Source organism: Ruditapes philippinarum, unplaced genomic scaffold (genome assembly GCF_026571515.1).
Source record: "Ruditapes philippinarum isolate M1 unplaced genomic scaffold, ASM2657151v2 ctg3188_1_1_1_1, whole genome shotgun sequence".
In the NCBI taxonomy this organism is placed as follows: Eukaryota; Metazoa; Mollusca; class Bivalvia; order Venerida; family Veneridae; genus Ruditapes; species Ruditapes philippinarum.
Genome location: NW_026863678.1, coordinates 9,937 through 70,884, shown reverse-complemented (window position 1 = coordinate 70,884; position 60,948 = coordinate 9,937). Strand labels below are relative to the sequence as shown.

Below are 60,948 nucleotides of genomic sequence, written 5' to 3'. Positions count from 1 at the left end.
TGTTGTTGTCGTGAAAACAGTCCTTACTTAGGACATTACTTATTCTGCAAAAAGTCTCAATCTGAAATTTAAAGTAAGGAAAATAGCAAACTGTAACTTTTCTGCTGACGAAAAAAAGTAATACATGTGCAACCTTTCAAGAATGTATTAAATAGATAGGTATGAGTTATTTCATAAAAAAATAATAGATACGCGAACTTTGTTTGAAATTTGGCAAGTATCTAAACTGTAACCCAAATCTGGGTATAAACTGTAACAAAATTGGATCAAAGTCGCTTGGTCTATGCTGTAACCCAGCAAAATTCACCTCGCTCTATACTGTAACATTGTTTATTTTTTCAATTGCATTTACCGAACAGGAAAATAGGTTTAACTGGTCATTTACTTTTATAAACGTTTCTAAACACAAACGACTAACGTTTTGTAGATTAACTTTATCCATGCATGCATAAATAATGTCGGAATGGGAGAAAAATGTGTTGGTCTCTCGATTCAAATTTTCAAACCGTCAAATCTGCACATTTATGAGACAATATAGAGATAAATCTGCGGTGCAGTGTTTGAAGAAATATATGACTAGATACCGAATCCTGTTCCTTACAAGCAAAGCAAAAAACACTTTTTAGAAACTAAACTACTTGTAGTATGGACCTGAATAAAAATCACCTACCTCTCTTCCCATAAATAATCCTCCATCTTGAAAATTCTATACTGTAACCGAAAAAAAGCGATACTGTAGCACGTTCCCTACGGTGAGTATACCAGTAATTATTTCAGAAATACAGAAGAAGAATTTCTTTTTCATTTTACTATATTGTACATGTACAAATCATCTAAGCATTATCATTCAATAATTCAGCTCGAATTTGTTTACACATAAGATGTATTCAAACAAATGTGTAATTATTCATTTTTTACACAACAGTATGTGTCAAATCATTATTATAATCATAAAAATTTTGACACGGTTAATGTCATTACCTTTTTGTAAAGTTTCATCAACATATTCTGTGTAACTGCGGACTCAATATAATTAACACTTTTTGATTTTAATTCTAGCGGCCATCTTGTTCATTCATGTACAGCTTTCATCAAATTCTACCAAATAAGTCGTTTAAAGGTTATTCTTGGTTATGGCGGTCATCTTGTTCAGCAGATCGCAACAAAATGAGTTTTTCAAAAGGAATTTTCTAGGATTATTCCGGGAATTTTCTGGGATTATTCCGGGAATTTTCTAGGATTATTCCTGTATTGTTTCATCACTATTGGTGCAGGGTTTTTATTGGAGGAGTAGTATAGGGACGGGCGATCAATTGCGACTTTCAAAAGAACTCTAAAATACATGTACGTACTTTGCTATATTCTTCAATGCCATTTTATTGTAATCTATAGTATCAATATTTTTATATTCGTAATAGGGACGGACCGACTTACTAAATTAATGTTATTTGAACTTGTGGTCCAACCCTTTATCTCTCAAAATGTATTTATATATTTTTCTTTCTATATAATTGCATTGTACATATTGTAAAAAAAATGAAAGGAATACAATATTTTTAAACTAAACGAAACTAGACAGTACTTGGGAAGAGATCTTCAAGATAATGAGGGACAAGGCCATTTTTTGCTTTGTAAACAGTGATTAACTTTTGAATTTTACGTCTGTCTGAAAGAGATACCCAGCCGACTTCTTTTATCAAACAGACCTAGTTAACCCAGTAACGACGAGCGCAGCTTCGTATTGCAATTGTTAAAGAGACTGCTTTTCGTTTTAATGCACAACAGTCCCACACTACTGAGGCGTATTCGGACGCATGTAAAAGATGCATATTTTATTTAGAGAAAATCGTTTAAGTTTGAATTTTAATGCACGCATTGTACTTAAAACTTTTGACGCTGATAACATTATTGTTTCGATATGTTCATGCCATTTGAGATCATGAGAAATTGTCAAGCCTAAATGTTAATGGTGATCAACAAAGTCAAGATGATTGTCATTAAAGAATAACATTGGCTTTGGATTTGTGTTTGAAGAAAAACATAACTTCAGTTTTATTGGGATTGAAACTCATCAGCCATTGATAAGATCATTTATTAATGATATTAAGGTCACGAAGTAAAGTTGTTTTGATGAAACCGATATTGTTTGAAGAAACAGCTAAAGAGCTGTCGTCTGCAAAAAGACGAGTAATAGAGTGTAAGTTTTCAGCAATACCGTTGACGTAAATCAAAAACAATAGAGGCCCAAGGGACGCCTTGAGATATGTTAAGGATGGAAGATGGTTCAGAGCCTATAAAGACTGGTTGTTTCCTTTAAGAGAGATATTCAGTAACCCAACTGAGAAGCTGGTCCTCAATACCATATTGTTTTAGTTTAAAAAGCAGACCTTGATGCCATGTCCTGTCGAATGCTCTTGATATATCACAAAAATTAATACAGGTTGATAGCTTTTTATCATAAGATTCGCAAATTTGATGCCAAATGTCTTTTAGTTGATAAATAGTTGAAAGTCCGGGGAAAACGTGGCTGTAAGGGATATATCAAATTATTTGAATGTAGATGGTTGTAAATATGTTTAAAGATTACACGCTCCATCACTTTACCTACACAACTAATTAATGATATTAGGCGATAATTAAAAGGAGTATTTCAATTTCCTTTTTTAAAAAGGGGCTTAACTTTTGCAAATTTCCATATATTAAGATAAACACCTTCTCGAAGAGATCTATTAGTTAAAATACATAATGGCTTACAAATAGTTAGTTTTGTTTCTTTTAAATTTTATGACTAATATCATCCGGTCCAACTGCCTTGTTTGCAGGTGATTTCGACAATAAATCAATTATTTCTTGGTAAGTAATTGTAAAAGGTTTCAATATCGTTGTTTGATTTTTGAACAAATACAGGAAGTTTAGTGGAAGTTGTATCAATATGCGACACTGATATAAAATATTCGTTTAAGCAATTTCCTTTTTTGGCATCAGTTTCATAATGTTGTTAATTACAATTTTTTCATCTACTTAAAAGGTTGGTATTGAATTAAACGCATTTGAATTTTCTTTAATTGATAACTAACTGTTCTCCAATAAGATTTGGATCATTTACACTTGCCTCCTCCAACTAATACTCAATATTACTAAAACATTTTTCTTTAGCATGTTTTTTTTTTTCATTATTGACTTTGTTTCTTCAATGTCTGAAAGCGTTCCAATCAAATATCGAATTAGTTCTTACTGCTTTTTTCTTTGAGCTATCACGATGTCTGGAAGTTCTACGAATTACTGAGTCATACCACGGTAGGTCATTAGATCGAATAGTTACTAATCGTGATGGAATGCAATTTTCGGCTAATCTAAGAATACTAGAAGTAAACAATTCGATGGCTTCATGTACTGAGTTTTAAATTAAGAAATTACCAATCATTATTTTGTATGAGGTTATTAAGTTCCTGAAAATTTCCTCTATTATAATTTCATACACGTCTTTTATATGTTTTACATGTTTCTTATATATATTTGGTAAACAGTAAGAATACTAGAAGTAAACAATTCGGTGGCTTCGTGTACTGAGTTTAAATTAAGAAATTACCAATCATTATTTTGTATGAGGTTATCAAAATCCTTAAAATTTCCTCTATTATAGTTCCATACACGTCTTTTATATGTTTTACATGCTTCTTATATATATTTGGTAAACAGGTAGGTTCCAAAATGGTCACTGATGTCGCACAGTGTGGGAATTATTCCAGAATTGTAAACATGTATATTATTACTGATTGCTTTTGGGTCAAATTAAAGTTGAGGAGTTTGAATTTACTCGAGTCGGTTCTCTTATTATATTCTAAAGGTCGTTTAATATTAAAACATCATTAAACCTGTGATTATTAAGGTTCAACTGATCTTCATTTACATTCCCACGGTTTTTTTCTAAGCAAATATTCATTTTATTCCAAAATTCGACGGGGTCATTTGGTTGTCTATAAACATTACAAATAAGTTGTTAAGTGTGTTTATTTCTTTATTCAATCCAAAGTGATTCTTGTTAATAGTCCTCTATTTCAAATTTTCGTTCCAAGATTAATTGGTCTGAAACATATACTAGTATACCGCAAGAATGACGTGTACCGTCTTTACAGTAAAACGTGGAAAAATTATCTAGTTTATTATCGTCGTTCGACACTACATTATTAAGATGTGTCTCTGTGAAGCAAAGCATATCAAAATCAAGCAAGTTATCTTTGACAATTTAACTTATTCCTAATGCTTCTTATATTTTGACTAAGGATAGATAGACAACCATCATAAGATTCGCCTTGACCCGGATTGTTTTCAATATCTTCACTTCAGAACAGCAATAGATGAGTGTCATACTCGAATATTAGCTCGGGGCTAAGATAGTTATCAATAGTCGTATTCATTTCCATACTGTATGTTTCAAATAGTTTGCACACGGTTAAACCTACAGGTACAGAAGAAAAGCTAACATTATTAACGGATACCATCAGAAAACTGATCAAGGAGTTTAGCGTACGTTTAAACATTAATAGAATGAGCATTAGCTTGCAATACAAAATTAAAAACGGATAACTAATTACCATTTGGGACTTTTTTAATCCGTTGCGTATCATTGTAGAACAAACCAATCGCCATCCGCCATGCCTCAGTACAATTACCCTATAGTGAGAAGTAATCACGAATCCATACGCATGACCGACGGCGACAGGTTCGTTATGTAGACATGTATAGTTAAGCCTAGTACTAATTCCGTGACATCCCCCTTCCCTGATATACTGAATCCTGAACATTTTACATTTGTAGTGATAAAAACGAAGGAAAAAAGAAAAAGAAAAATGCACTTTCATGTCACAGAAAAGTTTTGATTTTGATGGTCACTTTAAACAATTTTCTCATATTTCTTAATCAGACTGTTTGTATGTATAACAATAAAAAATTCCAATACATACTTTTAAATTTTAAGATTTTATGTAATCCATAAGAAGTATTCTGCCTGACAGTAAGATAAGCTAGATTGAAATTGACTTGATATCTTTAATGTTATGATGTTCTTCAAGAAATTTACAATCTCAAAAATGTAAATAAATATTGAAGAAAAAAAGTTTTAAAAAAGTTTACAAAATCTAGATTATACCTGGGAAACATTTTAAAAAGATTCCAATATGAATAGATTTATTTTAAGTATCTGCATAAACTATTTTTTAAATCAAAAGAAATTACTATACAAAGGAAACATAATTGTTTTAGCCTATAAAATATGTACTTATCTTGTACTACTAACACTATTTCAATGAAACTTTACTGGAATGATTGGTAGCGCGAATGATTTTTGTCCGCGTCATGGCCCTTTAATTAAGAAAAGCGTTTGGTCATGTCAATGATTTTGTGTTTCCTGCCACACAGGAGCTGTAACATGCAATTAGCTATCATGAAGCATGTGAACACTTATCGCTCGTCTGATTCCAGTTTCAATAGAAAAAGAAACAACATACTCGTATATTTACCAGATTATGTATTAAAAATTAAAACAATATTGATAATGTTTCAGGTTTCAGAATCTTTACAAAGGGGCGGTACTTATTAGCTGAGCATGCCTAGTGTGAATAATGTGTTTCAATCTGTTGCTGTCCAGAGTGTCGCTATTTTGTTAGTTTAGGATAAACGGCGTTGATGATAGAAATACATCGTTACAATAGTTAAAGGACACGTTTCTGCAAGTTTTACCGATTAACATTAGTTTATATTAAGATGAATATATTAATTGGAGTTTGTCTATTCACATTTTGTGGTGAGAATAATATTTTTTTTTTGTCAAACTAGTATGTAAATTAACAATGACACAAAAACGGTTTTGTGTGTAACATGTTTAAAGATAACTTAAAGAAAGAAAAGTGAACCAAAATATAAAATTAGAAAAATTTGTACTTGTCAATTGAAATTAGCATTGTAATATCTTGACAAATGCAACATAATAACATAGTATATAACGTCTTATTAAAGTTATAATAAAAATAACAGCAAAAGAAAGATATGTGCATAGCATGTTTTAGTTACCTTAATAATTATTTAAACAAAGATTTGTTTTAGTCATCGGTCATACGTCTTTATTCCGTCATTCGTTGTACTTATGGTATCCTGTGCCGTTACACAAATTTCTTTGAACCATATCTTCTCTAATATCATTGCTTATAAATTTCACAAAACCATTATTTTTTGTACCTTTCTTAATGAATACTGTAGCCCAATTTAAATTCACGAATATGAATTTTGTGTTTTGCCGAGGTTCGACATATTCGTGAATATTTATTTTTGCGTTTTCCGAATGAAATTGGTTTAGCAAATCCGGTAGTTTTCGAATGGGAAAGATATTTTTGTAAGTGAATTATGAATACAATTTATGTTCTGTGGTCAGGTATCGAACATGCCTCTTAAAATTTGAAAAAAGTAGACATATTTTCTTTTCAAAGTCAGCGATGTGGAGATTTTAATTAAGTAAAATGGAAACACGAATTGCGCACCTACAGAAATCAGCTTTATTTCATTATTTTTTAGATAATGAGATAAATTGATTTTTCAAATTTTTGACAATGTTACCATCCTATTTCTTTTCTCAATCATTCTTGTTCCGAAACTGCCTGCTTTGCATGTTTTTAGACATTTAAATAACCATGGCAAATAACGCTGATGTAGCAATGAAATCGAGGGAAATAGAATGCTTATTAAAGGACGCCGAAATGACAAATGTGAACGAAAGCCTGCATGTTACAGACGTCAAAAGACAAAAGTGAAAGGCAGGCATGATATCCTAAGAGTAAATTTGGAACCACCAAACCAGAAAAAGGATCACATGGAATGCATTTTTGCACCAATTACCGGTATTGCGCGAAAATTTGCAGACTTTTTCTCAAAACTTTATTACCGCGCTTCATTGTCATCCTCAAAAGAAGTGAATTTTATTTGATGGCGATAATTTGTTGGGTTACAGTATTCTCATTTTTATAATAAATTTTCTTGATTTAATTTTTACTAGCAAGATCTCGCACGGTCATGGGGTTTTTTTCTTTCTTTTTTTCTTTCTTTTTTTAAACGTTTTTGCAATATTCTTAAAATCGAGAATGTCTAAGAGTTATTTATAACATTATACAATGTTCATTACAGAAATTCATACGAAATTTCAGGGTGCACAATGACTTTCAAAGCCGGGGAATACTCTACTGTATCAAGAAACTTCTTTAACTTACCTACAAATACCTTAAAAATTATTTGAAATAAATGAAGCCTGTGTTTGGTGATTTTCGATGACTACGACCAATCAACTGGCCAAATCAAACCGAGCCTGCGTTTGTTTTTATAATTAATATTATTTGGTTGTATTTGACTGTTTAAAATTCTGCATTTGCAGTTTGAGTTATTGTTTATAATTTTATTGGTTTTTTTTTCATTCTTTATATAACTATAAATCACAAAACATGGTCAACTTTTGATGAAATATACTTTAAAAATGAGATCTTTAAAACACGCAAGAACCTGCAAAAATCAAAACCTGATCTAAAGTTAGTTATTCGTCGCTTTTAGATGTCTTCAGCGTTTGTTTTTTGCATATTATAATCAGTAACGTTTACTTTTATTGTATTTAAGTACATCATGTTAGTGCCTTACGATGCTACGGATGTGATCCACCCTGCTTTTCACACGAAGGAATATATATCCTATATGTCACTTGCAACGGCTCTTGCTGGAAGTCGGCAAACCATATGGGTAAATTTTATTACTTGACGATTGATATAAAAAAGAAATTTACAACCACATCCAGACGAGCAATCCATTATTTGCTTTCGAAGATCAGAAAATATTATTCTTCGAAGGGACAAAAATGTAAAAAAATGTTTTTGCAATAGACAGAAAAAAAAGAAAATGGGAACGAAACTGTTTAGCATATGCATGTCAATGTTTTTATTTACTTTGCAATGAATTTTAATACTGGCAAAATTCATCGTGCCATTCCGCTGTAAATTATGTAGCTTTTTCAAAGTTATAAAAAGTTATAAGAAGCCCTATTAAAGCAATAAGCCGTAAAGAAAGACATGAAATGTTTTAATGGGAATTGATAATTTGTCATTACGTGTTATAGTATGAACCGAAACTACTTTCCCTAACTTATGAAACAGACTGGAATATTCTATATCTAGTGCACAAGTTCGCACTTTTGTTAAATAAATCACGTTAATTCATAAGCATATATTTTAAATTAATTCAATGCAAAATTTTATTTTTAACGATTTATTATTTGAAAACAATCTGAAGCTTAACAGCTGCCTGTAACAAATGCTTCCGTAAGAAGCTGATTATACTATTTGTTTTTCAGATTACAATTAACATAATGTAAACTACATATAATATATTCAGGCATGTTAATACTATCAATCCAAATGCATGTTTTCTCACTAATTTGTCATTTTCAGTGCCAGTTTATGGTTGTGTGCCAAATATAAGTGTAAACAGGTGCGATGACATGAAAATGTTCATTGGATGTTTTTGCAATACGACCCTTTGCAATGGAGCAACCGTCAAATACATGTCCAGATTCGGCGTTATTACAGCAATAACCGGTGTCATTTTTAATGCCTTCAAAGATGTCTTTTAAAAGAGTTAAAATCCTGTAAACTTTATTTCCTGTGTGACGTTAAGGATTTTAAATATGACTGTGCTGTTCATAATTATGAATAAAATAACAACGTCAAGTATAGTATATAAATAAAATAGAATAAAATAATCTCTTATTCAATGTTAGATAATAATGAAGGACAGTAAATTGTATAATAATTAAACTCTTGTTGTTTTGTTTGTTTTAATCAACCATAAGAAATTTTGAAATAACATGATTTTTTAAAATGATATAGCAAATTAATAATAAAAAGTAAGCTTCCATTTTATTACTTCAGTCATTTATAGTAATAATTATTTTATGTATCTTCCTGAGCTCTTTAATAGTTCTGTACTACTAAAATAGACTTTTCCATATTGTTAAAACAAAGAATTATGTCTGCTTAAATGTATGAATGTTGCAATAAACTTTCTTGAATAAATAGCGTCTTTATTTATTTTATGTAAATAATTATATAATTATGACTATACTTGTTTGAACTTTACTTTTCTATTAATACTAATTCAATGTCATTCATTTCAATGGATTTACAATCATCCAGTAAATATAAAATTAGTACGAATATTTAAAAACTTTATTGATAGCAGCTCTTCTCTGAATAAAAGCGAACATGCACAATCATCCCGTAATATGTAATAATTTCCTCTCATGGAAAATATCCTTTACAATATTCGAACCTACAGATGAGGTTGGCAAATGAATAATGCTCTCTGACCAGCAAGCACTCATTCCTACTCCTGCACATACATTTTAATCATTTAGATATCTTTTTATGTAAAGGGACGGCGTTCATTTTTTGGATAACAATGAAAAAGAAAAGATCAACTGTAATTGATTCATTCGACATAATTGACTTTTGAATTCCTCTAAGGTGAAACAATTTCCTCGCTTGATATTTGATGTTTTGTTGGTTTAACTTTAAAATTTTAAGTATTTGTGCTCTGAATACGTCCTTTTGTAGCCAGATAAAAGAGCGTGGATAATAGTTTGCCTCTATCGCGCATGATCAGGCTTCGTGAAATAGAATTCTGCTTGTTATCTATTAACTATTGAGCTTAATGATGTTACAAAAAATATAAAGTTTTACCTCTTTTCAAGTTGGAGTTCGCTTCAATTCATTTCAATTTATACAAGATCAAAAATATATTTAAAGGTTCTGTTCAAAAAGAAGTATTATGATAACTTTTTGTAGAAATTTGAATTTCTACTAAGAATATATTTTGCTTAGCTATATCAAAATATGTCTTTGTCTTGTCAGAAGACTTATTAAGGTGATTCAAAACATTTCTTAAAATAGAATAAGTAATCTTACATAATCTGTAAATTGAAAATGTAATAGAATATTCTAAATAGAAAATATTTATGTACAATGTCAAAATCAAACATATTAAGTTATACTTCAGTATAATAAAATCTAGAATATCTTTCAAAAATAAAAAATACACTCTTCAAGAAAATAAAACAAGTAAAGTTAATAATCCCAGCAAATTCGTTTGAAAGTTAAAAATATATATCCTTTATCGATATTGTATAAGCACAAATCTTATCAAAGAGTTTGATGCAAAATGTTTGATTTTTTTTCTTGGAAAAGAAAAATATTTGAGTAAAATCATATTACTATCTTTAATGATATGTTGATGTTCATGTTTAACAGCGTGTGTGGTATTTCTTTCTGAATTGCGTTCAACAGATATAAAAAGACACAATTTAGAAGAAAGGAACATGTGTTCATGTTAAAAAGTCATTGCAGCATATAATGTGCTCTTATAACTATTGTTTTATGACAATATGTTGCAGCTTTGATGATACAATGTATGCTATTGAATTGTGAAACACCATTTAAAAAAATAGCTTTATAAAAAAAACTAAAAATCTAGTACAAATGAAAATAAAGGGAAATGATATTTAAGGCAACTGTTTGCTTTTCATGAATTGTTACAATGGACATTCAAAATTGACTACATACATTTTAGCATTGGCCTTGCTATTTGTCAGGTGATTTGTTTTGCATTTTAACATATGAAATGTTTTAAATTTTCATTCATTGGTGCTTTTCTTGATAATTTAAATCATTTAGAATTTATAGGGAAAAGAAGTTGAGTAGAGAACAAAGCCTCCTGACAGGGAATTCAACAAAAATCATACTTAAAGTCATTTGATAGAAGATTTTTCTGAAGTCAATGACATTATCTTAACCTTCTTTTTGTGTCTCAATTATAGTAAAATGAAAGGAGCCTTCCTCATATTCATTTTGTGTTTGGATTAAGAAATGCTAAGAGTTGGAACATTTCGGTCTTCATGGGGTGAAATGTTCCTCAACGATAGATCCAAAAGAAGGGGAAATACCGGCACATTTGTTGAAGGGGGGAAAAACAGGCAAACTTGAAAAAAAAATCATAAACTCCTTTAAGAAATAATTCGTTTTGAGGATTATTAAAAAAAAGACTTATTCATCTGACAATGTAACATTTTATAATGTATGAAACATAGTTAAGCGCTGATTAAAAAAAAAATCAAAACAAATCTGTTATTAGTTTGCATTTTTATTCTTGCGGAAATGACATCCATATAAAATTAAAATAAACGGATAAAGATCGTTGTCGAAGGATTACTTTTATATTCTTTGATAACATCCTTTACGTATAGGCTATGTTGAGTGGTGATCAATGTCAGTGCATCTGTAACATGAAAGTGAATGCCAGTTTCGCTGTAAAGGAGAGCAAATGACCCGTCTGTATGGGTAAATTGCGTGTCAACTTCTCCATTGAAAACGCTAAAATCATGTCTATATGTGATGAAGGTCCATCAATTACGCTAATCAAAATTGTTTTGAATTGTTATCATATAAAACATATAACAAACGGTAGAATTTTCCAAATGAATTAGAAATTACTATTACCGCATGTATGAACAGCCACTTTACCGGGCGTGAAGACATTCTGGCGACCCAAATTCCCATGGTTTGACACCTCTTTGTATTGATATTTTTTGTCATATTTTATGTTGTTGATTTTTATAATCAAATACTAATAGTCAGGAAATATTGTACTTATTATTGTATTGATAAAAGTTATATTTTCACGTGCAGCACGTGATTGAAATTCTTTCTTGGTAAATATAGCGATTTATTTTTATTTATTATTGAATTATAAATGTATAAATTTTGATATATGGGTTAGATAAAGATCAATACAATATTCTTACAATTCATGTATTAAATATAGCAAAATTGAAATACTAAACTTGATTTGGGTGTATACATAATTTATTTTAATTCGATTGTGTCGGCAGCTGTAAGTTTTATGGCACACTTTCGAAATCTTGGTTTTGTGACTTATTGGAAATTCGGATAAATGTATATTAATTAACTTCACATACTTTGTATACTGCATCACTTTTTCCGTCACGTAAGTCGATGTACCCTTTTATAATTTATATTATGACATTTGAGTTGACTCCCAGTTATAATTAAGATAAAATACTAACATCGTTATTCAACTAGTACCACCATTTGGTTATTAAGTGCCTTCTCGACACAAGGTCCCCCGTATCGGGTCAGAAAAAAAGACCCCTAATGATATATAATTATATACACATCTACAGAGGCTACCGATAAAAAAGCTTATGACATGATGTCATCGTGTATACCGTGTCCTTCATACTGTAATATTTGGTGCTCCAATGGGGTCAATTTATGATCCCTCACTCTTTTTCATTTACATTCATTATTCGTTCGCTTTGGTGAAATAAACAAATCAATTATTTAAGCAGATGCGCCTCTTATCCTAAAAAAAAGGTTAAGATAAAATAAAAGGGTGAAAATAAAAGGGTGTAAGGGAGCCACGTTAACTTCTGAGCTCCAAATGGCTAAACAATGTCCCACACAAAACAATATCAGGAAGCTCTCTCTTTCATATTCTGATTTAGTTTTTTCTCTCTGGTACAATAGTATTTAAGGTTTTAAAACACAAGGTCGAGGTTTCCGGAAAAAAAATAATTAGATTTGTTCCTGATATGCAGCCTAGATGGCCAGATGTTTGAAAACAGCAAATTATCAAGTTAACGTGGTTACCTGTAAACGGAAGAGTCATTACTATAATTATATACTATGCCATGTCGTGAAAAAAACACAATCTGAACTTAATTCTTAGTATCTGACTGAAAATTTCATCCTCACTCATTACCAGATTTCGGCCAAATACTTTTTTTAAAGACAGTTCAAGATACATTATTCTTAAAATTCAATTGTTTTTTCATTTATTTTCATATAAAGCCTAACGTTTATGAAATGGTAAACCCAAGAGATAAGGAATACCAATTTATTTCGCAATTCTTAGAAAAGCTCAGAAATGATTTTGATGTAACATATATTTGGTAACATGTATTAATTCACATTAAAATTTTACTTTTTATAACATTATTGAAATAAGAAAGATGTTGCAAATGGTTTGTCACTAGTTTGATTAATGGCTTTTTAATTACATAATTACATAGCTGTTTACTTAAGTCGTCTATTTTTTTGCAAAACAGCTGTGAATATATCGCCATTGTTTTCAGTTTGATACAATAGAGATAATAGTTTTAACATTAAGTGTGTCACTTAAATATATGTTTATCAGTAACAGATGCGATAGCTTAATTACTTTACGTAACTTTCTTATAGTGATAAAAATTTTCTTTTTAAAGCACATTTGTATCACGGCTGGAATGAACATATCTTAATACGTTTGCACTCCGTTTCCTTCCATCATCTTTGTGCAATCTGTTCATATAAAAGCACCACGTGTGATTAAGATTGCTTATTCCAGGAAGTGTTCAGTTATTTCCATGAAAGAAAAATATTGATTAAGATGTTTTTGTAAGAGAAAACAATACGTTTGTAGAAGATCTTAAAAACCTACACAGCTGTTTAATCTTTATTAGATGAGGCATTTAGCCGAGTCTGATATAGCTTTCAAGGGGGTCATACCATGCGCGCGCATCACCTAAATTCTGATACCGCGAACACTTTATCAACCGGTATTTCGAACAAAAACGAGTCATGTAAAGCAATCAGAATAGATTTGAATTTAATTTCCTTTGCAAAGAAAATATCCTTACTTCTGGTTTTTGTATTCCAGATGCATTGACATAACTCTTCCGCGTTGAATGCGATTTTGATTCTAGATACTGCGTACGCCCGGCTTTGAAATGTTACAGAAATTGAGTAATTGTCGATAAAACTTTAAGTTTCAGACGGCTGGAAGTAAGTTTATTGTAGAATCTATTTCAAAAATATATTTTTAATCATCGTTCTTTTTCCTTTGTACGCAAAATGACTTAAAACGCACTTTTTACAGAAAATCGACATATGATACCGCGTACACTCTCAAAAATATCAAGATACTGCGTACACTTTCTCCGATTATGATTACATAAAGAAGGTTGCAGGGGCAACCTTAGAAAAAAATCTTGTGTGTCCTCTCGGAAATAATTGTTAAATAGTTTTCATCCTAGGAGAAAGGAGAAGATAAAATGTATAGACCGGAATTAAAATATTTCATACAATTTGTTTCAATTTTATCTAGTCAGGTAGCTACTTCTGAGAATTAACAACAAAAAGACGTTAATTAAAGAATCGTCATTCTTCTGACAGCAAGTATATAAACAAACGTATTACGAATAAAGAGGAAAAAAAGAAAGAAAATTCAGGTATAACATCATTCAGGTAACATAGTGACCATTACAATTACATATACAAGAACGTAATTACCATGTTATATGTTTTAAGACAATTAATTTGAAAACAAATGAAATAACACCACAACATCTCAACATTATCATATGAGTGTCCCTGACCCATTGACAAATGCATTAAATGCTAAATTGAATTGTACAAGTTAATAAAATAGTTTGAGACTAAAGCTAAAAAAAATTCAATTCAGTTTTTGTTTCAGTATAATTATTATTTTGGTTACTTTTTATGTTTTAGCACGGAATAGTTTTTTTACAAATGCAGTTAAAACAAAGTGGTCTTATTTTGCGTGGTGCTCTCAATAGTTTAGTCAATATTGTTTATGACTACAGTCTGTTTCTGTCAATTAGAATGAGCATGTTCAAACAATGTGTCTAATTACCTTCAAGTACTTCATTGTACTATAAAAAAAGATTGCTTTCAATCTGATGAGAGCAGGATATGATTCTGGAGAAATCTAAATTCAAAGATTAACGTCTTAGTTATAAAGATTTTTCATATGTTATATGGCCCTATATAAAAGGTTGTTTGTAATTATAAATATAACAAAAACCGCAAGATGAGGGTTATATTGCAAACAACCGTTTATGTACGGCCATATAACCCGTCAAGAATATCTATAGCGAATTTATAATTCTGCAAACTTTTCCTTTATTGGGAGAAAAAATATGATTTCTTTATGAATTAACATCAGCTGTGTATATGATTAGTTATACAGACTTTTGACAGGTCATAAAATAATGGTCCTTTATAAACGATGGTTTGTAAATATAAATATAACCAAAGCCGCCTGATGAGAATTGTATTGCATGTGTAACCAAGTGCTATTTTTAGTTAGCATGTGGTATTATCAGACCATCTAAGTCTCCTTGGGCTTCGAACATAGTACTGGTACGAAAGAAGAATGGCAAATTAAGACTCTGCGTAGATTATAGAATGCTTAATGAAAGAACAGTAAAAGACTCGTATGCATTACCTCGTATAGAAGAAGTATTTGATTGTCTTCATGGTTCAAAATATTTTTCTACAATAGATATGAAATCTGGCTACCATCAAGTTGAAGTAGAAGAAGAACATAAACCCAGAACATCATTCACTGCAGGTCCTCTTGGTTTTTTCGAATATAACAAAATGCCTTTTGGTTTGACAAATAGTCCTGCAACATACCAAAGACTGATGGAAGAGTGTCTTGGCGATTTGAATATGCGCATATGTGTCATTTATCTTGACGATCTCATCATCTTCAGTAAATCATTCGAAGAACATCTCGAAAGAATAGATCTGATATTCAGTCGATTAAAAGAATGCGCTTTAAAACTGGCTGCAGAGAAATGTTTTTTCTTCAAGAACAGAATAAATTTTCTAGGACATGTTGTTAGTGATGATGGAATTGGAACTGATCCAGATAAAATAGACAAAATAAAAAGTTCGCCAACACCCAAGACACCTGATGAACTTCATCCTTTCTTATCATTCGTTTCATCAAGGATTTCAGCAAAATTACTAGCCCACTTTCTGAATTAATTCCACATCCAACTTGCAAGAAAAGATCAAAGAAAATACTAAAAGAACGGACATTGACAGACAAAGAGCAAACTATCTTTGAAGAATTGAAAGTCAAGTTAACAAAACCTCCCATATTGGCATATCCAGACTTTCACAAACCCTTTGAACTACACACAGATGCTTCGACTCTTAGGCTTAGCGCGGTCGTTCATCAAGAACAGGACAACTACAAACGTGTCATCGCTTCTGCAAGCAGAGCTTTGTCGAAATCTGAAAGAAATCATTCAGCATACAAATTGGAATTTTTATGTTTGAAATGGGCAGTCACCGAAAAGTTTTCAAACTATTTGACAAATAATCTCTTCATTGTTCTTACTGACAATAATCCTCTCACATATGTCCTAACCTCAGCTAAACTTGACGCAACAGGAAAAAGATGGGAAGCTGCATTAGGTGAACTTGATTTTGACATCTACTATATAGCTGGAATTAAAAATACAGATGCAGATGCAATGAGTCGCTATCCTGACATTGAAACAACAGATGAAGATATGGCACAGATGGAAGACAATGTAGTGAAAGCTACACAATCACAACTCTATATTTCGAAACTTTACCAACAATGAACATTAATATTATAGAGGCAACAGAAAATACAGGTCAACCTATGGCTCAACGAGAGATATTAGAAGAAAACAGAGAGAAGATCCAGTCATAGATAGATAAGTGGAGAAAAGCTGTAATTGATCAACAAATACCTGACAAATATTATGCCAAAGAAGATCTTGCATTTAAAAGAAATTTCAAACATCTTAAACAAAAAGAGAAATATTATTTAGAGAAACTGAACAAAATAACAGACAAGAAGAACAATTGGTAGTTCCTGAATTCTACAAGACGATATTTTAAAGGGACTTTACAATGATGTTGGTCATCCCGGAAAACTTGTCAGGGAAAGATTCTTTTGGCCTGGAATGTCATCAGATGTAGACCAGTGGGTGGCAAAATGTGATAGATGTCTTAGAAGGAAGACAAATACAAATTCAAGAGCACTATTAATAAACGTGCATACCACATATCCGTTAGAACTTGTTTGTTTTGACTTTTTGTCTTTGGAACCATCTAAAGGAGGCCTTTGTAATGTACTTCTGGTAACTGATAATTTCACCAAATTCGCAATGGCAATACCTACCAAGATCCAGACAGCCAAGACAACTGCAGACGCTTTCTATAACAATTATATTATACACTATGGTATACCTACAAGACTACACTCTGACCAGGGTGCCTTTTTTGAATCTGAACTAATCAAAGAACTTTGTATTCTGACCAACATGAAAAAAATCCCATAAATCTGTGTATCACCCACAATCCAATTCTGTTCCGGAAAGATTTAACCGAACATTACTTGATATGCTAGGGACCTTAGAAAATTCACAAAAATCAGATTGGAAAAAGTACATAAAGTCCTTGGTATTTGCATATAACTGAACACCACATGAGTCAACTGAAATATCACCATATGATTTATTATTTGGAAGAAGTCTTAGACTACCAATTGACACAATGTTTGAAAATACCAGAGAACAGACGACTATAAATAAGAATGCAAAAGAATACATAGATGATTTAAAAGAGATAATTGAGCAAACAAGACAAATAGTACAACAACACACTGAGAAAGCTAAGAACAAACAAAAGCAACAATATGATAAGAAGATAAGAGGTGCAAAAATAGAAATAGGAGATAAAATTTTAGTTAAGATATTGGCTCATGGTGAAGGAAAGCATAAGTTATCTGACAGTATATAAAGTAATAGATCAGCCAAGACAAGACATACCTGTTTTTTTTTCAAGTTAAATCTCCAGATTGCACAGTTTCGACCTTACAAATCATTTACATCCAGTGAACTACTTGGATGATGAGGAAGATATTGAAGAGGATATTGAAATTATCAGTGAAGATAAAGAAATAGAAAAAAGAATGGATGCATCCAAAAGAGATAGTGACGTCACAAGCGAAGAATCTGAAGATGATGACAATGTATATTATCTTATCCCAGAGACAAGAGCATATGGGGACGCCCATAAATCAAAAGTCGACATATCAGAAGAGAAAGTTGAAGAAGCAAACAGTACTTTAGTTGATAAAGATAGAAGAATGGTGATATAGACCTTCAAGAAGTATCTGTAGAAACAGAGAGACCAGATAATAGAGAGACAGAGCAGAATAAAGAGGCAAAGGCTACTTCTCAGATCATACATGTGAAGACAGAAAGCTCAGAACAACAAATAGAAAGAGATGAAGAGGATATACTTGAAGAACACGGAAATTTAGGGCACATAGACAAAACAACTGAAACATTGAAAGATAGACATGAAGATGCATTGACATACAGAACAGACACAATAGAAGAAGAATATTGACATACTGATATAGGAAGAAGAGAAGTAGAAAATGAGAATGAAAGTGTTGAACATAAAGAAGAAACAATATAACAGAAACTTAAGAGATAGAAGTAAAAGACAATTAGAGGAAAGATTGATAGATATCAGATAGACAGATAGATATCAATAATACTGTAGAAGTAACAGATACTGATACAGACATAACATTAGAAGAAACAGACACACAGACACAAGCAAAACAAATTAAGAGAAACACTGGCAGAAAAAGACTTTTACCACCAGATCCACCAAGAAGATCTGATAGAGCAAGGAACCCAACAAAACGCTATGAAGATTCTCAAATGTACGGAATTATAATACAAGCACTACACCATATGATTCTCGATTCAAAGCTTTGGAGACATGAATAAGATCAGGGGTACTTCAAACCATGGACATTGAAACAGCAAGAAAATTAGTTACATCTCTAATGTCGTGATAAATCTTATAAAATTTAAACTGCTTTTAAGGTTTGATAATGATAATATAATAAAGACCTAAATCATACCGAACTTAATATAAAACCTTTGATATTATTATTTTAAAAATATAGTATTAATGTTCTTATGAGATATATCATTATGACATTTAAAAACAGCACGCCTCCAGATTCATGCTAATTTTCATAAAAAAAATGAAAATGTATTTGAATGTATAAAATTGTGAAATAACCAAATGGAAGCCATTTACACATTATCAATGGCACTCACAAGCCATGTTAACTACCAAAAAGTGGTCAAAATATGCATAAAAAGCCCTTACTGCGTTAGTAACGCAGTAGAAATATATTTGTATATACTAAAAACTCAGTCATTAACCGCATTTTATTGAAATAGTTTGACTCATCTGGAGGCATGCAGCTTTAAATGGGGACATTTTATTTTAAGCAGGGGGAGAAAGTCGAATGTTAATTAAAGTACATTGTATCAAGTACATATGACTTTAAGTACATTATTCTTTATGTACGTTGTCCGTCAAGTACAGTGTCCGTTAAATGCATTGTCTGCAATGTAAAATTGTCTAAAGGAAGTTAAAAGTTAAAGTATGTTATTTTTTAATGTACACTGTTCTTTAAGAAGATTGTTCATTAAGTACATTGTCTTTAAAATACAAACAATTTTTTTAATAAAGGGAGTTGATCATATTGAGAATCATATTGTGTTTGATATATTCACAATACATGTTTATTGTATTTAGTTATTAATCTATGACTATCATAGATTTTAGTAATCTAGTTGAAGTTGAGATACTGTGACGAGACAATGACGAGACGTCATTTAAGATGGGCGGAAATGTGTAACCAAGTGGTATTTTTAAGGTTTTTGCTATTTTCCAAGAAAAGTACCTCTGTCGGCCTTGTGTGATTTTAATTTAAACTTTGTGTGATTATGTCACCTTGCCCAAATTTGCTATTAGCTCATCCATAACATTTCCCTCTAAAAGTAAGGGTCACCTGAGGTCATTCTTTGTGTAATCAGAAGTTGATGGTCATGGTGACATGAATATATGTTTTTCGGACTTAAAAATTATTATTTAAATATTAAGGTTTGAGGAATTTGGTATTGGTATGTTTTATATCTTTGTTCTTAAAAGTTTTTTTGTCAACTAAATGAAGACTTATTTTAATTAATACAGTTGTGGATTTGAAAAAAGCTATTTTGATAAATTAATAATATTCTTGAGTGTTAGAATTCAAGATGGCAGCTTACTTTCTTGTCTTACAATTATTTCAAAAAATCACTGTTTCTATTTTTATTGCACTGATGTTTGTAAATTACAGTTTACAGCATAATTAACAGGACAATGAGACAGGTGTGAGACAGGTGTGATATAGAAGGAGTTTGATCCACAATCGGTATGTTATATTATGTTTATATATAATTGGTTATATATTTTGTAAATTCATGAATGTTTTTAATGAAATGATACATTGCATATTATTTTATAAATAAATGGTTAAGTGGTCACTAGATGCAAGTTCAATAGGATGTTTACGTATTCAGTTATGTATTTTGTGTATGAATGATCATATTTAGAAAAGGTACATTCTTAGAATATTCATATGGACTGATCTGTTAATATAATGGACTTGTTTTATTTAAAGATAATATGTATATGCTTGTATCATATATTTCATGAATATATGGAATGCTTAATGTGTATATTTTCAGGGCTCGTTGATATGTGAAATATGCTATACTAGTTCTATGATATTTGTGTGCTACGAAATGTTGATCTGATGGACTGTATATAATATATTAGTGTCTACTGCAAATTAAACAAGAACCAGCAACCCTCAAGTTTTGTTTTGAATTAAACCATAGCGAAAAGACAACTGGGTCACACAAACAACCGTTTATATAAGGCCAAATTATCTGTCAGGAATAGTTATAACGAATGTCTAATACTGCAAACTTCCTTTTTTGGACAAAAATTAAGATTTTCTTTATAAATTGACAGCAGCCGTATACATGATTAGCTAAAAAGATTTTGACAGGTAATATGGCCCTATATTAACGACTGTTTGGAATATAACCAAGCCACCAGGCTTTAAAAAGTTCTCGAATTTATTGATAATTATTGCATAATTATCTTACTATAAATAGTACTAAAATGCATTGAAAGTGCATTGATGCTGCCTCAAAATTGTCAATATTAGCCGGTATTGAACAAGTGTGGCAATATTTGATATCAACTCACTTCCTACTAAGCCTAAAATCCATATAAAGGTAACTTTTGGTCATTTTGCACCTGCATTTTAGCAATGGCAGACCGTCTTTACGTGAAATTTATTAGACATTAGCAATGACTGTCGAGCGGGTATTACAGTTTCATACTGAATAGTGGATTTTGATGAGATTATATGATACAGGGCAGCAATGAAATAAAATGGTTTTGATACAAGGCAAGTGTTCATTAAGACGATACTATCATACTTAGACGGCATTGGCCTTCGGGCCAATATTTTACTAAATGTGTCGATATCTTTCTTAAGGCACACTACCCTGTAAAAACCTTTAATTAATGTCATCAAAATATTTTTTTTAGATATCATATCGATCTCCCTGATCGCATTTTCTTGAAGCATGTGTTTAAAGATTTTTATCGTCAATGTTGTTAGTTCTACCCTGCTCCAGACGAAGTTCAGCCGTTATCTTATAAGCACACACTTTAACGTCATCCTCATTGATACGCTTAAACTTTATTTCATTCTTAGTGTGATTTTCAATCAAATTTCTGTATTTGTCCGTAGAAACAGTAGAACAGTAATTACACTGAAACTGTATTGTTGAATCTAAAATATTTGAATAGTTATATATCATAAACAGTACATAATCAGCAAAATAAAATGGCATAATCGATAAACAGACGTAAATAATAGACAAAAATTTCGATTTTCCCATCTCATTCTGTTTTGCAATACTCTATACACTAAAGTTGAGCTAATGTGCAATACCCGGTGCACTAAAATCAATAATTTGTACACTTTCTTGCATCTTTTTTGGCCTTCATATTTTTTGTACTTTCATACTTTTTGGCTGAAATTTGGACTAAGCATATATGGATTATGAATAAAAAAAAGGCTCGAATCATTTTTTTTTTATCTTGGTAATATAATTATTTCTAACAATTCTACAGTATCGCGGGCATTTTTCCTAATGAGAAGCTGATCGTTTATGGGTAGATTTACCAATTTTAGTAAAACCTGTTACACTTTAATGTCTTTTATAGCTACAAAAATACATCTAGATGTTTGAAATCCGTTGAGATAAATAAAATAGCTATTTGTTTGGAAAATATCGTCCCTGAGCTTACCTTCGTTCCCCGTTCAAAGTGAAACTCCCCATAATATCGAGCCACCAATTGAACAAAGAAAATGTAAATTTTGCATTGTACTAGATGATGAATTTCATTTCATTATTGAGTGAACACTTTACGCTAATCTCAGGCGTCAGTATATAAATAGAAATTACTAGGTTCATCCAAATTATATTAAATTTGTAGAGTTGATTAATACCACAAATGAGCCGTGTCACGACAAAACCAACATAGTGGGTTTGCGACCAGCATGGATCCAGACCAGCCTGCGCATCCGCGCAGTCTGATCAGGATCCATGCTGTTCGCTTACAAACCCTATAACAAGTAGAGAAACTGAAAGCGAACAGCATGGATCCTGATCAGACTGCGCGGATGCGCAGGCTGATCTGGATCCATGCTGGTCGCAAACCCATTATGTTGGCTTTGTCATGACACGGCTCAAATGTAGTCGACATAAAGAAGTTAGCAGCTTATATTTACTATGCATTTGAAAAAAGAACATTGCTGCTATCAACAATTTAGTTATATGTTTAAATGTTAAAACAAATGCACACATGTGGTTATAATATTAAACTAACTATGTTTACATGTTTTCTATAAATGGATGCTTTGTCTCTCCCTACATGTATGTTAGTATAGAAATGAAATGTAGAAATAAATCTGTCATTGATATTTGATTACCTACAACAAGTTTTAACAAGTTTAAAAAAAATCTACACAGGTTAAGATGTAAAGTGAACTTTGATATCAGCTAACCTAGATTTAGTCTTACTGTCTTGTCCTTTAAAGTACAGTCATGAAATTTAGGCTGTGTGAAACATGACCTTCACCTACATGTATATCCAGTACAATATTGTTAACACCTACTCGTATATAATTACATTTTGTTTTCAACATTGTATGTTATATTGCTGCATGTACATGGGCCGTAAATGGCTTACTACTTAATAAAAGTTATATATATATATATCACTCCAACACCCAAATAACATAGAATATAAACGTCACGTTTATCCAATGAAAATCGACGTTACAACAAAGACGTCAAGTCAAAATATATGCAGGCCCGTGCATTATCATTTTTACGGAGACGGGTATGTGATAAAGTAAACAATGCACAGTTCTACGTTCAAATATTTTATTATCAATCACTCAGATTCTGTAGTTTGCTTGAAAAAAAAATAGAAATAAAATGAACACAAAATTTTATAAACATTTCAATATTTTCTATTCTCAAAATAAGTGTGGTGAACTCAGTACCGTGTCATTTTATAGCACAGATCAATCAAAATCAAGATATGTTTCCCAAATTAAGTTTATTTTCTCACCTTACTTTATACAAGATTCTAGCCATAAGAGTTTTAACAACTTGTTTACCTAAGAGCATAAAAGCCTTAGTACGATACGAATTTTCCATAGAAACGTATGTTGTACTTCGTCCATGCGCATTCTGCGTAGGGCAAAGCGCAATAAAAAAAGAATATAAAATATCAATATTCAACAACTTTATGTAATGTGAAAGATTAGTCATTAGTTAAGAATAGATTATTTTGATAGATAACCGTTATAGGTGTACGAAGGTTTTAAAGCACTGAACTTCTAAATCAGAGGTCGATGGCAAAATTCACATTCTATTAATTTTCCTCAATGACATTCCAACTTGTGTTCAGAGGTAAGACGCTTAGTAAATATCAAGTAATCACTTTTGTTAGGATTACGTTGCCGATTTCGTCCTTCGTGCTGTCTGGAGAAGAATTCGCCACATAATTGGCATTCATTTATTTTTTATAAAAGATATAAATTTGACCATAAAAAGTTATTTTAAAATGCAGCGTAAAAATCTTTTTATCAGGACAGATTGAACATTACATAAATGAATAAACAAATTATAAAAATATTGAACTCAAACCTTTTTAAGGATGTACAATAAATAACATATAGCTGTGTTCGCAGTTTCTTGAATTTTTAGAGTGTACGCAGTATAATCATGCGTATTTTCTTTAAATTGTACGTTTTAAGAAATGTTCGTACACAGGAAAAAGAACAAAGATTGTGATTATGTTTTTGAAATAAACTAGCTTCCAGTCGTCTTAAACTTTAAGTTTAACAGACAATTTCTCAATTTCTGGAACATTTCAACGCCCGTTGTACGCAGTATCCAGAATCAAAATAACATTCAACGCGAAATACTGACGAGAAAGGGAAGAGTTGTGTCAAGGCATTTGGAATACAAAAACTAGAAGTAAGGACATCTTCTTTGAAAAAAAAAATTAATTTCACATCTATTTTGATTGTTTTACATGACTCGTTTTTGTTCAAAATACCGGTTGATAAAGTTTTCGCGGTATCAGAATTTTGGTGATGCCCACGCATGGTATGGCCCTTTTGAGCTTTGTAGCAGTGTACGAGTCTAATAGAATCAGTATTGTTCTCAACCATGTTTAATGACCTCTTTATTTCACGCAATCATTTTTGATATTTTGACTTCAATTACGATAGGTATTTGATATGGATTATGAACTCTCATCAATGAAAACAAGCTCGACTGGGTGCGCTAGACTTGGTACGATATGGATTTGATATGAAAACGAGACTAAATGGGATGTGATATAGATAAATATGAACCTTTCGGAGTATGAAAATGAACACCAGACTAAATTGATCAGATTGGATCTAATAATGATTTCTTTTTAAACATCACGCGGTTCTGATGCTGAAAGTGCATTGGTTCTATTTCAAAAGGTGTGAATATATTCCTTTATCAGACACATTGAAATAAATTCATATCACATTTGATATGCTCGACCATCCTTAGTGCTTGATAGTAAAAGAGTCTTGATAATTTAAAAAATAAGAAGTAAACATAAGGGCCAAATTTTTCTTTAAATCCATGTTACAGTTAAAGGCCTTGGAGAGAGTTCCATTATGCTCTCAAAGAAGTGTATAAAATTTCAAAGCCAGATGACAATGGAATATGAAAATATCTGAGGTGGTTTGCAAACTTTAACGTAAATTCTGGGTCGAAAAAGGGGCATTATTCTATCAAAATGCTTTAGATAGTTACCTCTTCTTGTCTACAGATTGGGGTCATGATTGTAAACAATTGTGCAAAGTTTTAAAAGCATATGTCAATGGACTTGGTTAAATATTTGAGGTGATAAAAAAATTTTTACATTAATTCTAAGACGAGAAAAGGACATTATTTTGTCAAAATGCTTGATATAGTTATCTTCTCCTGTGTACACATTGCGGGCATGATGGTGAACAAGTGTACAATGTTCCAAAGTCATATGTCAATGGACTTTAAAAATATTTGAGGTGTTACAAAAACTTTAACGTAAATTCTAAGTCGAAATAGGGGCAAAGTTTGTCAAAATTCTTGATAGAGTGACCTCTTCCTGTTTACAGGTTTGGGTCATGAAGGTGAACAAGTGTGCAAAGTTTCACAGGTTTTGGTCATGAAGGTGAACAAGTGTGCAACGTTTCAAAGCCATATGCCAATGGACTTTGAAAATATTTGAGATGTAAGTAACACAAACTTTAACACAAGTGGTTACGCCGATGCCGACACCGACGCCGACGCTCGGGTGTCTATGATAGCTTTACTTATTCTTATCGAATAGTCGAGCTAAAAAGCATGCCAATGTTCTTAAATCCCTGTAAAATGTTTTGTTCTGTACAGTCTTTTACCTCCTTTGACAATTTTTTTAGTAACAATAGATATGCGGAATACATGCCAGCTTATAATCAATAGATGGTAATGACATATAAACATCAGTTTAAATTTGTATTAATATCTAAACATTTCGATAGTCCTTAAAGGCAGAACTATATAGTATTAGTGATTGTAAGTAAAGTAAGTCCTATATCTATTTCACTATTCTTGACTGTATCAGCATACTTTTCTTTGATATGACTAGCGCCAAGTCACATAACTGTTAGAAAGATGTGTATTCGTCCATTAGAATGAGTGTTTTATAAGACCAAATATAAATATATAATAAACTCATATTATCTTTATAAGTGTTACGTCAACATCAAAAGTGACCAATGCTATTTACTTTAACTTTAACTTTGGTCTAACAAGAATTTTAAATGTGCAAATAAACGATATTAATAAAATTTAAAATATGAGTCTTTGCTTGAAAGTGAGCGCATCCATATAGTATTCAAATAGATGGCCAGTCCTTTATGTTTATTTATGTATTTCCTCGTATTCTTATCTATTGATATCTGCCTCAAATTGTATAGCTGATTGTTGAGGGTTGCCAATTTGTGCTCTTTAAAGGCATATAAAACCTTAGTTCTAATGAATATTGTTTGGTTTTTGGGGGTTTTTTTCACAGAAAGGATAAACGTATGTTTGTTGACTTTTGTCATTATTGCCTTTGTATGTCTCAGAAATAAATATTTTTTCTTTTGACGAAAAGACAAACGTGTGTTTTCATAATGCTGTTTAATTATTGTGTTTATAACATGTAAGACGGGTATCAACTAAAAAAAATTCTCTGAATAACACAGGATGTGATAAAAGTTGTAAAATGTTAACAAATTCAGAATGTGATAAAAGTAGTTAAATGTTAACAAACTGAACTTTGGCATCAATAGAAAATGCAAAATCACAATGACATCTTTATTTTATTAATTAGCTAAATGCTTAAGAAATGGCTCAGCCATATGATCATTGTGTAACTTTTTAGAAACTGTAACAGGACACTTACAACGAAAGACTTTTGAAAAATAAAAATATTAGCATTTGTGACGCTTAAAGTGTCTTAACAATGTGATATTGAATTAATTTCTAGACTTCACATTCACTTCTATTTGAATTATCCAATTATGTCCTATGAGGTAGACCATCCAAATATAACTGAATAACAAAATGGATACATTAGTTCTGCCCATTGTGACGCTTAAGTGGTTCTTAAACAATGTGATATTGAATTAAATTTCTAGACTTCACATTACTTCTCTTTGGAATTATCCAATTACGTCCTAGGAGGTATGCATCCAATATTAAACAAGTAACAATGCATACAATTATCTCTGCCCATTTTCAGCGCACTTTTATTTTTAGAAATAATGTATTAAATATATTCTAAAATATAGATTAAATACAAACCATTAATTCTCATTAAAAGTTTATATTTCACTATGATTTTGTTAAATATTAATCAAAACATTTTAGTCGTTCTTTATTTTTCCAAAAATATAAGCAATCGTGAGACACTGAAAAATGGGTATAGCGTGACTAAAATAATGAAAATACATTTGGCAACACACATATAAATGTAGCTGAATTTTCAGCAATTTTTTTAACAATATCTGTGTAACGCTAATACAACTTACGAAACGTTTCTACCATTTAGTGCTTTTGAAGAATTTAGACATTATTTCAAACGATGAACAAAGCAAAATGTCTAAAGATAGATATCAGTTATAAATTATTGTTTAAAGAAAATTACCGTAGTTTTTACAAAATTATTTTATGGCGCAGATGAAGTATTTTTTCTAACATCAGTACTTGCATATTTAGATATATGAATCTAAAGACCAACAGTTACTGATAACACATTATATGCCATAGCTAACTGTCAAAGCAGTTTATATAAAAACCTATATTAGACTTTTGGTAGTTAAATGAAAAAGTATATTCCAACTAGCTCCAATTTAGCAAAGAAACGAGTTATTCTCAAAATCATCTATAATAAATAAAATATTCCAGCGGTTTGTAAATAATCATGATTTCATTTGATAAACATCTTTTATAACAAAAGCTAACTATACAACAACATGCCAATAATGTGCCAATATTTACAAAATGGATCTCGGTGATAACGATACTTTCTGCTCTAAAATTTATTTTTAATGCTAAATCGAGAAAATTCGTTTAGATATTATTGAAATAGTATGGGCATGATATAAATTTAGAAAGGTTAAAAATAGGAACGGGCTACATTACAATCATGATACATTCGAATTACAGTTTTTTTGTCAATGCGATGGTAAAATGCGTTTAGCAGATTTCAGGAATATCTGGAAAAACACATTTTGAACATCGATCGTTTACTTCACACAACCTCTTCTTCAATGTACATGCATGTTTTCTTTTTCTGGGCATGCAATATTAATGTTCTTTTTGATCATTTATCTGTCAATATGTCATTCCCTTTAAACGATTTAGAGTTTCAATAGATACGTATTTTTATTTTCCCTAATAATACTTTTTTTACTTTCATTGGTTTTACTTTCATTGGAATAAAATAACAAAAAGGACCAAGCAAAAAAGACCTGAAAACATTAATCGAAAGCAGAATAAACACTTTTATTGATGACCAGAAGACCTGTATCATGAAATAATATTTATACGTTGTGGTATTAAATTATCATATGGTTATAGTTCAAATAAATTTATTTTTAGTGTTGTTAACTCGATAGCATGGCTTAATTAAAAGCGACTTTTAATTGACATCACTTTACTTTTAGAGATGTCTCATGCTTTAATGTATAAAATCTCCGGATGATTACATTTACAAACGTATTTCTCTGCAATGTGTTTCATTATTTTGCCAGTCAACACTTCTCTTCACTGATTTAATTGTCTTTGTGCTATTTAATCTGGGTTCTGTTAATTTTCTAAGTATTACACTATACCATAGATCATTAAACGCAATACTATACTATCTATGGCGGTCTCTGTGAATCAAAATATCTTTTGTATCTTTGGCGGTCTCTGTGAATCGAAATATCTTTTTATCTTTGGCGGTCTCTGTGAATCGAAAAAAGAAAATTCAACCTCAGATTTAATTTGTAGTGTCATATTTACATTGTTCCTATTGCTCCAGTGCATGTAGTTCATTCAAGCAAAACTGTATATTTAATATAATGTTTTTTGAACAAAATATTTTAGGCATTTACCTTAACTTAACTTAATCATATCAATTTTTTCTGATGATAAAAGAGCAAAAGGAACGCCACAATTGTACAAATTTTTATATTCAACAAATGAAAAAAAGCTTATAATTATCATGAACTTCGACAAAATATATGCTGTATTAATTGTTATAAAGAAATCACAAACGGAATAGTTAATGTTTATCGGACTTACACGTGCAAAGTGAAAGTGCAAATAGAGTTAAATACATTGGTCAAACATGCCATTAAATCCTATACAATATCTACAATTATCTGTTTATATTAACAATATCAACATCAATATTGATGGCTTAATCAAATATGAAATTCTAATTCAAAAAGGATGACGACAACCGTATACTGACGTACAAGCTATTGTAAAATCAGAAGGGACGTAGAATATTAAAAAAAATATAGTGCGAATTAGACTACTTCCTCGACTACTTACTGTATCAAAAAAAGCTGCCTGTTACTTATTCCTTTTAATCCGTAATTTCATTCCGATAGAAATGGAATAAGCAAGGGAACAACAATTAATCAAAAGATCCTTTTATCTTTTTATGTATTCTTTTTTTTCTTTTCATAGTGTCATAAAATAAAGAGTATTGAATTTATCTTTAATTCAAATCAATCAATATAATGTATTATATGATATTTTTCACCGTTTGTAAAATGGGGAGTGATATCCTCATAGGTACAAAACGCATTCCTACAGGCACCAAAATAACGACATTTAAAACATGCATCTTAACTTTCATAGGAATTTGAAAATTGGTTGATTTTGCAACGGTGTTTTCACTAGAAAATCCAGTCTGATATGCAAGTTAAAATTGTTAATAAATTTATACAACAATACTGGGACAATACTGACATATACTTATATATAATGATGTAGCTCCATCGTTCATGTTTCACTAACGCAAACGTACTCTACGCAAAATAGTGCAGCCAAATAAATAATTGGCTATTCACTGTTGGAGATAGTTAATAATACCAAATCAAAACAGGTGATTATACATTATTTAATAAGAAGTATGGAACCACCTTGTAAGAAAAGGATAGAATAAAAGAAAAAAATTACAACAAAAATAACATTGTAAGCACAACAATACGAATTGTACAACACTAAAACTTGGTATCTTCGTTACTTTTTTGTCTATTTTTCGTTGTCTCGGATGGTACAGTTTTTCCTTGAGGGTTGCCAATCTCTTTCTTACAGTTTAAAATGTTCATGAATGCATCTCTGAACTTCTTATTTGCTACACCATTTATAATCCAATTAGTTCCCGAGGGAAGACATCCAAATATAACTGAATAACTGCGGATACATGTCAAATTATGATCATCCTGTCCATGCCGCATGATTTCTATTAGGAAAGAGGTGATGATATATGGAGACCAACATATTAAATACAAACCATTTATACGGATAAGCAGTTTATACTTCATTATGCTTTTGTTAAATCTTAATCTAGACATGTTATTCGTTTTCAACTTCCATATAGCAATAATGCATAAAATTGTACTTATGATAAATTGAAAAAGGATAAAGCATGACGTAGATAATGAAAAATTAGATGGCAACAAATCTGCATACAAACATGTACAAATGTAGCGGAATTTTCAGCAAAAATTGTATATTTCTACTGCTTTAAAGCAGCTTATCCCTACAGAAGCTATCCAAATAAAAACTAGAACTATCCTTCGTTTTAGATGTTTAGACGAGTTTACATAGTGCTTCAAAGGAGAAACAATAGCACGGAATCTATCAATAGACATTAGAAGCAACAGTTTTGAAGAGCAAATCACCGACGTCGTCACGCAAAATATTTTTATGACACAGAAAATGTTATTGGTTCTTATGTAGGTACTCGCATATTCAAACATATGAATCAAAAGACCAATTGATAACACTATATCTGCTACAGCTAAGTGTCCAATCAGTTGATACAAGAAACCTCTGTAATGCCTTCGATATTTAACAATACTTATCAGAATCAGAGTATTTCCAATAAGCACACTTCCTATTAATAGAGAAACCACACAGCGACTCTTAGTATCCAGAATTTGAATTTGAAAATAGAGTATAAAATTCCGCCGCAATCCGAATTTAAAGTCAAATTCATCATTAGATTTTCCGTGATGCAAAACACTAAGAAAATGTCACCAAGTTAAATGTTTACGCTTTTTTTAGCGACACAAATGAAACTATTGTTAGTTTATTCGCAGGTCTTTTGTTAAAACTAAATACGTTGTATATTTTTCTATATTCCTTGAAAACTATTATAATAATGTAACAAAAAATCTGTCATCTTACGTTCGATGTCGTCTGGTTACATTTAACAATGACAGAAACATGTGATGTGTGAATGAAAATTTATTACCGATGATCACCAAACACTAACTATGGATTGATACTCAGTGAGATTAAGCGTTGTCATTAGATACAAATTGTATCATCCTAATGACAATATAAAACATTTTTGCTAAAATCAATTTATTCTGATGTCCAAGTATATTTGTACTGAATCTGCCATACTAAAAAACTAAATAAACTTTATTCATGTAATCCTGTATTCACAAGCATTTTACCGTTAAATGTATCAAATATAGAAGTAAATCAAATGATTTACAAGTTATATATCGGATTATCTTTGCTTTGAGATGAGGCGGGAAATTGCAAACATCTCGAGCCAGCAGCATTTTCTTACGATGTGTGTTGACATTGTAGACAATTGTAAGGGGCTAGCTAAGAATTGCTTACCATGAGTTGTCTCGTCTACAATATTTTTAGAATTAATATATTGTATAGAATAAATGAAAAATATAGGACAGGAAACTCTTTATAATTATGACTTTTAAGACTCCTGATTGTTTGATCAGAATTGTTCACATTTCTAATTTTTGTGCCAAGCTTACTTGCTGACTTAATACGCATATAACAGAATTGATGTAATAGTTGGAATAATTGATACTAAATGTTACTTTGATAAACTGTATCGCTATTGTGCAGTCAGCTTAAAAATTGCATTGTAATAGAGTCTATTTATATCAATTTATTACTCAATTACAAATTACATTCATACAATTGGTTTTTAGAAAATGCTATATATATTATGAAAAAATTAGACAAAATATTATTATAAGACTTAAAAAAACTGTGAAGTCCCAAAACTTCTTTAATTTTGAATAGAAACCGCTGTTTATCTTTCTTGACATTACGGCTAATTGGAAAGACAAAATAGTCTAGATTTGTTATAGTAGCCTACCAAGCAATTGTAGATAATAATTCGGCAAACCGGTTAAATTTAATGATGAAATGTTCAAAATAAATCACTCGAAATTTGAAACGACCAAAGTGAAAGATTATCTTATTAACGTTTTTTGTTAAAGAAACGCAATTGACAAATGATCCTGGTCGTTATTAAGTCATTGTTTAAAATCTGAAAATGGAACATCCCTCGAGGAAAATTACAGTAAAATGAAATTGTAGACTATTTGACTACGTCTAATCACCAAAGACATATAAAATTGTGATATCAAAAACACCGCTAGGCACGAGTTTAGTTCTGCTAAATGTAATGAAATTAATGATCAAAGCTGTCAAGAACAATGTTTTAGCCTATATTTTACTATAATTGTTAACTTGTTTGTTTTTTGTCCCAGATGACTGCTTCCAAGATTTTCTATCCACCCCAGTTTGGACTGAGTAAATGCCAGTAAGGGTGGCTGGAAGAAACGACCTTCTGACTAAAAACTCCTGTGCTGTACCCCTACACAACCCCTCCAGGTGTTATTGCAATGATTAGTTTATCATTTCTTGTTTATAGTATGGCGAAAAAATGCATGAATAAATAAAGTGTTCGTGCATTTATTTTCACAATGTGATTTGGAAAGACCTTTAGTGGCACATGATAAAAATTATATGCAAACCCATCGTTTAACCATTATTAACCTAAGAGCGATAGAGGAGTGGCAAGCAAATGTTGACGCATTATCATAGCATTGTTACATTATGTTTATGTCTCTTCTTTAGGAAATAATCACTTTATAAATTGTAACTCTTATAAAGTTGTTATGAGGATGGTAATAATGCAAGCTAATTATAAGTAAAAAAACACTATGGTTACAACTAATGATTTTCAAAATTAGAATAGATTTGGAAAGAGTACGCTTAAATTTATGTTTTACATAGTTATGTCCTTTATCGTTTTTGCTTAATCTATTTCGTTTTTACTAAAATAATATATCACCGATTTATAATTAAGCTTTAAACGGCACTTTAACTTTAACATCTCAGTAAATAACGTTTTTTCTTTTTCGGATTTTTTTTAAACTAAAACTTTGTTAATATAATTTGAAATATTTTTAGCCCAGGCTTGATGAAAGTAACGCCCATTTTGACTTATTTGATAACAGATACTTGTGGATATCGTATGATATTGTAAGACCATACTACTGTGCAAGGTCATAATGGATCTTTCAACAATACAATTTTAATTTAATTAGCACGTTGTTGTTATTTGGCAAGCACCCTTTAACCGTTAGACGGAGCCTTTTGCTGTGAGGTCGGCCATTTAGCCATGTCTATAAATTTGTGCAGGGTTGCAAAAATCAACTTGCCGACCGATTCATGTTAGTGACAAGCTGAAAGTTGGGTAAGCAGAATTGAATAGTACGTGCTTGCCAATCCTTATCGCTGTGTCCCCTTGTTGTTTTTGATTACTTGAAACAGACAGGTAAATCCCTCTGTCATTCCAGTCCGATGTTTAGCTCAGACTTTTATAGAGGGCGCTAAAAAATAAATACTTGTACTCATCTTATATTTCGTTACATTAACAATTATGTTAAATTATTTATTTAAAAATTGTTTCGCCTTTCCTTCAGTTATTAAGATGATTGCCATTTCAGTAAAACATAAGAAGCCATCAGTACACAATTGCGGATTTCGGAATTCATTAACTTTAATAATTATTTTAAAAACCTCTCACTTTTGACTATTTGTACTCATTTCATTGCTAGAGATCGACTGGGTGCGGATTTTTGCCCCGCTGTCTCGTTTGTTGTAGATTGCCAGTATCTTTCGTGTCTTTTCAGGTCTGGTATTTCCTTTTATTATCATCATAGTTTACTGCATATTTCGTTGGTATATTTGTTACTATACATATAGCTAGCACACCCTCTCATGCTTTTGTTGTTTTTTTGGGTTTTTTTTTTGTTGTTTTTTAATCAATCTGTCACGGCAACAATATTTTGTCATAATGCATCTTTACCCGTTAACTTTCTTATCTCTTATTTTTATGTGAATCTTACAAGACTTGTAAACTACAATAAGTTTTAAGCTTTCAGTTCAATCCACTTTAACATGATCATATATAAATTCTTTGTATGCTGTGTAGTATTGTAAATTCATAAAAATAAATTAACTTAAACCAAGAATTGTTAATTAAGGTCAGGGCCTTATTACACAATTGATTGTCATTTATTGAAGAAAACTAGATCTATATCAAAGTAAGTTCTGGTTATATTTTTCGTAATGTGATTTCCGCTCACATTTTGTTTGCGCTTAAAATAACCCTGCTATATTATTTAGTTACTTCCTTTGCCAATAAATTAAATGAGTAAACATGTAATAAACATATATTTATTTTGGGCAAACTGTCGAAAGAAATGTCAAGTAAATCTCTTGCTTCCTATTAAACTAAATTTAGGTTAAGTAATTGTTTCACGTGTATGGCTAGACTTTAAAGCTTGCTCTTCCTGGTCGTTTTGAACTGAGTATTTCTCTGAACTTGCGGCTCTAAAATGACCAACCGAGAATAGTTCCCGTCCGTTCCGACATAATAAGATTGATTTGAAGGCAGTCCTTAGTTTTATGTTAGCACAACCATAGATAACCCAGTTCATTGCAGAATTAAACAGACCCGGTGCAATTGTATATTCACGGACTGACGCATATCTTTCCTTGTCTTCACTTATTGTCACTAATATTGAAGTCACAACAAATGGTATCCAACATATAACAAAAAGAACATATCCTTTTATTAAATGTCCACCTTTTGTTATGCTCTTTTTACATTTTTGCCTTGACAATGTATTTGTTTTAAGTTTCCGCATGACAAGTACACACATTATAACGTTAATCGTAAACTGTAGCAGTATAAACACAGATGCACACATACCCATTCCGTCAGGTATCAATCTACCAAAGTTGCAATCTTCTTAAACCTTAGACGATCTCAAATTCACAAGTACAGGTATTAAAGCAACCAACACTGATATAAGCCATACGATCGCTATATGTATTCTCCTACACTTTGACTTTTGTGAATGAGTAAGGTGTTTCATCGGAAACATTATTGCACAAAATCTGTCAAAAGATATGAAAATAATAAGTTTTACTGAGGTACCTGTTACACCTGTTACAATCACTTTAACTACACAGAAAAACAAGTTTATTTCAAGCGACAAAAATATAGTTTCTAAAACTTCTAGTGAAAGCCCTACAGCCAAAAGAAGATCTGCTACGGCCAGATTTCCCATCAAAATGAATGGGGTCCCTTTCAAATGTTTTGAAAACTTCTTTAGACTGACGAGGATCAAGGTATTTCCAAAGTAGGTAGTTAATGCAAACGTTATCAAAATGAAAGTGCGTGTTACTCTTAATTTCTTTGACTGAACGTCATTTTCAATACCCACTGCCAACGATTCCGTAGTGTTATTCATGGTTTTTATTCCTTATTTACATAAACATTGGTTCGTTTGCTTTGGATGTTCTATTATTGTGTTTTCCCGTTGTCTTTAACTTATCACATCAACTGTTAAATTCCTGTTTAAAAAAGTGTTTGTTTTATGATAACGCTGATAAGTTTTAGTCTTTAATCTTTTAAATATCCACAAATGTCCTGCATCGTCTGTCGATTGGCCTAGCTCTGATTACAAAACCGCTTAGCAGAAACATTTATTCATAATTCATGAATGATTGACAGATAGATTACTGTTCCAAGCCAGGTTTTACCTGTTAATCGATGAGTATTTGGTTGTTTAAAATATGTTCAATACTGACAACTGTCTTCATTATAAACATTTGGAAATGATGCATGCACTTTGTTTTCTGACGTGAACTTATCCGTTTCAATAATCAAAGAATGTCATCTCACAAAATAAATATATCCCATCTGTAAATATCAGCGTCCGATACATAAAAATGTGCAAAAATATTATCCCTTACGAAAGGAGTAGTATTATGAGCAATCTTTTCTTCTTTGGAAACGTTAAAGAACATGTCAAATGAATGACTTAGACTTGTTTAAATCATACAATGTCCACAATGTCAGTGTTCAGTGTTTTTTTCAGGTCATATAACTGGTTTTAAAACTACCCGGTGATTCTGTCGGCTTCTAAATTTCGTTCAACATAATTATATAGATATATTTACGCTTCAAACCCAAAGTATTTAGAATTTAATACAGAAAATCACACATGCTGGGATTTTTAAAAAATGTCATTTTAGCGTGATTTTAGAGTTCAAAAGATCATTTTAAATATATTTGTCATTTTTGTCATCAATTTGCCTGAGTATCCTTATAAGACTCCCGATGGTTTGATCAAAATTGTTCACATTTCTCATTTTTGCGCCGTGCTTACATGCTAACTTAAATACGAATAGAACAGAATTTATGTAACCGTTGGAATAATTTACACTAACTGTTACTTTGATAAACTGCAGTCAGCTTATGACCCGCATACTGAATGAGTCTAGACATAGTCTTTTGTTATTACTCAATTACAAATTAGATTCATAAAATTGATTTTTAAAATGCTATAAATATATTATATAAGGATGAGACAAAATATTCTGATTTTTTTCTTGATTTTAAATCAATATAAGACTTACAATTTAACTGTGAAGTCCCAAAACTTCTTTAATTTTGAATAGAAACCCCTGTTTATCTTTGTCGTTATTAAGTCATCGTTTAAAATCTTGAAAAAAACAACAAACATCCCTCGAGGAAAATTACAGTAAAATGAAATTGTAGACTATTTGACTCCGTCTGTTCACGAGAGACATATAAAACAGTGATATCAAAAGCACCGCTAGGCACATGTTTAGTTGGTTGTTTTCATTTAATATTCACTGATAAATGTAATGAAATGATTGATCAAAGCTGTCAAGAACAACGTTTTAGCCTTTGTTTTACTATTATTGTTAACTTGTTTGCTTGTTGTCCCAGGTGACTGTCGTCAAGGTTGTCTATCTACCCCAGTATGGACTGAGTAAATGCGAAGGATACTCTTACGTCAAAGTTGGCTGTAATAAATGACCTTCTGATTAAATAAATCCTGTGCTGTACCCCTACACAACCCCTCCACGTGTTATTATAATGATTATGTTATTGTTTCTTGTTTATACTGTGGCGAAAAAAATAGCATTAATAAATAAAGTGTTCGTGCATTTATTTTCAAAAAATGTTATTTGGCAATAACTTAAATGTCAAATGATTAAGATTATATGCAAATCCGTTGTTTGACCATTATTAACCTAAGAGCGATAGAGGAATGGCAAGTAAATATTGACACATTATCATGGAATTGTTACAGCATGTTTATGTCTTTGTTCCAGGAAATAATCACTTAATAAATCGTAACTCTTTATAAAAAATGTTATGAGGATGGTAATATTGCAAATAAATATCAAGTCATAAAGGTTTTGATAAAGCACTATGTTTACAAGTAATAATTTTAAGATTAGAATGCATTTGGAAAGGGCAGCTTTAAATTTATTTATTTTTTGTTTTACTCAGTTATGTCCTTTATCGTTTTTGATTAATTATTTCGTTTTTTACTAATACATGTATGTTATATTAACGATTAATAATTAGGTTAAACCTGTGTTAAAATATTTTGAGATATCCCAAGCCCAAGCTAGATGAAAGTAACTCCCATTTTGACTTATTGCATAACAGATACTTGTAGATATCGTACGAAATTGCATGATCATACTACTGTGCGAGGTCGTAATAGATATTAAAACAATACGATTTTAAGTAAAAAGCACGTTCATCTCTTTGATTGGTGTTATTTGGCGAACGCCCTTTTACCGTTAGAAGCGGCCTATTGCCGTAAGGTCAGCCATTTAGTCATGTCTATGAATTTGTCTGTGTGTTATTTGGGCAATGTTGCAAAACATTTAACCTCCTAGCCGATGCATCTTAGTGACCAGTTGATAGTTGAGTAAACAATATGTTAATAGTACGTGTATGCCAATCATTATCGCTTTATTGCCGCGTTGTCTTTGCTTTATTAAGACGAAAGGCAAGTTAATCCCTCTGTTATTCCAGACCGATGTTTAGCTAAGACTTTCATGGAGTGCACTTAAATATATATATTGTCGTATTTATTTTTTAATTTCGTTAGCTTAACAATCATGCAAAATAATTAATTTAAAACTTGTTTCGCCTTTCCTTCAGTTATTAAGATGATAACCATTTCAGTAAAAACATAAGGAGTCATCGGTACACATGTGTGTATTTTGGAAGGCATTTACTTTAATAATTATTACAAGAAATCTCTCAGTTTTGACTATTAGTACTCATTTCATTGCTAGAGATCGACTGATTTTTGCCCCGCTGTCTCTTTTGTTGTAGATTACAAGTATCTTTCGTTTCTTTTTAGGTCTGATATTTCCTTTAATTATCAGCATCGTTTACTGCATATTGCGTTACTATGTTTTGTTACTATACATATAGCTAGCACACCCTCTCATGTGTGTGTTTTTTATCAACCTGTCACGTCAACAATATTTTGTTATAATGCATGTTTATCCGTTAACTTACTTAACTCTTATTTTAATGTGAATCTTACAAGACTTGTAAACGACAACAAGCTTTAATCTTTCAGTTCAATCCACTTAAACATGATCTTGTATCAATTTTCTGTATGTTATGTAGTATTGTAACTTCATAAAATAAATTTATTGTTAGCAAGAATTGTAAATAAAGGCCATTGCATTATTCCATATTTTGTCATTTATTGAAGAAAACTACATCGAAGTTAGTTCTGGTTATATTTTTTCGTATCGTGATTTACGATGCACTGAAAATCACAATGTTATATTATTTAGTTACTTCCATTGTCAATAAATTTAACATGTATTATGCAAGAATATGCTGATGCAACAAAATTTAGCAAAACATGAATTTAAAGGTTGCAAATATGCTCTTCTAAATGCTTTTTAAGGAAATGTCAGCTGTTCTACTTAGGTACCTGCACAGCAGTACTGGTATGTGACTGTTTGGTCACAAAAATACCTATTACATAAGTTTACTTAAAATAAGAAAAAACAAAAAAACCATTCAAAAGGAACAATTGAAGATGATATATAATGTATGAAGAAACTGAACTGAAACTTATACGGGTGTATAAATTCGTTTGTTTTGCTGCTTAAATGTGCTAACATATATTTATTTTGGGCAAACTACAGAAAGAAATGTCAAGAACATTGCTTTGTGTTTACCTATTTAACTACATTTCAAGTTAAGTTTATTGTTTCACGTGGTATGGCCCTTAGACTTTAAAGCTTTGCTCTTCCTTGTCGTTTTTGAATATATTTCTCTGAACTTGCCGCCTCTAAAATGACCAAACGAGAATAGTTTCCTGCCCGTTCTAACATAATAAGGATTGATTTAAATTGCGTTCTTAGTTTATGTAGCACAACCATAGGATAACCCAGCTTCATTTGCCAGAATTAAAACAGACCCGGTGCAATTGTCATAATCACGGACTGACGCATATCTTTCCGTTCTCTTCACCTAATTGTCACTAATAATTGAAGTTCACAACAAATGGCATCCAACACTATAAACAAAAAGAACATAATCCTTTTATTAAATGTCCACATTTTATCATGCTCTTTTACATTTTTTGCCCTTGACAATGTATTTTGTTTTAAGTTTCCGCATGACAATGTAAAGACATGGATAACGTTAATCGTAAACTGTAAGCCAGTATAAACACAGATGCACACATACCCCATTCCGTCAGGTATCATTCTAGCCAAAGTTGCAATCTTCTAAAAACCTTAGACGATCTTCAAATTTACAAGTACAGGTATTAAAGCAACCAACACTGATATTAAGCCATACGATCGCTATGATGTATTTCTCCTACATCTTGACTTTGTGAATTGAGTATGGTGTTTCATCGGAAAACATTATTGCACAAAATTCTGTCAAAAAGATATAAGCATAAAAGTTTTCCTGATAGTACCAAGTGATACACCTGTCACAATCACTTTAACCACACAGAAAACGTGTTTATTTTCAATCGACAAAAAATATAGCTTCCCAAAACTTCTAGTGAAAGCCCTATAGCCAATAGAAGATCTGCTACGGCCAAATTTCCCATCAAAATGAATGGGGTCCCTTTCAAATACTTTGAAAACTTCTTTAGACTAACGAGGATCAGCGTATTTCCAAAGTAGGTAGTTGACGCTAACGTTATTAAAATGAAAGTGCGTGTTACTCTTAATTTTCTTGACTGAACGTCATTTTCAGTACAAACTGCAAACGATACCGTAGTGTTATTCATGGTAATTATTCCTTTTGCAATAAATAAAATTTGCTCGTTTGCTTTGAAATGTCCAGTTATTGTGTTTTCCCCGTTATCTTTAATTCATCATATCATCCTGATAAATTCCTGTTTTAAAAATGTGTTGGTTTTATGATAACGCTGATAAGTTTTAGCCTTTAATTTTTTCAAATATCCACAAATGTCCTATATCTTCTGCCGATTGGCCTAGCTCTGATTAAAAAACTGCTTAGCAGAAACATTTATTCATGAATTTCATTGAATGATTGATAGATAGATGCGAGGCGCTGCAATCAGTGGATAATAGTTTCCAAGCCGCCAGCTTTTTATCTGATTAATCGTGAGTATTTTGTTGTGAAATATGTCAATACTGACAACTGTCTCCATTTTACAAACATTCGAAAATGATGCATCCACTAAGGTTTTTCTGACGTGAACTTATCCAGTTTCAATAAACAAAGAATGTCATCTGACAAAATTAAATGTATCCCAATTGTAAATATCAGCGTCCGATACTTTAAATCTCTTGCAAAATATGATTTACATTTACAAATGAGTCGCTATAAAGCAACATTTTCGTTTCTTTCTTTCATATTAAACAAACATATTACAATGTTTTAGTATATATCCACATGCATGCATTCCCAACAGTTTTCAATTATAAAGTAAAAAGTTGGACAAACATATTCATACTTTAGAAATGCTAGCAAGGCTCATACGATTTTTCCCTTCAAATATTAATGTTTGCTTTACCTTTACAATGCCTTTTTTTATTCCATATTGTCAAAGGATATATGACGCATGTAACCAATTTTAGTAAATAAATTACCAGACAAAAATGTTTATAACAATAAATGAATGAAACTGTTGTTGTCAAGGGAAATGTTTGTTCCTGAATTATGTTCTATTGTAATCGTTGATTTTTGTCCGCAAAATAATAATTATATTTTCAGAAATTTGATAATCGATACTTGTGTGATGCAGCTATTGAATGTGCAATTTAATACCCCAATTACTCTTCTAAAAAAAAGGCAAATACTGCATTATTTTTATTAAAAGCTGGTCAATTATGCGTGTTTATTAATTTACTTTTCAATAATAAGCACGCTTTCATTCAAATGTAAGGACCATCCATAGCAAAGCCATTTATGAAAACAACTTATTAACATTAGAGTAAACTTTTCTCAGCAAATTCTGTATGTTGTTTTTGTGTGTGTGTCACTGAACGCTTCGTACACATGTTTTCAATGTTTAATTTGTTTGTGGTGTAATTTAAAGGTACATTCTCTTACACACCGAAACAAAAATATAATGTATTGTCTAAGATGTATTTAAATGGCGAGTAGCTTCGCGCCCCTCATGATCAATGACGACATGTTATTCAAACACCTGTCATAACAACCATACCCAAACAAGGTGAGAATGGCAAATTTGCTCATAAAAAATCTAATCACCCAAATAACACAGTTATGTATTATGTCACTTATATTGATTATTGATTGTGTTTGTTTTCCAATTGGTAATAACAACTGGACAGTTATCATAATATTTAATAGACATTTAATCAAAAGTTGATAGTAAACTCTCTAAAAATTGAAAGAAACTCTCTAAAAATTGAATAACGTAATGTGTTTTCAAGTGATTTGACCAACTTTTAGAGATTGCGCGTCTTTGACGGTTCTGGCAGAATGTTGATCTGATCTTCCCGCCTTTTTATAATTCAATGAAGCCAACTCCCCGTTTTCCCGACATAAAAATGTCGCTTTGAATGCAGTCCTCAGTTTAATATTAGTGCAACTATAAAAAGCCCAGTTCATTGTGGAATTGACCAGGCCGGGAGCAATTGCATATTCGCGAACTGACGCAAACCATTCCTTGTCTTCACTAATTGCTACTAATATTGTAACTAAACCAAATGGCATCCAACATAAAACAAATGACATATCCTTTTAACAAATATCCACATTTCATTATGTTTTTAATACATTTTTGTCTCGACAATGTAATTTTTCTAAGTCTCCATATAACCAGTAAACACAAGATAACATTGATGACAAACTGTAGCAGTATGAACACAGCCGCATAAAGACTTATCACATTGGTAAAACCCTATCAAAATGACAATCTTCTTTAACATTCGATGATTTCAAATTCACAAATGCAGGTATTAAGGCAGTCAACATTGAAATAATCCATACAACCGCGTTATGCATTCCCTTACAATTTGACCTTTGAGAAAAAGTTACATGTTTGATTGGAAACATGATTGCATGAAATCTGTCAAAAGATATATAGATAAGAAGCTTTCCTGATGTTGCTAATGATACACCTATTACAATATCACAATTACTTTAATAACACAGAAGTAAGTGTTTATTTCTAGCGACATAAATATAGTTCCTACAATTTCTAGAGTAATTCCAACAGCTAAGAGAAGATCTGCTACGGCCACGTTTCCTTATAGTGTAAATTGAGTTCCTTTTAAAATGTTAGGAAACTTCTTAAGACTCATAAGAATCAGTATGTTTCCGAAGTAGGTCGTTGATACCAATGTTATCAAAATGAACGTATGTATTTATGTCATTGCACGAACGTCAAAATCAAAACTCATTGTCAATGACTCTGTAATATTATTCACTTTAAGACGTTACTTAGTTTTTTTGAGTAGTGTCCATGTCGTTATTTGAATTATAAACATCCACAAGTATTCCACACCAAAGTCAAACTACTGAATAATAACCAATGCTATGATGTTATCATTGTTATGTTAATTAATATGTGCAGTTAGTGTATTAATACGCAGTTGTAAGTACTATGCGACATGTATAATTGACATAATGTAATGACAATGGATATTAATCTATTAATCTGAATATTAAACAAGATTAGCACTTTTATGACTTCCATGCAAGGGGCATAACTAAGAGCATTGCTTGACAAATAGTTGTACGTATTATTACTGAATAACAAGTTCGTTATTCTGATAAAGTTTACAAGAGATTTAAGAGTTTATTTCATAATACATCCGGGCAATATGCCCATGCGTACACAGTATGTATAACAAATAAGCATATGCGTATAATGCAATCAAATGGTCATTGTCATTACTTTCTAAAACATATATCAGTACGTTAACACATTAATCTTAGCAATCAGAAACCGTTAACTAAGAATATAATCTACAAGAATATATAATAAACAGTATTACATCTTTTGAGACAAACATTGATTAAAGAATAGTGTTTCAAACATTGAATGCTTTAAAGATATACATTTTTATATTCAAGAAATAAAAATGAAAACAACAAATTATTGTGAACATAATCAACCTAAAATATCTGCTGTACATTAAAGATATACAAAATCACAAAGAGAATATTTCATGTTTATTAGACTTACACGAAAGTAAAAATGCAAAAAGAATAAAACACATAGGTCAAACATGTCATTAAATTCTATACAATAATCTATAATATTATACTGTTTATATGTACAACATCAAGATCAAAATCTTTGGCTAAATCAGTATGAATTTATTCCTACAAGGATGCAAATATAATGACATTAAGCTATTGTTGTCAACAGAGGGTGTATATATAAAATATTCAGTACGATTTGCAAAACATAAATATGTTGTTCATTCTAACCTGACATTGGATTTAATAACTAGACACAATTACCAGTGTTTATATCTCAATGACTACTTCCTACGGACTTTTTATGTATACGCTGATGTTCTTTTCTTTTAATCCATTAATTTCATCCGATAAAATTGATAAGCAGATGCCACATCATCAAAGCATCTTTATTCATATTTTACGTCTTTTCTTCTTTTCATATTGTAATAAAATAAAGAGTATTGAATTTATCTTTAATTCCAATCAATCAATATAATGCAGTACAGGACTTTTTTCACCGTTCGCAAACGGCGAAATTGATTATCCTCATAGGTAACAGCAATGCATTCGAAAAGGCACCGAATGACGACCATTCATTTTAAAAATGCAATTTAACAAATCAAAATATACTTTATAATAAAATATAGCTGTCTTATTTTTTTCTTCGTTCATGATTCACAAAGACAAAAAACCGTACTTGCGAAATAGATCAGGGCCAAATAAAAAAATTGGCTAATTCCCTCTTGAAAAATCGTTAATGATACCAAATAAAAAAACAAGTGATTAAAACAAAAATTTAAATTTTAAGGAAATTTTGGATACCACCTTGGGTAAAAAAAGGATCAAATAAAAGAAATAAATTTTTTACAAAAAAAAAAATTTAACACCAAACCTGTAAAGCAAAACCCAATAGGAATTGTACACCCTTAAAAATTTGGGAATTTTTGAAAACTTTAACTTGGCGCGTCTCAGATGGGAAACGGTTTTTTCCTTAAAGGTTCCCAAATCTTTTTTTTAAAGGGTTTTAAAAAATGTTCAGAATGATCTTTTGAACTTTTTTATTTGCAAAAAACTTCCATTTAAAATTTCCCCCAATTATTTTCCCAGAGGAAGACATCCAAATAAAATAAAATAATGCGGATAAAATGTCAAATTTATAAAATCACCCCTGCCCCTTTTGCCGCATGTTTTTCCTATTGGGAAAAAGAGGTGAGATAGGGGGAAAACCCAAACCCAATTAAATACAAACCATTTATACGGAAAAGCAGTTTTATTACTTGTTCATTATCTATGCTTCTGTTAAATCTTAATCTTAGATATGTTTAATTCGTTATACAACTTCCCATAAGCAATAAATGCATAAAATTTTTGTACTTTATGATAAATTGAAAAAGGATATAGCATGAGTAAAAAATGAAAAAATTAGATTGGCAACAAAATCTTGCATACAAACATGTAAATGGTGGCGGAATTTTTCAAAGCAAAATTTATATTTCCTCTGCTTTAAAAAGCAAGCTGAACCCCTTACAAAAGCTTGCCAATAAAAAACTAGAACTATCCTTCGTTTTTTAGTGTAGTTTTAGGACGGTTTTACATAGTGCTTAAAGGAGAAAAACAATAGCCGGAATAATTCTATCAACAAGACATTAGAAGAACATTTTTAATAAGGGGCAAACCACCGACGTCGTCAACGCAAAATATTTTTTTATGACACAGAAAATGTTATTGGTTCTTAAGTAGGTACTCCTCGCATATTCAAACATATGAATCAAAAGACCAATTGATAACACTATATCTGCCTACAGCTAAGGTGTCCAAATCAGTTGATACAAGAAACCCTCTGTAATGCCTTCGATATTTAACAATACTTATCAGAATCAGAGTATTTCCAATAAGCACACTTCCTATTAATAGAGAGAAAACCACAGCGACTCTTAGTATCCAGAATTTGAATTTGAAAATAGAGTATAAAATTCCGCCGCAATCCGAATTTAAAAAAGTCAAATTCATCATTAGATTTTCCGTCATGCAAAACAATAAGAAAATTGTCACCAAGTTAAATGTTTACGCGAACTTTTTTTTAGCGACACAAATGAAACTATTGTTAGTTTTATTCGCAGGTCTTTTTTGTTAAAACTAAATACGTTGTATATTTTTCTATATTCCTTGAAAACTATTATAATAATGTAACAAAAAATCTGTCATCTTACGTTCGATGTCGTCTGGTTACATTTTAACAATGACAGAAACATGTGAATGTGTGAATGAAAAATTTATTACGATGATCACCAAACACTCACTATGGATTGGATACTCTCAGTGAGATTAAGCGTTGTCATTAGATACAAATTGTATCATCCTAATGACAATATAAAAACTTTTTTGCTAAAATCAATTTTATTCTGATGTCCAAGTATATTTGTACTGAATCTGCCATACTATAAAAAACTAAATAAACTTTATTTCATGTAATCCTGTATTCACAAGCATTTTACCGTTAAATGTATTCAAATTAGAAGTAAATCAAATGAATATTACAAAGTTATATAATCCGGATTATTCTTTGCTTTTGAGATGAAGGCGGGAAAATTGCAAACATCTTCGAGCCAGCAGGCATTTTCTTAAGATGTGTGGGTTGACATTGTAAGAGACAATTGGGTAAAAGGGGCTTCGCTAAGAAAATTGCTTAACATGAGTTGTCTCGTCTACAATATTTTTAGAAAATTAATAATTGTATAGAATAAATGAAAAATATAGGACAAGAAACTCTTTATAATTATGACTTTAAGACTTTCCCTGATTGTTTGATTAATCGAATTGTTCACGATTTCTAAATTTTTTGTGCCAACTTAACTTGCTGACTTTAATACGCATATAACAGAATTGATGTAATATAGTTGGAATAATTGATACTAAATGTTACTTTGAATAAACTGTATCGCTAATTTGTGCAGTCAGCTTAAAAATTTGCATTGTAAATCAGAGTCTATTTATTATCAATTTATTACTCAATTACAAATTACATTCATACAATTTGGTTTTTATAGAAAAATGCTATAATATATTATGAAAGAAATTAGACAAAATATTATTATAAGACTTAAAAAAACTGTGAAGTCCCAAAACTTCTTTTTAATTTTGAATAGAAAACCGCTGTTTATCTTTTCTTGACATTACGGGCTAATTGGAAAGACAAAATAGTCTAGATGTGTTATAGTAGCCTACCAAGCAATTGTAGATAATAATTTCGGCAAACCGGTTAAATTTAATGATTAAATGTTCAAAATAATCACTCGAAAATTTGAAACGACGCAAAGTGAAAGATTATCTTATTAACGTTTTTTTTTTAAAAGAAACGCAATTGACAAATGATCCTGGTCGTTATTAAGTCATTGTTTTTAAAATCTGAAAAATGGAACATCCCTCGAGGAAAAATTACAGTAAAAATGAAATTGTAGACTATTTGACTACGTCTAATCACCAAAGACATATAAAAATTGTGATATCAAAAACCACCGCTAGGCACGAGTTTAGTTCTGCTAAATGTAATGAAATTAATGATCAAAGCTGTCAAGAACAATGTTTTAGCCTATATTTTACTAATAAATTGTTAACCGATTGTTTGTTTTGTTTTTTGTCCCAGATGACTGCTTCCAAGATTTTCTATCCACCCCAGTTTGGACTGAGTAAATGCCAGTAAGGGTGGCTGGAAGAAACGACCTTCTGACTAAAAAAATCTCCTGTGCTGTACACCTACACAACCCTCCAGGTGTTATTGCAATGATTTAGTTTATCATTTCTTGTTTATAGTATGGCGAGAAAAATGCATGAATAAAATAATAGTGTTCGTGCATTTAATTTTCCACACATGTGATTTGGAAAGACCTTTAGTGGCACATGATAAAAATTATATGCAAACCCATCGTTTAACCCATTATTAACCTAAGAGCGATAGAGGAGTGGCAAGCAAAATGTTGACGGCATTATCATAGCATTGTTTACATTATGTTTAATGTCTCTTCTTTAGGAAATAATCACTTTATAAATTGTAACTCTTATAAAGTTGTTATGAGGATGGTAATAATGCAAAGCTTTATTATAAGTAAAAAAACACTATGGTTACAACTAATGATTTTCAAAAAATTAGAATACATTTGGAAAGAGTACGCTTAAAATTTATGTTTTACATAGTTATGTCCTTTATCGTTTTTGGCTTAAATCTATTTCGTTTTTTACTAAAATAATTATATCACCGATTTATAAACCCAAGCTTTAAAACGCTCACTTTGACTTTAATATCTCAGTAAAGAACGTTGTTTATATAAAAAAAATAAAAATAATATTAAAATGTTTTATGTTTCGTTTTTTTTTTTATAAATCTAAAACTTTGTTAATGTAAATATAATTATGAAATATTAAAATATCATAGTAAAAATATATATTTGAATTATTCCCAAGCTTGATAAAAGTAACGCCCATTTTGACTTATTTGATAACAGATACTTGTGGATATCGTATGATATTGTAAGACATACTACTGTGGGCAAGGTCATAATGGATCTTTCAACAATACAATTTTAAATTTAATTAGCACGTTTGTTGTTATTTGGCAAGCACCCTTTAATCCGTTAGAAAGGATCCTTTTGCTGTGAGGTCGGCCCATTTAGCCATGTCTATAAATTTGTGCAGGGTTGCAAAAATCAACTTGCCGACCGATTCATGTTAGTGAACAAGCTGAAAGTTGGGTAAGCAGAATTGAATAGTAAACGTGCTTGCCAATCCTTATCGCTGTGTCCCCTTGTTGTTTTTGATTACCTTGAAAACAGACAGGTAAATCCCTCTGTCATTCCAGTCCGATGTTTAGCTCAGACTTTTATAGAGGGCGCTAAAAAATAAATACTTGTACTCAATCTTATATTTCGTTACATTAACAATTATGTTAAATTTTTTTATTTAAAAATTGTTTCGCCTTTCCTTCAGGTTATTAAGATGATTGCCATTTCAGTAAAACATAGAAGCCATCAGTACACATTGCGGATTTCGGAATTCATTAACTTTAATAATTATTTTAAAAACCTCTCACTTTTGACTATTTGTACTCATTTTATTGCTAGAGATCGACTGGGTGCGGATTTTTGCCCCGCTGTCTCGTTTGTTGTAGATTGCCAGTATCTTTCGTGTCTTTTCAGGTCTGGTATTTCCTTTTATTATCATCAATAGTTTACTGCATATTTCGTTGGTAATATTTTGTTACTAATACATATAGCTAGCACACCGCTCTCATGCTTTTGTTGTTTTTTTTGGGTTTTTTTTTTTTTGTTTTTTTAATCAATCTGTCACGGCAACAATTTTTTGTCATAATGCCATCTTTTCCCGTTAACTTTCTTAATCTTTATTTTTATGTGAATCTTACAAGACTTGTAAACTATAATAAGTTTTAAGCTTTTCAGTTAATCACTTTAACAGATGATCATATATAAATTCTTTTGTATGCTGTGTAGTATTGTAAATTCATAAAAAACTAAAATTAACTGAAACCAAGAATTGTTAATTAAGGTCAGGGCCTTAATTACAAAACTGATTTGTCATTTATTGAAGGAAAACTAGATCTATATCAAAGTAAGTTCTGGTTTATTTTCGTAAATGTGATTTCCCCGCTCACATTTTGTTTTGCGCTTAAAATACCCTGCTATATTTATTTTAGTTACTTCCTTTGCCAATAAATTAAATGAGTAAACATGTAATAAACATATATTTATTTGGGCAACTGTTGAAAAAGAAATGTCAAGTAAATCTCTTGTTCCTAAAAAAATTTATTAAGTAATTTGTTTCACTGTATGGCAATTTTAAAAGCTTGCTCTTCCTATCGTTTTAATTATGTTTCCTAACTTGGGGCTCTAAAATAAACAACCGAAAAAGTTCCCCGTTCAATAATAAGTTTTTTAAGCAGTCCTTATTTTGTTTTTGCACAACCATAGATAACCCATTCATTGCAAATTAAAAAACCCCGGGTAAAATTGTATATTCACGACTCCCCATATTTTTTCCTTTTTCACTATTGTATAATATTGAATCACAAAAAGGGCATCCAACATATAAAAAAAAGAACATATCTTTTTTTAATTCCCATTGTCATCTCTTTTTAATTTTTGCCTTACAAGTATTTTTTTTAAAATTTGGCATGACAATTAAAACATGATAACGTTAATCAAACTGTACATATAAAAACAAAGCACACATTTCCCATACCGTCGGGATCATTTTTTACCAATTCAACTTCTAAAAAATTAGACGATCTCAAATTCACAAAGCAGGGATTAAGACAACCAACACTGAAAAAATCCATACATCGCTAATGTATTCTCCTACATTTGACTTTTGTGAATGGAAAATTTTTTCATCGGAAAAATTATTCGCAAAAACTGTCAAAAAGAATAAAAATAAGAATTTTTCCCATTTTCCAAGTGATACACTGTCACAATTTCCTTACTACAAAAAAACACTTTTTTATTTAACAAAAAAATAGTTCCAAAACTCAAGTGAAACCCTATACCAATAGAGATCTGCTACCCAAATTTCCCCCCAAAATGAATGGGGGGCCTTTCAAAAATTTGAAAACCCTTTTAATAAAAGTCAGCGTATTTTTCCCAAATAGGGATTACCAATTATTAAAAAAAATCGGTTTTCTCTTAAATTTTTTTATAACTCATTTTCAGTACAAATGCAAAATACCGGTTTTTATTCATTAATTATTCCCTTTTTAATAAATAAAAAATTCTCGTTTGGCTTTGAAATGCCGTTTTTGTTTTTTCCCCCCTTATCTTTATTAAATCATTCATCCCATAAAATTCTTTTTAAAAAGTTTTTTTATTTAACCATAAGTTTTAACCCCTTTAATTTTTTTTTAAATATCCACAAACCTATATTTCTGCCATTTCCTACTCTTTAAAAAACTGCTTTTGCAAAACATTTTTTCATAATTCTGAAGATTATAATAGATTTTGAGGGGCTCAATCAGGGATTAAATTCCAAAACCCGCTTTTTTTCTGATAATCTATATTTTTTTTTAAATAGTTTAATACTGACAACTGTCTCCATTACAAACATTTCGAAATGATGCATCCACTAAGTTTTCTGACGTGAACTTATCCGTTTCAATAAACAAAGAATGTCATCTGACAAAATAAATGTATCCCATTTGTAAATATCAGCGTCCGATACTTAAATCTGTGCAAAAATATGATACATTACGAAATGAGTCGTATAAAGAACATTTTCGTTTCTTCTTTCATATTTAAACAACATTTACAATGTTTTATATATATCCACATGCATGCATTCCACAGTTTTCAATGTATAAAGTAAAAAGTGACAAACATATTCATACTTTAGAAATGCTAGCAGGCTCATACGATTTTCCCTTCAATATTAATGTTTGCTTTACCTTTACAATGCTTTTTTTATTCCATATTGTCAAAGGATATGACGCATTTAACCAATTAGTAAATAATTACCAGACAAAAATATGTTTATAACAATAAATGAATGAAACGTGTTCACAGGGAAATGTTGTCCTGAATTATGTTCTATTGTAATCGTGATTTTGTCCGAATAATAATTATATCAGAAATATTGATAATCGATACTTGTGTGATGCAGCTATTGAATGTGCAATTTAATACCCAATTACTCTTCTAAGAAAAAAGGCAAATACTGCATTATTTTTATTAAAAGCTGGTCAATTATGCGTGTTTATTAATTTACTTTTCAATAATAAGCACGCTTTCATTCAAATGTAAGGACCATCCATAGCAAAGCCATTATGAAAACACTTATTAACATTAGAGTAAACTTTTCTCAGCAAATTCTGTATGTTGTTTTTGTGTGTGTGTCACTGAACGCTTCGTACACATGTTTTCATGTTTAATTTGTTTGTGGTGTAATTTAAAGGTACATTCTCTTACACCCGAAACAAAATATAATGTATTTGTCTAAGATGTATTTAAATGGCGAGTAGCTTCGCGCCCTCATGATCAATGACGACATGTGTATTCAAACACCTGTCATAACAACCTACCCAAAACAAGGTGAGAATGCAAATTTGCTCATAAAAAATCTAATCACCCAAATAACACAGTTATGTAGTTATGTCACTTATATTGATTATTGATTGTGTTTGTTTCCAATTGGTAATAACAACTGGACAGTTATCATAATATTTAATAGACATTTAATCAAAAGTTGATAGTAAACTCTCTAAAAATTGAAAGTAAACTCTCTAAAAATTGAATAACGTAATGTTTTCAAGTGATTGACCAACTTTTAGAGATTGCGCGTCTTTGACGGTTCTGGCAGAATGTTGATCTGATCTTCCCGCCTTTTTATAATTCAATGAAGCCAACTCCCCGTTTTCCCGACATAAAAATGTCGCTTTGAATGCAGTCCTCAGTTTAATATTAGTGCAACTATAAAAAGCCCAGTTCATTGTTGAATTGACAAGGCCGGGTGCAATTGTATATTCGCGAACTGACGTAAACCATTCCTTGTCTTTAGTAATTGTTACCAATATTGAAACTAAACCAAATGGCATCCAACATAAAACAAATGACATATCCTTTAACAAATATCCACATTTCATTATGTTTTTAATACATTTTTGTCTCGACAATGTGTTTTTTTTTAGTCTCCATATAACTAGTAAACATAAGATGACATTGATGACACACTGTAGCAGTATGAACACAGCCGCATAAAGACTTATCCCCATTGGTAAACCCTTACCAAAATGACAATCTTCAATAACATTCATTGAAACAATCATTACAACCGCGAAAAAAAAAATTACATGTTTGATTTGAAACATGATTGCATAAAATATGTGAAAAGATATATAGATAAGAAGCTTTCCTGATGTTGCTAATGATACACCTATCACAATAACTTTAATAACACAGAAGTAAGTGTCTATTTCTAGCGACATAAATATAGTTCCTACAATTTCTAGACAATTTCAACAGCTAAGAGAAGATCTGCTATGGCCACGTTTCCTAATAAGGTAAATTGAGGCATTTCAAAATGTTAGGAAACTTCTTTAGATTCATAAGAATCAGTATGTTTCCGAAGTACGTCGTTGATACCAATGTTATCAAAATAGACGTACGTATTAATGTCATTGCACGAACGTCAAAATCAAAACTCATTGTCAATGACTCTGTAATATTATTCATTTTACGACGTTACTATAGTTTTTTAAGTAGTGTCCATGTCTAAATTAATAACATCCGCAAGTATTCTTCATCAAAGTCAAACTACTAAATAATAACCAATTTTCTATGATGTTATCATTGTTATGTTAATTAATTGATTTGTATGTGCAGTTAGTGTATAAATACGCAGTTGTAAGTTCTATGCGATATGTATAATTAACATAATGTAATGACAATGGATATTAATCTATTAATCTGAATATCAAACAATATAAGCACTTTTATGACTTCCAGGCAAGCGGCATAACTAAGAGCATTGCTTGACATATAGTTGTACGTATTATTAATAAATAACAAGCTCGTTATTTTGATCAAGTTTACAAGAGATTCAAGAGTTTATTTCACAATACATCCGGGCAATATGCCCATGCGTACACAGTATGTATAACAAAAAAGCATATGCGTATAATACAATCAAATGGTAACTGTCATTACTTTCTAAAACATATATCAGTACGATAACACATTAATCTTAGCAATCAGAAACCGTTAACTAAGAATATAATCTACAAGAATATATAATAAACAGTGTTACACCGTTTGGGACAAACATTGATTAATTGTAAAGAATAGTGTTTCAAACATCGAATGCTTTAAAGATATACATTTTTATATTCAAGAGATAGAAATGAAAACAACAAATTATTGTGATCTTAATCAACCTTAAATATCTGCTGTACATTAAAGATATACAAAATCACAAAGAGAATAGTTCATGTTTATTAAGATTACACGAAAGTAAAAATGCAAAAAAGAATAAAACACATAGGTCTTTTCATATTGTAATAAAATAAAGAGTATAGAATTTATCTTTATTTCCAGTCAATCAATATAATGCATTACAGAATTTTTTTTCACCGTTCACAAACGGGGGAATGATATCCTCACAGGTACACAACGCATTCGTAAAGGCCAGAATGACGACAATCATTTAAAACATGCAATTTAACTAACATAGTTATTTGAAAATGGGTTGATTTTGCAACGGTGTTTTCACTAGAAAATCCATTGATAAGCAAGTTTAAATTGTTAATAAATTTATACAAATATACTTAAATAATATAGTTCTCTTATTTATTTTCTTTCTTCGTTCATGATTCACAAACACAAAACGTACTTTGCGCAAAATAGATCAGCCAACTAAAAAATTGGTCATTCAATCTTGAAAATCGTTAATAATGCCAAATTAAAACAAGTGATTATACATTATTAAATAAGAAGTTTGAAACCACCTTGTAAGGCAAAGATAGAATAAAAGAAATAAAAATTGCAACAAAAATAATATTATAAGCACAACAATTCGAATTTCACAACCCTAAAATTTGGTATCTTTGTAATGTTCTTGTCTACTTGGCGCTGTCTCAGATGGTACAGCTTTTCCTTGAGGGTTGCCAATCTCTTTCTTACAGTTTAAAATGTTCATGAATCCATCTCTGAACTTCTTATTTGCTACACCATTTATAATCCAATTAGTTCCCGAGGGTAAACATCCAAATATAACTGAATAGCTGCGGATGCACGTCAAAATATGATCATCCTTTCCATACCACATGGTTTCTATTAGAAAAGAGGTGATGATATATGGAGACCAACATATTACATATAAACCATTAATTCGTATAAGCAGTTTATACTTCATTATACTTTTGTTAAATCTTAATCTAGACATGTTATTCGTTTTCAATTTCCATATAGCAATAATGCATAAAATTGTACTCATGATGAATTGAAAAAGGATATAGCAGGACGTAAATAATGAAAAATTTGACGGCAACAAATCTGCATACAAACATAGAAATGTAGCGGAATTGTCAGCAAAATTGTATAACTCTACTGCTTTAAAGCAGCTTATCCCTAAAGTAGCTGACCAAATAAATACTAGAACTATCCTTCGCTTTAGATGTTTAGAAGAGTTTACATAGTGCTTCAAAGGAAAAACAATAGCACGGAATCTATCAATAGACATAAGAAGCAACAGTTTTGAAGAGCAAATCACCGACGTCGTCACGCAAAATGTTTTTATTACACAGAAAAAGTTATTGTTTCTTACGTAGGAACTCGCATATTCAAACATATGAATCAAAAGACCAATTGATAACACTATATCTGCCACAGCTAAGTGTCCAATCAGTTGATACAAGAAACCTCTGTAATGCCTTCGATATTTAACAATACTTATCAGAATTAGAGTATTTCCAATAAGCACACTTCCTATTAATAGAGAAACCACAGCGATTCTTATTATCCAGAATTTGAATTTGAAAATAGAGTATAAAATTCCGCCGCAATCCGAATTTAAAGAAATATTCATCATTATTATATTTCCGTGATGCAAAAAAATAAGAACATGTCACCAAGTTAAGTTTTAACAATATATTTAACGACACAAATGAAACTATTGTTAGTTTATTCGCAGGTCTTTTGTCAAAACTAAATAAGTCGTATATATTTTTATATTTCTTGAAAACAATTATAATGTAACAAAAAATCTGTCATTTAACATCCGATGTCGTCTGGTTACATTTAACAATGACAGAATGAGGTGATCTGTTTTGTAAAGTGAATCAACATTTATTACCGATGCTTATCAAACACTAACTATGGGTTAATACTCAGTGGGATTAAGCGTTGTCATTAGATACACATTGTATCGTCCTAATGACAATATAAAACATTTTTGCTAAAATCAATTCATATAGAAGTGCAAGTACATTTGTCCTGAATCTGCCATACCTCTAAATAAACTTCATTCCTGTAATGCTGTATTCAAAAGCAATTTACCGTAAAATGTATCAAATATGGTGACCAGTTTGCAAGTTATATATCGGATTATATTTGCTTTGAGACTAGGCAGGAAAGTGCAAACATCTTGGGCCAGCAGCGTTGTCCTAGGATGTTTGTTGACATTGCAGACAATCTGAGAGGGGCTAGCTAAGGATTGTGAACCATGAAATATATTGTATACAATATATTTAGAATAAATGAAACATAAAAGAAAGAAAACTAACTCTTGATAATTATGACTTTTAGTGGGAGACAAAATTTTGCATTTCTTCGTTTTGAATTTTTCATTCATTATTCTGTAAATGTCCTAAAATGAATACGCTTGGCAGTCACAGAAACAAATCTTTTCTCATTATAGAGTATTAAATGGTGGTTTTCTAATCTGACCCACGTGGGTCATGTTAGAGCGTTAAGCTTTTACAAAATTTGTCACAGTGAACTTTTAGTTTAGTTTAAACATATTTTATTCATAATCATACACAGTACATAATATACAATCATTCAATATATACAATGATGAAATGGATTAGAACGAAAGATATAAAATCTTATATAGTTCTTCTCCGAAAACAGTGAACTTTTAAAACGTTAAAGAAAATGTCAAATGAATGACTTAGACTTGTAATCATACAATGTCCACAATGTCAGTGTCCATTGTTTTTTAAGTCACATAACTACTTGGTGATTCTATCGGCTTCTTAATTTCGTTCAACATATGTAAATATATTTACGCTTGAAACCCAAAACATTTAGAATTAAAAAAAGAAAATCATGCTGGTTTTTTTAATGTCCTTTTAGCGTGATTTTAGAGTTCATAACATCATTTTAATATTTTTGTCATTTTTGTCATCAATTTGCCTGAGTATCACGATAAGACTCCCAATTGTTTGATTAGAATTGTTCATATTTCTCATTTTTGCGCCGTGCTTACATGCCGACTTAAATACGTATAAAACAGAATTTAATTAACCGTTGGAATAACTTATACTAAATGTTACTTCTCTAAAGTGCAGTCAGCTTATGACCCGAATACTGATAGAGTCTAGATATAATCTTATGTCATTTCTCAATTACAAATTACATTCATGAAATTGATTTTTTAAAAATGCTATATATATATATATATATATATATATATATATATATATATATATATATATATATATATATATATATATTATATAAGGATAACACAAAATATTCTGATTTTTTTCTTGGATTTTGAATCAATATAAGACTTAGAATATAACTGTGAATTCCTAGAATTTAATTTTGAATAGAAACCGCTGTTTATCTTTCTGGACATTACGGCTTATTGGAAAGACAAAATAGACTGTATTTGTTATATCAGCCCTTCAAGCAATTGTAGATAATTATTCGACAAACCGGCATAAATTTAATGATGAAATGTTCAAAATAAATCACTCGGAATTGAAACGATCAAAATGAAAGATTATCTTATTAAAGTTTTTTGTTAAAGAAACGAAATTGACAATTGATCCTGGTCGTTATTAAGTCATTGTTTAAAATCTGAAAATGAAACATCCCTCGAGGAAAATTACAGTAAAATGAAATTAGAGACTATTTGGCTACGTCTTATCACGAGAGACATATAAGATTGTGTTATCAAAAACACCGCTAGGCACGAGTTTAGATGTTTTTAATCTACACTGCTAAATGTAATGAAATTAATGATCAAAGCTGTCAAGAACAATGTTTTAGCCTATATTTTACTATAATAATTGTTAATTTGTTTGTTTGTTGTCCCAGATGACTGTTTCCAAGGTTTTCTATCCACCCAAGTTTGGACTGAATAAATGCGAAGGATTCTTTTACGTCAAGTGTGGCTGGAAGAAATGACCTTCTGATTAAAAAAACTCATGTGCTGTACCCTACACAACCCCTCCAGGTGTTATTGTAATGATTAGTTTATCATTTCTTGTTTATAGTGTGATGAATAAATAAAGTGTTCGTGCAATTATTTTCAAAAAATGTGATTTGGCAAGAACTTAAATGTCAAATGATAAAAAATATTTGCAAATTCATTGTTCAGTCATAATTAACCTAAGAGCGATAGAGGAATGGCAAGCAAATATTGACGCATTATCATGAAATGGTTACAATATGTTTATGCCTCTACTCCAGGAAATAATCACTTAAAAGATCGTAACTCCCATAAAGATGTTATGAGGATGGTAATATTGCAAGCTTAATATCAAGTCATAAAGGTTTTGATAAAACATTATGGTTACAAGTAATGATTTTTCACATTAGAATGCAATTGGAAAGAACAGGTTTAAATTCATGTTTTAGTTTTATTTAGTTATGTCCTATATCGTTTTTTGATTAATTATTTCGTTTTTACTAATTCATGTTCTTTTTTATTAACAATTAATAATTAGGTTAAACTTGTGTTGATATATTTTGAGATATCCTAAGCCCAAGCTAGATATACATCCATTTTGACTTATTGGATAACAGATACTTGTATATATCGTATGAACTACACTACTGCGCGAGGTCGTAATGGTTACTTAAACAATACGATTTTAATTTAAAAAACACGTTCATCTCTTTTATTGGTGTTATTTGGCGAGCGCCCTTTAACTGTTAGAGGGGGCTCACTGCCGTGAGGTCGGCCATTTAGCCATGTCTATTAATTTGTATGTGTGTTATTTGGGAAGGGTTGCAAAAGATTAATCTGCCAGCCGATGCATCTTAGTGACCAGTTGATAGTTGAGTAAATAGTATTTGAATAGTACGTGTTTGCCAATCCTTATCGCTTTATCGCCGAGTTGTCTTTGCTTTCTTGAGACAGACAAGATAATCCTTTTGTCATTCCAGTCCTATGTTTAGCTCAGACTTTTATGGAGGGTGCTAAAATATAAACTGATGTATTTATCTTAAATTTCGTTACTTTAACAAGTATGCAAAATTATTAATTAAAACCTTGTTTCACCTTTCTTTCAATTATTAAGATGATTACCATTTCAGTAAAACATAAGGAGCCATCGGTACACAAGTGTGCATCTCGGAAGGCACTTATTTTAATAATTATTACATAAATCTCTCAGTTTTGACTATTAGTACTCATTTCATTGCTAGAGATCGACTGGGTGCAGTTTTTTGCCCCGCTGTCTCTTTTGTTGTATATTACCAGTATCTTTCGTTTCTTTTCAGGTCTGGTATTTCATTTAATTATCATCATCGTTTACGGCATATTGCGTTGCTATGTTTGTTACTATACATGTTGCACTTATTCATTATCCCTCATGTACAGACTCAATGAAACCGAGTCTGCAATTCTTATGTAATTTTGTTGTGATTAATGCTTCCGAGGGATCACTTTGTTTCCAGATTTTAATCAACCTGTCACGTCAACAATATTTTGTTATAATGCATGTTTATCCGTTAACTTACCTAACTCATATTTTAATGTGAATCTTACAAGACTTGTAAACTACAATAAGCTTTAAGCTTTAAGTTCAATCCACTTAAACATTATCTTGTATCAATTTTCTGTATGTTATGTAGTATTGTAACTTCATAAAAATAAATTTATTGTTAGCAAGAATTGTAAATAAAGGTCATGGCATTATACCACAATATTTTGTCATTTATTGAAGAAAACTACATCGAAGTTAGTTCTGGTTATATTTTCCATATCGTGATTATCAATGCACTGAAAATCACAATGTTATATTATTTAGTTACTTCCGTTGTCAATAATTTAAACATGTATTATGCAAGAATATGCTGATGCGACAAAATTTAGCAAAACATGAATTTTAAGGTCGCAAATATGCTCTTCTAAATGCTTTTTAAGGAAATGTCAGCTGTTCTACTTGGGTACCTGCACAGCAGTACTAGTATGTGGCAGTATGGTCACAAAAATACCCATTACATAAGTTTACTTAAAATAAAAAACAAACAAAAAAAACCATTCAAAAGGAACAATTGAAGATGATATATAATGTATAAAGAAACTGAACTGAAACTTAAACGGGTGTATAAATTCGATTGTTTTGCTGCTTAAATGTGCTAACATATATTTATTTTGGGCAAACTGCAGAAAGAAATGTCAAGAGCTTTGCTTGTGTTTCCTATTTAACTTAATTCAAGTTAAGTTATTGTTTCACGTGTATGGCTAGACTTTAAAGCTTGCTCTTCTGGTCGTTTTGAATTGAGTATTTCTCTGAACTTGCCGCTCTAAAATGACCAACCGAGAATAGTTCCTGCCCGTTCCGACATAATAAGATTGATTTGAATGCGGTTCTTAGTTTTATGTTAGCACAACCATAGATAACCCAGTTCATTGCAGAATTAAACAGACCCGGTGCAATTGTATATTCACGGACTGACGCATATCTTTCCTTCTCTTCACTAAATGTCACTAATATTGAAGTCACAACAAATGGCATCCAACATATAACAAAAAGAACATATCCTTTTATTAAATGTCCACATTTTATCATGCTCTTTTTACATTTTTGCCTTGACAATGTATTTGTTTTAAGTTTCCGCATGACAATTAAACACATGATAATGTTAATGGCAAACTGTAGCAGTATAAACACAGATGCACACATACCCATTCCGGCAGGTATCTTTCTACCAAAGTTGCAATCTTCTAAAACCTTAGACGATCTCAAATTCACAAATGCAGGTATTAAGACAACCAACACTGATATAATCCATACGATCGCTATATGTATTCTCCTACATCTTGACTTTTGTGAATGAGTAAGGTGTTTCATCGGAAACATTATTGCACAAAATCTGTCAAAAGATATAAAGATAAGAAGTTT

General features: G+C 30.9%; 1 protein-coding gene and 1 long non-coding RNA gene across 2 annotated transcripts in view; one reads left to right on the top strand and one right to left on the bottom strand.

The window, feature by feature from the left end:
- Positions 1-5,641: 5,641 nt before the first annotated feature.
- LOC132722958 (uncharacterized) lies at positions 5,642-9,075 on the top strand. Its single transcript, XR_009624683.1, has 3 exons — positions 5,642-5,803; positions 7,654-7,773; positions 8,478-9,075. It is a non-coding gene; the product is annotated as an uncharacterized LOC132722958 (long non-coding RNA).
- A 51,122-nt stretch (positions 9,076-60,197) lies between these two features.
- LOC132722957 (somatostatin receptor type 1-like) overlaps positions 60,198-60,948 on the bottom strand; it is a 1,128-nt gene continuing 377 nt past the window's right edge. Inside the window, exon 1 of the mRNA XM_060707579.1 lies at positions 60,198-60,948. This exon is cut by the window's right edge and continues 377 nt beyond it. Within this exon, the coding sequence (XP_060563562.1) occupies positions 60,295-60,948 (654 nt within the window). The 3' untranslated portion in view covers positions 60,198-60,294.